The 64009-nt window shown below is 33.5% G+C and overlaps 1 protein-coding gene across 5 annotated transcripts; it reads left to right on the top strand.

The window, feature by feature from the left end:
* Positions 1 to 6072: 6072 nt before the first annotated feature.
* Positions 6073 to 58057, top strand: LOC132751924 (protein boule-like). Of its 5 annotated transcripts, none has more exons than XM_060742141.1 (12): positions 6073 to 6200; positions 29076 to 29192; positions 38470 to 38561; positions 43640 to 43709; positions 43944 to 44003; positions 46149 to 46170; positions 50338 to 50453; positions 50828 to 50932; positions 52714 to 52785; positions 54297 to 54440; positions 55934 to 55987; positions 56731 to 56945. In XM_060742141.1, exons 1-11 carry the CDS (start codon positions 6183 to 6185, stop codon positions 55955 to 55957), a joined length of 840 nt encoding a protein of 279 aa, XP_060598124.1. In that variant the 5' UTR covers positions 6073 to 6182; the 3' UTR covers positions 55958 to 55987; positions 56731 to 56945. The 5 variants fall into 5 exon arrangements, with proteins under 5 accessions (XP_060598124.1, XP_060598126.1, XP_060598122.1 ...); XM_060742143.1 differs by having other exon boundaries at positions 56726 to 56945; XM_060742139.1 differs by lacking the exon at positions 55934 to 55987 and having other exon boundaries at positions 43640 to 43697; positions 56726 to 58057.
* Positions 58058 to 64009: the final 5952 nt, after the last annotated feature.

Genomic DNA, 64009 nt, shown 5'->3' with positions numbered 1-64009 from the left:
AGTTAAACAAGTTGCTGACGGGATATGTGCTCGGATTATATTTATCTCATCCAGGCTATATTCTCCCGTGTAACCCGTCATTTATAATACTCATAAAACTGATGAAGACTTGGTTCACATCGCCCTCTAACCCAGTATAGATGGTACATAGAAGGTATAACTTCTCAAACGGAATAGTATTATGTCCAAACCAATAACAACACAACACTATGATGTTTCATTTCGTTTATTGTCAGCTTAGTTTGCATGTTGGTCTATCCAAATTATTCTTTAAATAATTCGAGAACTTCGTTTACAATCAATTTACAAAACAAGAATCTTTTATATTCTATTTATAAGACAAAACAACTGCAAAATAAGTTATGTTGCTAATCTCGCAATAAATCTTGTTGATAGTGATTTTTCCTCCTTTTTTCATGTGTGAAGAAGTATTTCCAAGTCAAAATTACGGATGTTAGTGTTAACCTAATGCATGTCATCATATATTAATCCCAACAATAATTACTCTAGTCTGGTGTACAGTTATTTTGTTCGGTAACAGTGCGAGCACATTCATATGAGGATATGGGGCGAGGGCGGTGATTTGAACTTTCTAGTACCCTCCATGAACAGGTCCAAGCGAACCGAGCCTGCAACATATTAAAAGTTGTCGTTTTGGGCGTTTTTTAGGGATTCCGTTTTCTCTGTTTTATAGTTTTGCTTCTTACAAAATTAAGCACAGAAACAGAAAGGACCGTTTCAATGTTGCTTTTATTGAAATCTTATATTTAACGTTAAATTTTATCTTATGTATCCTTTTTGTTGTTCTTTTAGCTTCAAAATTAAGTACATCAGCTTATTTACTCGCATATAAAGTCCTTCTACAATGTTAATAGGTCAATAACTGATGACCAGACGAAATGAGGTTAATGGTACAGAAATGTGTGGTGATAACTCCAGTGGTCATTCCTAATTACACTCCATATTGTCCAACATGTGCTCATGATATTAGTAACTTATTACCAATTAATGTTGCGCTGCTTCCAGTTAATGTTACATGTAACATATGTGCTTGTTTCTTCTTGCTTGCTTTAACTTAGACATAATTATCAAAGACTATTCTGACTTCTAATAAACTACTCGTGAGTCCAATAATTAACAGAGGGGTTGGTCTTCTGCAAGGACTGTCGGGACTTGAAAGTCAGCTATACGAGTATATATCGTACCCTGACTAAAATAAAGAAAAACAGAATCCCTAAAGAAAGCCCAACACGGCAAAATTGTAAAATGTTGCAGGCTCGGTTTGATTGAGTATGTTCATAGACGGTACTGTAAAGTGCAAGTTACCACGCCCACGCCCCCTAGCACCGGCTTAAGCAGAATTCAACATTTAAACACAAAAAATGGAGAAATTTGAATTTAGAAACATCCGCATAAGCTGTTCTTTAAAATAATAAGGGACACCTAAGGTTTTCCTCCACCAGAAGAGCTGGGAAGGCCAGAAGGTGGCATATTAAAATGTCTCAACATTGAGAAGTAAGTGTTCTTCTTCTGCGGTCAAACGTTTTTTTTTCTTATGCAGTCAAAATTTAATGTTTTATGTTGTTTTGCGTATGTTTGAATTCAAATTAATATAGTTCCTCTTTTTTTATTGCCGTACATCCGTTTTTATTTGTCTCTTAAATATTTTGTTTTATTTTAATTTTTTCATTCCATATTATCAACTTCCGAGATGATAATTCTGTGTTTCACAATTTTGATAACATTGGGAAATAGATTTACTACCTATATCAAGTTGATTATGTCAATATTTGAGTGTTGAGGTAGATATTAATCGACCTGTCTGAAAAAAACTAGAATAATTTGGAAATCACCCGCCTACATAGTTAGTAAAAAAATAGGCCATGATTCCTATACATGTTTTGTTGGGAAATCTTCTAAAGAATGCCAGAAAAATCTTCTTCAAAATAATGACACTAATGTGAAAAACATACATTGTGATGATAGCAAACAATGTTACACACATATAATAAAAAGGTTAACTTAAACGTAGCTACTGGTGGTTTTTGCTGTTTACTGCTTTTTGTCTCTAGAGACAAGCTCATCATAAAAATAAAGCATTCCAAGGTAGAGTTTTCGGGAAAATGTTTAATTAAGTGGAGAAAGATGAAATAAATAAATCACTCTTCACAGAGATTATGGTTATTTACTAGGAACAGCAGACTCTCTATCTAGTTATAACTGCTCGTTTATCTTTTACACTAATTTCCGAAATTTCAATTATGCGAGATAAAAATAAGATAGATAATAATTAATTCAGACTGTTGTGGGGCATAATTTATGTCAAACCTCATCCATTATTGAAAATAATAAAATGGGGGAACTAGTTAATAGAAATAGAAAGTAAATAGCAAAGAAAATAAATATCTGTATATACTTCTAAACACATATATATGTATACACAAGTTGCACGGAATTTGTTTCTTCTGATGTAAAGTATTTACATGTCTCAACATAATTATTAGCTGATGAAGAACTCTGTGTAGAATTTGTATATTATCTAATTTTCTAATTTACAGTTCATCACAAAATCAACACTGGTACCACAGTTGTAATTACTAGGAATTTGAGTAATTGTATACCTGGCACGTGTCTCGATCAAGTTGCAATACCTGTGTTTTATGTTTTTACTCGCGTAAAAGAAAAAAGTTTTTTAAAAGCGCACACTTCATGCGTGATATTTTTATGAATATGTTTTAAACAGTAAAATCATTGTCATGCAGTTGTATAATGTAGCTCTTGTACCTTTCCCTATATGCTTGCAGAAATTAATACACATATTTTGATCAGAATATTGCCTCATAGAAAAGTTTCTGCAAGCAAATCGGGAAAGGCGGGATAAGTTAAAAAAAAACTACTGTGGAAAGTTATATACCATTGGAATCGGCAAATAACTAACTGGAACGTGGTATAATATTTGTAATGAAATATATAACGAAAAATTAGCAAATACCACAAGCGTTGGCCCTATTGTATACACTTGTTACGTAATCACTTACCCTAAAAGGGGTAGACATACTGGTGATGAAATTCAATCATATCTATCGTGAAACTTCTTCATGAAATAGGTTAATTGGGTATCACTAGGTGCCACCCTTTTGCTTTTTATGACTGTAAAATCTTATAATGTTTTGTCTTATTTTAGCATGAGATATTGTATCTGTTTCTCAAGCTTCTGATATATAGATTGTGAATTCCTTACACTCTTAACATAGTCTCTTGGCATGAGACCACCGAGTCCAATGCTTACATTTAAAACTAACCTATAGTCTCAACTTCTCTAATATAATATTAATTAAACCACATAAATAATAATAATAATAATAATAATAAACTAGCAATCTAAACCGCTTCCTGAGTTTTGTTTGCCTTCCATTATTTAAATTAACTCATTAAAACATTTCGAAACTATTGAAGCGCACGACTTTGTTGAATTTAAGTAAATTCTGTTAATGGTGTAGTTCTACTGCAGTTTTTCTCAAATGTTATAGAAGTACAAACAAACAAAATTCCTATGTGATGAAACTTCACAGGAATGTCTTTTAATAAATAGCACTCTTGAGAATTTTTGGGACGGTAATCAAAAAATAATGAAGACAAAATAAACTTTACATCTACATTATAATGGAAGGTTAGATTTCCACATAAAACAGGTGGTAAGACTAAAAAATATTTTGAGCGTCCTACAGATACAAACAAAATAAGTTTACAAAATATTCCGCCAACATTTACAAGTGCCACGACTATTATTTAGCATCTACACATGCTATATGTATACTGCAGGGATTTGTTATTTATCTACAAAACAGTCGTGTCCAAACCAATTATCAAACATGAAGATTACGATACTTATCTATATATGTGTAGAGTAGTGTCTATTGTATTGATGCCAAGGAGAGAAAGAAATCTTGATCTTGATAGATAGCTTGGTTCACGTAGATCTACATTACAACTTTATTTTTTTCTTCTTTTCTCTTTCTGACATTATTTAAGAATTGTGAACAAGTATTGTTTAGAAACTACAGTTACAAATATTTTATTTATTGCATTGCAGAGGAAAATCCCTATTGATGGGAAACACATTTTTTTACGTACTATAAGAAGGTGACCATTGTTGAAATCTGTTCTCCCCAGTAACTGACCGTTCCAAGGTGTTCGTGTAACGTTATGCCCTTTTTTAAAGTTATATAATTATGCTTTGCGTGACGGTGTTTTATATGTTCCGTCATGTCAGTCGTCGATTACAGTAGGCCTATGCCGTCCCTATTATCATCTTTTTTTAAACCTGTCAAATCAATTTGTCCAAGTCAAATTCTAAAAATTGTCATGTTTACATGAGAAGGTGACAAAACACATAAAATTTAATGATCATGTAAATATATACATATCAAGAGAAAACCTGATAACCATAAGAAAGTAGGCCTACTCAATGCCTTTTAAAACAATAACTCTTGATTCGCTGGGTACTTTGCCGGTAGTTCTTTGTCGCTGCGTATTTTGAAAGGGGTTGGGGCTGAAGTGGAAATCTTTCCTTTCATATTAGTACTATTGTTATAGGCAGATTCTAAAGCACTTGGGACTGACTTTTTTAATTTTTGTCTTCTTTCGAGCATTTGTTTCTTTTGCCCTATATTTATATGTATTAACATATATTATATATCATTTTATTTGGCTGTTCAAAAAGGCCCATGATGGAAAAATAAAATTACCGTAGAATCCCTATTTAAGACCACCCCGGAATTAAGACCGCCCCACTATCAAGACCATTTTTTAAAACTACGGAACTTTCTGTGCTAATGTCAATGGTAACATGATCCAGAACTTAGACACCTCGCTTATCCACCTTTAAGACCAGCAGATTCAGCCCCAATTCTTTGTTTTGTTCTTTATTTTACCCCACTATTGAGACCACTGATTTAAAGTCAACACCTACACGTAGACCTTAAATTTGTTGAAATGCTTTTATCATCTGCTTGAAAGCTCTTAGGCATGACACTTAATTTCACAAGGTGTCAAAAACACCTTATATCATAGGGATATTGTATGAAATAAGGTGAGAAAGTAAATTTTAGAGTGGTTTAATGTTGAGTTAGGCACATTGATTTAACGAAGAATTAATGGCTTATTTGATTTGTGAATTATGTACATCATATAATAATTAATATTGAAATCAGACCAAATAGAATTTGATATTAAATTTCTTTCTTTCCATCAGATGTTATTAAATTACAACATAGAGTCTACTTTTATTTTGCATTTGCAGGTTAAGATATTCATTTTTGTTTGTTTGTTCATACAAAATGACTAAAATAGACCATGGTCAAAAAGTGTGCAAGCATTGATAAAAATATTCACAATTAAGACCACCTTGCAATTAAGACCAATTTGGTCCAGTCCCGATGGTGGTCTTAATGGATGGTTTTTACTGTATTCTGTTCTAATCGTCGGGCCCTTACAGGTGATTTCTTGTTTCCCTGGGCATTTAGTACTTTTGCTGCGCTGCATAGTTACCTTATTTCTATGTGGTTTCTCGTTTCTAAAGGCAGACGCATCCTTGTGGACCACACGCTTCTTTTCATGGAAAAGCTCGATCGTGTCACATTCAAGGAAATGACAGAAATTGACGTCTAGATACTTAGATTCTACGGGCAATTTTTTTTTTTGAAACTGGTTTAAAAACACATTCTGTTAAAAGTACGTAGCTGCAGTAGATCTAGGTCTAATTTTAGATATAAGCCTATGTTTATATTTAAAAACTATTCGAGAAGCACATAATTTTTACAAACTTTAGCTCACACCCTGTACAAAAAAGTCACAAGGTCACGCGAGGATAACTGAAATGTAAGGCGGGAAATTTTTGTCGCTGATGGGTATTTCGACGAATACACATCGAAAGGGGTGTCAGCATAATATTGTACGTATGTTTTTAAAAGTATTTGAGTAATATTTCTATATTTTAAAGGTTTACCTTTACCAAATAAATTATATCCTATTTTTTATTCATTTTACAAGAATAATACCAATTCTTCCCTTTAAACAGGATAAAGGAACAATTGTAACAACCCCATAAATAATGGAATCGTCTATAGAGAATTCGGCTGCACTTACTCCGAGATTCTGTGTATTGCAAGCATCGGGGTGAAATGGATTTACACGAAATGGTAAAGAAAATACCTGGAATTATTTATTAGTATCCATTCTGTTTGTGTCTGTTAGAATATGATATTTATGTACTTTCTGCAACATGTTTAAAGTTATGGAAGTTTAAATTGTCAAAAGTAGTCAAAGAATCGTTTAAATCATGAAAAAAAAAAAATCCGTTGTTCGGAAGCGTTTGTGTATAGGCCTACTGTGCATATTTCATAAGGAATGTGAGTGGATATTACCGTTTCATACTCGGTGTTTCACTATGGTTAAACTAAAAAAAGTTTTGTGGAAGGATATATTTTTGCAGAATCTACTTCACGAAAGGAGCTTTCAAGAAATGATGCCATGCGTTCTTTCAAGAGCGTTGCCTTGTTTGGATATATAAGAAGATCTATACAGTATCATATTGACGGATATGAGATCAGAAGCGTCAAAACTTTTGAATACATGATATTCAGTCCAATTTGATATCTGTTTAGTGTTCCATATTCACAGCATACTCTCCCACTATTTTCAGTCTGGGAAATCCAGCATTTTTTTCCTTACAGTAGATCTATATAGTGGTTGGAGACCACCAATACCTAGTCCTAATTATAAGACCTATACGTAACCTATTTCATATTTATCATTCATTAATCTGATATTTTACATTTTTCATTTTCCATGTTATGCTAGGTCTTAACAGATCTTTGCAAAATCGTGTAGCAAAAAAAATGACATTAGACATCGATTTAGATCTAATGAATTTCAACAATTAAAACAGCATGTATTTACATTAATTTTGACCTATTTATGAACAAAACTAAAAAATGAATACTCTACCTTTTAACAAAATGATTGAACTGTCACATCCGAAAAATCATGATTAAATCCTCTCATTTAATTAAATTCCGTGTACAGTCGATATACAAATGGCCGCCATACAGTGCGCGAAATCTGATTGGCTAATTCAAATGCAAGCCTTTAAATGAGTCCAGAAGTTTCTAACGGAATATTTTTTCAACGAAATAATTGCCCATGCACTGTCAGTGTGTTCGAATATAATTTTCTGTTCACAAAATTGGAATCAATCTGTAAAACGCTTTACTTAACCAGTATGGCCGATGACGGCGATGAGCAAAATAGACTGATATTTATATTTTATTTTTAATTGATAAGTACATTGTTTGAAAGTTTTTGTTAATGATGGACCATGCAATTGAAAGAACAGAAGATAAGCTTTTGAATAAAGCTTGAAAGGCAAGTCGACAGACATTTTTTTAATTTTTCAAAATGCTACGCGTTTATGAGCAATAACTATTAAGACGTCGGGCTTGACAAACATAAAACTATAACAAGCCTGTAACGTCTAATCTATTGGACTAACCAAAACCGGACGACCACCAAACCCGGACGGCCCCGAAAATGCTTTTTTTATTTGTTCAGTGAACTGATTTAGCTGGGAAACGGACAAAAGTCCTCCGTCAAAAAATGACAAGGCAGACAAAAGTCCTCCCGCGAAAATGACAGGGCAGCAAAAGCCCTCCGGCGAAAATGACAGGGCAGCAAAAGCCCTCCCGTGAAATTAACAAGGCGGACAAAAGCCCTCCCGTAACAAAAATAAATATGTATGTTGAATACTTGTGTGTTTTTTCATTGCACTCAACATATTAAAATTGTTACATGTATATATTTCTTGTTGTTTTCAATTGGCCTTGGCTTAGTACTGGTATGAGCTAGAATCATCTTTTATTCTGAATATACCTAACTGAAATGTTTAACGAGGTAACTTTTTACACGAATGCCGTTAAAAACAAAGTCACTTTTAAAAGTAATTGACTCATTACAAGGCACATTTATTATAAATGTTTTTAACTTTTAAGTTAGATAATTTTAACTTCTTTTCATCAATTAATACTCTATTAATATTATTTTCACATAGAATAATCCTTCATATCTACGTGAATAAATACGGCCCGAATAAATATGGACTTACAGATTTTAGCACTAATTATTCAGATGCCCCTCAGGAATGTGCTCAAGCTCATACAAACACGGTTTTGCCAATGGAAAACAAAAATATTCATGATTACAATTTTAATATGTTGAGTGCATTGAAAAGAAAATATAAACTATTCAATGTACATATATGTATTTGCTGCGGGAGGGCTTTTGTCTGCCCTGTTATTTTCACGGGAGGGCTTCTGTCCGCCCAGTCATTTTTACGGTAGGGCTTTTGTCCGCCCTGTCATTTTTACGGGAGGGCTTTTGTCCGCCTTGTCAATTTTGGACGGGAGGGCTTTTGTCCTACACTCGATTTAGCCATTTCCATACGCAATACAAAATCATACCTTTTACAACCGCAGATATTTTAAATCGAAGCATTACATAATAATAAATTGCAAAAATTTAGTCAAATGTCAACAAAATATTTTGTTTGGCACTACATGTGCTGACGTCACTTGACTTCACTGCTCCGGGCGGAATATGAAGTATTTATGTTTTCCTTAATACTGGTCGGAGACCATCAACCGGACACTTTTGGAACATTTTTCCGTACAGATTTAATAATTTTTAACCTAGAGACCAAAAAATTTGACACAGTTCAGCTAGGTTCTTCTCCTAACTAAGAAACTAATTTGTTTATTTCTGATTGTATTGTAGGGATTAAACGATGATCGAGTATAATCGAAAATTGATCGTTTAAAGGACCGATCGGCGATGATCGATTACAAGGTTTAATAATCGATCATCAGTAATTTATTTTTTGCTGTTACTTAAGTAACTCACTGTATTATAACAACACTCTAAATTAAAGCCAGCTTTGGTTGAAACAATAACTTGCATTCAATTGACTGGTGACCATGGTGTTAATAGTTGACAGTGAGGGATATACTATGCTCAAATTTGACATTAGAAAATATTTAGAATTGCTACACAGTCTATTTGTAAATATAAAATAAATATGTTTTGACTTCACAGAAAGAAGATATGTTATGTATAAAATTATTTTACACACTAAAGGTAGTTACAATATCAATACAGTGATTTTTTTACAAACTCATCAGTGTGGGTCCTAGGACTCGCTGAGCTATAAATCTATGAGTCCTAAAATTTAGCCGACTAATCTAAGTTACAAGGCTTAATATTGCTTTAGTGATATGAAAGGTATATTAACAATGGAATGAAGAAAAATTGAATTTGATTTCTACATTACAGGGCTCATCCTGGGTGGAAATTTTAGGGAGAAGTGACTTCCTCGCGAAAAATAGGGAGAAGGGAAACAACCCAATGTGTATGCATTAACATGCATAGCTATACATCCTTTAACTATAATATAAACACAATCTATTTATCAGCTATTTATAAGCTTCCTCTAAATATTTGTTTATGTATTTTCATGTAGATTTATTGATAATAATGTGTATGAAAAATTATGATGAATAAATTAATTCTGTATCTTATGTCCCAGATTAATTTTACATTATTACTTTCAATATAAAGTTACATTGGATATTGATTAACAATATCTGCCTAATCTGTTCTAAATACAGAACTTTTTTTAAGACCTTACATGTTGTTATGCCACATTTATGTGCATATAATTATGCTTATAAAACAATTTTCAAACATGGAAGAATATGTAAAATATTTACTGCAAACATTTGTGCACATTATATTTGATCACTAAAATTATATACATTCATTTCTTATTGAAAAATGCGACTGAGAAATTATAGAAAAGAAATTTCTAATTACCTCCCTTTATTTTCATGAAATGTTAAACTCGTAATATCTTTATAAATAATGCTTTTTGATATTTACAATAGTGATAAATCTTAATCTGAGCGTCATATTTTTGACATTAAAACACATATCTATATTAAAACAATAAGAACGCTTCTTTCCTGACAAATTTTGTTGTTATATACATGGCCGATCATTATTCGTAGTTTTTCCGGGATGTCGTGCCCACGTGCGTAAGATGTGTCAAATTTGGCATTTCTACAAAGATAACAATGCCAAACACTCTCATTGTCTACAACATACCAATCGTAAAATTTTTGCGAATTGGCTTTCTTAAATTTTCGCGTAGATGTATCAGAATCAGTAACTTTCTTTTACTGCTAGTTTTGGGCATTTCGTAGCCATGACGTGAGCGACAACAATTTTTAATTGATGTTAACGGACTGAAATCATTCAAAATATGATTAAGTTTTTAATCCAGTCGCTGATCATGAATGAAATTGATTATTTTAAATTGACTAACAGTTTTGTGATAGCCGTGAAAAACCCATTGCACATCGCCTTAACTCGGGTTAAACACCGCGTGTATATCAATTAGGGAAGATTTGCACGTGTTCAGATAATCGGGAAAAAACAATCTATAATTATCGCATTATCCGGTATTAAACTCGCAAAACTGTCACACAATTAAACCCGTTTCGGGCCGATGCTCGATTTATTTACTGATTAGAGTAGGCGGTCTATCGCTTAGCATACAGGTAGACGGGTAGTATAAAGCGACGCTCTGATTGGATAATGATAATTAGCAGTCGTCATATGGGCGGATACAATCTCTGCTCTTTACATCGCCAAGTAATTACTCCTTGGGAATTAAGATTTTATCGGCGATGTTGACTTCTCTTTGATCAATTGGGAGAGCGAAATGGAAATATACACGGCGAAGTTATCGCCTGAATCGCCCTTCCGGATGAGCCCTGCATTAATTACAATGCTTCTGATACTGAAATAATTCAAAACTGTCAAATAAATTTAATAAGTTTATTTCCATTAATTTAGTTTGAGATTAATCAAAACTTCATTTTCCTTAATATTTTATGCTTAATAATCATTAGTAAAGCACTCATTATTATTTCTTATCTGTAGAAGATTTGCAGACCTAGAATATGATTGACATAACTTGAACACAATTTGGTATTTATTACCAAATTCCTGTCAGACAGGACTCCCTACTCAGAAAAAGTATGCATCCAAAAGATGCACATTATTTGAAACTTTGCATCCACAGCAAATTCAATGAGTCCTGAACTCGGGATGCAGAGGTAAAAAAATCACTGTCAATATATAGTGTCATTAAAAAAAACCTGACAGTTTTGAAAGAACCAACTTAACTTGTTCCCATGCATAGTTTATTCATTCCTTTATTATCCCCCGCCGAAAAATTTCGGCGGAGGATATAGAAATAGTCTCCGTCCGTCCGTCCTTCCGTCCGACATTTTTGTCCGGAGCATATCTCTAAAAGTATTTGAGTTATCAACTTGAAACTTCATAGGTGGATAGACCTCATTGAGGAGGAGTGCAGTGCACAAGAATGATAACTCTACCTAGCATGATTTTTGAGTTATTGCCCTTTGTTATTTTTCAAAATTGATTTTTGTCCAGAGCATAACTCCAAAAGCCTATGAGATATTAACATGAAACTTCATAGGTGCATAGATCTCACTCAGGAGGTGTGCAGTGCACAAGAATGATAACTCTACCTTTCATAATTTTTGAGTTATTGCCCTTTGTTATTTTTCATACCTAATTTTTCACCCGAGTGGAGCATAACTCAAAAAGTGTTTGAGATATCAACATGAAATGTCATAGGTGGATAGATCTTATTGAGGAGGAATGTTGTGCGCAAGAATGATAACTCTTCCCTATACAATTTTTGCGTTATTGCCCTTTTTTTTTCATGCTATTTTGTCCAGAGCTTATCTCAAAAAGTATTTGAGGTATCAACTTTAAACTTCAAAGGTGGATGGATCTCATTGAGGAGAAGTGCAGTGCTTAAGAATGATAACTCTACCCTGCATTATTTTTGAGTTATTGCCCTTTGTTATTTTTCAAAATTAATTTTTGTCCAGAGCATAACTCAAAAAGCCTTTGAGATATCAAAATGAAACTTCATAGGTGCATAGATCTCTGACTCGGGAGGTGTGCACTGCACAAGAATGATAACTCTACCTTTTATAATTTTTGAGTTATTGCCCTTTGTTCTTTTTCATACTTTAATTTTTTCTCAAAAAGTATTTGCGGTATCAACTTGAAACTTCATAGGTGGATAGATTTTACTGAGGAGGGATGCAGCACACAATAATGATAACCTACCCTGCATTATTTTTCAGTAATTGCGCTTTGTTATTTTCAGCCATCAGTATTCACATAGGTTTCAAATCTGTAATCACTATAGCCATCAGTTTTCATTACCAAAAGACCTCTTAAAATAGAATTATTCCGCTCTACTACATATACATTCTTCCAATGAGCAAACACATTCGGCGGGGGATTGGGGGGGGGGGCCATGTTGACATGGCTCTTGTTGAAATTGAGACAGAATAATTTAATAGATTTTAATGAATTTATTTGATTAAAATATTTTACTCAAGGATGAGCATAGTATATCTGTACACTAGTTTATTTCAGTTGATAAAGTTGTAGTTTGCCCTCCCAGCGTTTTTTTTCTCTACATTTGGAATGGTGCCGGTACCAGACTGACTGGGAAAAAAATGCGTTATTTTGACTTAAATTGGGAATTTTTTTAATGCATTTTTTCAGCTACAAATGAGATTAGACATCATGAATAAAGATAGCTAACAGCTTCCACTGTCCAGATAGAACTATTGAGTTGTAATTTATATGAATATGTTGGATTTAAATGATTTTAGAAAAATCACTTGGCTTTGTGGGCATTTTGAACAGCCATTTTGGGAATTTAACATTGGAAATTGGGAATTTTAATGTCTATTTTCCATTGGGAATGGTACCGTTTTAGGGTAGTAGTTATATAAAGAGAAAAAACACTGCGTCCGCAAACTTGTACCTGGATCATAACTTTTTAGCTCAGGCCTAAAAAAAAAAATTGTTCTGTTCGGGTCACCCGACCCTACCTAATAATATGCGCCGACCCTACCGTTTTTTTCATGTCCAAAAAAAAAAAAAAAAAAAAAAAAAAAAAAATCCATGAAAATACCGTATTATTGAGGTACTCAATGAGCAGTGTGAAGGGCAATTCAGGCGAAAATTTCGCTGTGTATATTTCCATTTCGCTCTCCCAATTGATCAAAGAGAAGTCAACATCGCCGATAAAATCTTAATTCCCAAAGAGTAATTACTTGCCGATGTAAAGAGCAGAGATTGTATCCGCCCATATGACGACTGCTAATTATCATTATCCAATCAGAGCATCGCTATATACTACCCCTCTACCTGTATGCAAAGCGATAGACCGCCTACTCTAAACAGTAAATAATGAGAGCATCGGCCCGAAACGGGTATATTTTGCGAGTTTAATACGGGATTTGGCGATAATTATAGATTAATTTTTTTCCGATCATCTAAACACGTGCAAATCTTCCCTAATTGATATACACGCGGTGTTTAACCGAAGTAAAGGCGATGTCCAATGGGTTTTTCACGGCTATCACAAAATTGTTAGTCAATTCGCAAAAATCTTATGATTGGTATGTTGTAGACAGTGAGAGTGTTTTGCATTGTTATCTTTGTAGAAATGCCAAATTTGACACAGCTTGTACGCACGTGGGCACGACATCCTAAAACTACGAATCATGATCGGCATGCGACATATCGGTCGTATATCATGTGCTCATGTATATAACAACAAAATTTGTCAGGAAAGAAGTGTTCTTATTGTTTCAATATATACATATTTGTTTTAATGTCATAAATATGACGCTCAGATTAAGATTTATTAATATTGTAAATTTTCAAAAAGCATTATTTATAAAGATATTACCGAGTTTAACATTTCATGAAAATAAAGGGAGGTAATTAGAAATTTATTTTCTATAATTTCTCAGTCGAATTTTTCAATAAGAAATGAATGTATATAATTTTAGTGATCAAATATAATGTGCACAAATGTTTGCAGTACATATTTTACATATTCTTCGATATTTGAAAATTGTTTTATAAGCATAATTATATGCACATAAATATGACAATACAACATAGAAGATCATAAAAGAAATTTCTGTAAACAGAACAGGATAGACAGATTTTATTAATCATTATCCAATGTAACTTTATCTGGAAAGTAAAAATATAAAGTTAATTTATTCATCATAGTTTTCTTACACATTATTATCAAAAATATATGAGAAAGCTTATAAATAGCTGATAAATAGATTGTGTTTCTATTCTAGTTAAAGGATGTATAGCCATGCATGTTAATGCATAAACATTGGGATGTTTCCCTTCTGCTGATTTTTCACGAGGAAGTCACTTCTCCCTAAAATTTCCGCCCAGGATGAGCCCTGGGTACGGCACAGGTTTTAACACCGCTCTTAGTTACAAAATGGCAGATCACATTGTCAATATTTGTAAAACGGCGTGTGATCTTCACCAGAAGAACGCTGAGAGTTTAAGATTGTTACACCTGAAATGTCTTTTGAAAACATAGAAGGGATGTATTTGTGCCACCCGGGAGGGATGTCAGAAATTTCCATATCTAAATTTCAAAAAAAAAAAAAAAAAAAAAAAAAAAAAAAATCCGACCTACCCTACCTATTCCTTGAGAGCATGTTACCCTAACAAAACAATTTTTTTTTTTAGGCCTCACCTGTCACAAAGTGACAGGGTGAGCTTTTGTGATCGCTTTTCGTCCGGCGTCCGTCCGTCCGTCGTCCGTCCGTAAACTTTTGCTTTAAATGACATCTCCTCATAAACCACTGAGCCAATTTCATCCAAACTTCACAGGAATGTTCCTTTGGTGGTCACCTTTAAAAATTGTTCAAAGAATTTAATTCCATGCAGAACTCTGGTTGCCATGGCAACCGAAAGAAAAATCTTTAAATATCTTCTTTTAAACAACCCTAAGAGCTAGAGCTTAGATATTTGGCATGAAACATCTTCTAATGAGTGTCTACCAAGTTTGTTCAAATAAAAGCCCTGGGGTCAAAATTGGCCCCGCCCCCGGGGGGTCATTGATTTTCCCTATATGCATATAGTAAAAACTTAAAAGATCTTCTTTTAAAGAACTGTAAGAGCTAGAGCTAAGATTTTTGGCATGGAACATCTTCTAGTGAGTGTCTACCAAGTTTGTTCAAATAAAAGCCCTGGGGTCAAAATTGGCCCCGCCCGGGGTCATTGATTTTCCCTATATGCATATAGTAAACACTTAAAAAATCTTCCTTTAAAGAACTGTAAGAGCTAGAGCTTAGATATTTGGCATGAAACATCTTCTAGTGAATGTCTACCAAGTTTGTTCAAATAAAAGCCTGGGGTCAAAATTGGCCCCGCCCCAGGGGGTCATTGATTTTCCCTATATGCATAAAGTAAAACTTAAAAAATCTTCTTTTAAAGAACCCAAAGAGCTAGAGCTTAGATATTTGGCATGAAACATCTTCTAGTGAATGTCTACCAAGTTTGTTCAAATAAAAGCCCTGGGGTCAAAATTGGCCCCGCCCTGGGGGGTAATTGATTTTCCCTATATGCATATAGTTTAAACTTAAAAAATCTTCTTTTAAAGAACCGTAAGAGCTAGAGCTTAGATATTTGGCATAAAACATCTTCTAGTAAATGTCTACCAAGTTTGTTCAAATAAAAGCCCTGGGGTCAAAATTGGCCCCGCCCAGGGGGTCATTGATTTTCCGTATATGCATATAGTAAAAACTTAAAAAATCTTCTTTTAAAGAACTGTAAGAGCTAAAGCTTATATATTTGGCATGAAACATCTTCTAGTGAATGTCTACCAAGTTTGTTCAAATAAAACCCCTGGGGTCCAAATTGGCCCCTCCCAGGGGTCATTGATTTTCCTTATATGCATATAGTAAAAACTTATAAAATCTTCTTTTAAAGAACCCAAAGAGCTAGAGCTAAGATATTTAGCATGAGACATGTTCTAATGGGTGTCTACCAAGTATGTTCAAATAAAAGCCCTGGGGTCAAAACTGCCCCGCCCCGGGGGTCATTGATTTTTCCTTATATACATAGCAAAAACTTAAAAATCTTCTTTGAAAAAAACCCAAATAACTAGAGTTTAGATATTAAGCATGAAACATCTTTAAGTAAATATCTACAAAGTTTGTTCAAATAAAAGCCCAGGGGTCAAAACTGGCCCTGCCCGAGGGGTGTCATTGTTTTTTACTCTATGTGTATAGTAAAAACTTAAAAAATCTTCTTTTAAAAAACCCAATGAGCTAGAACTTAGATGTTTTGCATGAAACATCTTCTTATGGGTGTCTACCAAGTCTGTTCAAATAAACAAATAAAAGCCCTTGGGTAAAAATTGGCCGGGGGGGGGGGGGGGGGCTATATACAGGTGAGCGACCTCAGGGCCATCATGGCCCTCTTGTTTATTTCTTGGTGTATTGTCTTCATACTTCAGGGCTTTTTTCAGCAGCCCTGCCCTTAATTTTGGGGAAAAATTACCAGGTATATTTGCAAAAGGGGAAGAAAAAACTTGATGTAATTAAATTTTTGGGGAAAACTGCATGATTTTAAAGAATTTTTCTTTGGGGAAGCAGCCCTATAACGGCCCCTGCTATAGAAGGAAAAATAGCCCTGTACTTGGCCACAACAACCCTTGGGACAAGACTGTTCAGTAGACCACACTAACCTTGACCTTCATCATAAATCACCTTGACCTAATCAAGGTTAAAAGTCCAAATTTTGCTTGTTCATGCTGTTATTGGCTGTAACTTTGTTTTTTTTGAATGGATTGTCTTCAAACTTGAACATAATAATCTTCAAGGATATCCCTTACAAATAACCAGACAGACCTTGACCTTCACTCATAACTGACCTTGACTTTGAAGGTCAAATTATTTTCATTTTTTTTGGCTATTATTGGCTGTAACTTTGTTATTTTTGAATGGATTGTCTTCAAACTAGTGTGTCATTTTTTAAGCCTTGAAAAAATGACACACTAGTAAAAATGGAATGAAAAGGATCAAAGAGAATTTACTGTTACCTATTGTCCTCGAAGTCAAACAAGTACCTCTGGGTTTGTACGGACAGAGCCTATTTCTATATCCCCCCCTTTTTTTCTTCGAAAAGGCAGGGGACAAATAGATTACTGGTTGGGGACCAAAAGGTATGACTGAAGTTTTTGGCGTTTTAGCCATGGATCATGTAATGTTGAAATAGAATGTACAGGCTGGTGATAGCCTTCTTAACCCATTACTTCATATACACGCCTTTTAACGCCTTTTTCACCCCCCCCCCTTTTTGTTGTCTCAAATGATGAAAAAATGCCTTATTTAGGCCCCAAACACTTGTTTTTGTTTGAGAAATGTTGTTAAAAAAATTGACCTCTTTTTCGGCGCGGCCCCCCGACCAAAAGATACATCAGGGGGTTGCCAGAAGGGGGATGTGCCCCCTTCTGTTTTGGGGGGTTTGAAGGGGGGCGGAGTCCCCCTCATCGCCAAGAAAATTTTGGACTTGTGAGAGGCTGTAAATGACCCCAGATTGATCATAAGGTAACGTGTAACCAACGCTGAAAAGCATTTGACTCTATCTCAATCCATTGATAAGTTGCAGCACTTTGAAATCAATTTTGATGGAAAAAATCAACGCAAAATAGTGATTTTTGGCAATTTTGAGATGTCCCTCGTTGCCATGGTAACAGAAAATTTAAGTCTGAGCATGTTGTTGCAAGGACAATGGTCCAGTCAACATTTGTGCCAAGTTTGATTAGTGTTGAAGCAGTTTTTATAGTATTATAGCAATTTGAACTTGTAACGGGAGACTTTTCAATGAAAACAGCCATTTTTCACAAAATGCTCATGAAGCAATGGGTTAATGAAAAAAATAAAATCTACAAAACAACAATTTTTTCTTCAAATTTATATGACAGGCCATGTTTAAACATGAAAAAACGCGATTTAGGGTAATTTCAAGTATTTTCATCATTTTCAGTTAACCCATTACTTCATATACACGCCTTTTAACGCCTTTTTCACCCCCCCCCCTTTTTGTTTGTCTCAAATGATGAAAAAATGCCTTATTTAGGCCCCAAAACACTTGTTTTTGTTTGAGAAATGTTGTTAAAAAAATTGACCTCTTTTTCGGCGCGGCCCCCCGACCAAAAGATACATCAGGGGGTTGCCAGAAGGGGGATGTGCCCCTTCTGTTTTGGGGGGTTTGAAGGGGGGCGGAGTCCCCCTCATCGCCAAGAAAATTTTGGACTTGTGAGAGGCTGTAAATGACCCCAGATTGATCATAAGGTAACGTGTAACCAACGCTGAAAAGCATTTGACTCTATCTCAATCCATTGATAAGTTGCAGCACTTTGAAATCAATTTTGATGGAAAAAATCAACGCAAAATAGTGATTTTTGGCAATTTTGAGATGTCCCCTCGTTGCCATGGTAACAGAAAATTTAAGTCTGAGCATGTTGTTGCAAGGACAATGGTCCAGTCAACATTTGTGCCAAGTTTGATTAGTGTTGAAGCAGTTTTTATAGTATTATAGCAATTTGAACTTGTAACGGGAGACTTTTCAATGAAAACAGCCATTTTTCACAAAATGCTCATGAAGCAATGGGTTAATGAAAAAAATAAAAAAATCTACAAAACAACAATTTTTCTTCAAATTTATATGACAGGCCATGTTTAAACATGAAAAAACGCGATTTAGGGTAATTTCAAGTATTTTCATCATTTTCAGTTAACCCATTACTTCATATACACGCCTTTTAACGCCTTTTTCCCCCCCCCCCCCCTTTTTGTTGTCTCAAATGATGAAAAAATGCCTTATTTAGGCCCCAAACACTTGTTTTTGTTTGAGAAATGTTGTTAAAAAAATTGACCTCTTTTTCGGCGCGGCCCCCCAACCAAAAGATACATCAGGGGGTTGCCAGAAGGGGGATGTGCCCCCTTCTGTTTTGGGGGGTTTGAAGGGGGCGGAGTCCCCCTCATCGCCAAGAAAATTTTGGACTTGTGAGAGGCTGTAAATGACCCCAGATTGATCATAAGGTAACGTGTAACCAACGCTGAAAAGCATTTGACTCTATCTCAATCCATTGATAAGTTGCAGCACTTTGAAATCAATTTTGATGGAAAAAATCAACGCAAAATAGTGATTTTGGCAATTTTGAGATGTCCCCTCGTTGCCATGGTAACAGAAAATTTAAGTCTGAGCATGTTGTTGCAAGGACAATGGTCCAGTCAACATTTGTGCCAAGTTTGATTAGTGTTGAAGCAGTTTTTATAGTATTATAGCAATTTGAACTTGTAACGGGAGACTTTTCAATGAAAACAGCCATTTTTCACAAAATGCTCATGAAGCAATGGGTTAAATAAATATGGTTTCTACAACCTAAAAAAAACTTGGCGATACCCCTCCCTAGCCTAGGCAGTTTTTATTGCAACCCCCCCCCCCCCCCAGCCACTCCCAAGACCATATAAAAGATTGGACATTAAAAGACAAACAGAATGGACAGAAAGGGGCAAGACCATATTTATAACTACATATATATGATCTTTCCATTCTGGTTAATAAATAGACAGAAAATGTAATTAAATATAAATACCTTAGATACACTCTCTGCAGGTGCAAACATTTTACATGTTTTGCAGGCCATTTGAGTCACGGTTGATAAATCACCCATAACAATATCCAGTTTTCAAGCTTGCAGTTACTGCCTTCTTAGATGTTTCCTCTATATTTGATTTTGATATTTTAGAGGCAATAGAATCTCCATCAGATTTGTCTGCCGGCCATTTCGTCATTAGAAAATTCGTTATAGACTTTTGAGACATTTTGACCTTGTTTATTTCACGTGGTATAGTCGAGCATAACGGGCCCCCTATACAGTGTCAGTGATTTTTTACCTATATAACAGACTCCGAAAAAAGGCCTCTTCCCAATTGAAATTTTCTTTAAAATCATGCAGTTTTCCCAAAAATCTGAACTTATTCCAGCTCTTTTACTTCCCAAATCAGCAATTTTAGCGATAATTTTTCCCAAAATCAATAGGCTAAGGCCTCTTCCCAATTAAGTGAGAAAAATCACTGAGTGTTTTTAGCTCATCTGTCACATGAGCTTTTGTGATCGCTTTTCGTCCGGCCTCAGTCCGTCCATAAACTTTTACTTTAAATGACATCTCCTCATAAACCACTTAGCCAATTTCATCCAAACTTCACAGGATTGTTCCTTTGGTGGTCACCTTTAAAAATTGTTCAAATAAATTAATTCCATGCATTAAAAATTGTTCAAATAATTTAATTCCATGCAGAACTCTGGTTGCCATGGCAACCGAAAGAAAAAACTTTAAATATCTTCTTTTAAAGAACCCAAAGAGCTAGAGCTTAGATATTTGGCATGAAACATCTTCTAGTGAGTGTCTACCAAGTTTGTTCAAATAAAAGCCCTGGGTTCAAAATTGGCCCTCCCCCAAGGGGTCATTGATTTTCCCAATATGCATATAATAAAAACTTAAAAAATCTTCTTTAAAAGAACTCAAAGAGCTAGAGCTAAGATATTTAGCATGAAACATGTTCTAATGGGTGTCTACCAAGTTTGTTCAAATAAAAGCCCTTGGGTGAAAATTGGCCCCTCTCCAGTTGTCATTGATTTTCCTAATAATTATGTGTAAAGCAAAAACTTAAAAAATCTTCTTTGAAAAAACCCAAATAGCTAGAGTTTAGATATTAAGCATGAAACATCTTCTAGTGAGTGTCTACAAACTGTGTTCAAATAAATGCCCTGGGGTCAAAATTAGCCCCGCCCCAGGGGTCATTGATTTTCCTTATATTTGTAAAGCAAAAAACTTAAAAATCTTCTTTGAAAAAACCCAAATAGCTAGAGTTTAGATATTAAGCATGAAACATCTTCTAGTAAGTGTCTACAAAGTTTGTTCAAATAAAAGCCCTGGGGTCAAAACTGGCCCCGCCCCAGGGGTGTCATTGTTTTTAACTATGTGCGGTGTAAGAAATTAGGATTTAAATAGCAACCCCAGCTGATAAGCCATGCAGATTAAGAATTTTCCAAAAAATCGATAGTACCATGATAAATCAAAATTATTGACAATTTTTTTCAAAATATTTCTGTATAATTTATATATCATTTAAAAGGAAATTGAATTATCTTTCAAATGACATAAATATCATTTTTGTATTTTAAAACGTTTTTTTATAATGGTGAGTTAAATCCAATGCACGCTACAAATTTTACGGTAATTTGTAAAGTCATCGATAAGACGTGTGATTGACACATGTAGGTCGCGTGATATAATTTGCGGGTTATTAATTAGTTATGAATATTCATGATTTAAATATCACCAATCAGAAAAAAGAATGACCTTTCACCCGGATGTTGAATTATTTTCGTATGTTGACAAAAAAAAAAGTTACAATCACCCAAAGTCTACGACGATTTTCACAAAATTTATTCGGTAAGTTCATAAAATTCATATATCAGTATAAAGGGAATAAATTTTTCTTTTAAATGAGGTATAATTTATTAAAATCAAAAGAGATTTAGGTACCCGCATCGGGAAGCAAAAAATGTTGATTTCTGATGAAGCGTGCTTCACTCCATGCGGCGTCCGTCCGCCATTTTGAATTTACCGATACGGTGAAAACAACATTTTTCAAAAGTCTGAGTAAGCGATTAATATCGCATATTTAAAGAAAACAAACATTCTGGCAACAAATATACATTATAATGTATGCCCAGCTTATTTAATTTCAAACATAGTCTTATAATTATTAATTAATTAGCGATTTATTTCCCGACCGTGCACCTGCTATATAAGTCTATAGTGCGGTTTTAAAATTTTACCCCAAAATCATTAATTTTGTTATGAAAGTGCTATGATAATGTTTATTATTCGTTGTTTTAAAAAATAATCTTTAATTCTGATAAGTTTCATGAATTACCATTTAAAAATAACGGTTTTCATTGTGTTTAAAACAAAGAAAAGTACAGTCAGTTCAAAACACCTGTGCAATTTTGACTTTGGTTACAATGAAGTTCAAAGTTCTTTTTTTTTTTCAGATGCATAGAGCTTTGTTTCCTGTGGTATGATTTATAACCATGGAAGAAGAATTCCTGGGTCCATATTGTATGGAAATTCAGTTGACCAACAAACAGATAAATAATCTCAATATAATCAAACCTCTTACAAATCAGTGTATTAAAACTGGGTTGATATTTGAACTGCAGACATATTTTAAAAATTTGAACAAAGTGATTGACATTATTAAGTCCCTCCAGCCAGATTTATTGTCGTCTAACCAGTCAACCCTGAAGACCAGAATCAATCGTGCCATTGAAACAAAAAAGAAACTGGTCTCGAAAAAGAAAGTTGGTGGCATTTCATCAGTGGATGAATTGAATAAAAAGCCATTTGGGACACCGGCAAAAAAACTGTTTGTTACACCCTGTAAAAGTATTGAACATAGTCCTGATGAGTCTTTAATATGCGAAAACGGTTTGATCAGCCCAAGGCAAAATGAGACAGAATTATGTACATCTGAAATTCAAGTAAACAGACTGGAATGTGAAAAAAATGAAAATGAACAAAACAAATCATGCTATGATGGTCCTAATGTTTCAAACACAATTCAATTTAGCAAAGATGAAACTAAGACATTAAACACGTATGAGTATGAACTTAATAGAAAGAAAAAGGCCTTGCAGCAGGTTAATAAACAGATAGGTTTATTAAAAGAAAATGTGAAAGTGCTTGAAAATAAAATTGGCCACTTCTCTGTAAGGAACGTAAACAAGAGAGATGAAACCTCTAGGAAAAATCTGCGCTTGCTTCGAGAAACTGAGAGGCAGTTGTTGCGTCAAAAAAGACAGGGTTTAGTTGATTCAGAATCTATTGAACGCTTAACACTTGAAAATAATCATCTGAAAGAAAATCAAAATGAAGAACAAAATTACGAAAACAAGTTACAAGAGCAAAAGAAACTTCAGGCACAGAAGACTGCAAGTTATTATAAAGTTAGAGCTACAAAACTTGCACAAAAACTGAAAAGTGACTTAAAAGAAAGTGACCTTGTCAAATCTTTGAGATCTAAAGTAAGTGAAAATGAAGCAAAAGTCCGTGAACTTGAAATAAACAATGACATACTGAAAGAGCAGATCAACCAACAAGCATGTGAAACAAAAAATGTTGATGGTACATTCAGTGATAACTTGCGTATGTGCATAATTGAACTAAGTGGACTTGAGGTTGCGGTTGAGAAAGTACCAAATGTTATTAAGACAGTTTCTAAGCATCTCTTTGGTAAAGATCTACGTAAAACAGATTTGCCTTCCAGCACCACAGTTCAAACAATTGTCGGCGAAGGTCACTACCTAGCCAAAGCCTTTATATCCAAACAGTTATCCGAAACAGAAAATTGGGGACTTAATAGAGATGGAACAACACGAAAGAAACAGTAAATCCTAGACACAACAATTACCCTCTCATCAGGAGATGTCCTTAGCCTAGGTTTCAACAGAGTTGCCCATGAAACTGTAGAGACAATTAATAACGTAACCAAAAATCATATGAATGAATTGGCAAATGTTAATGCAAATATGAACAAAGGTGTAAGTACAGACAGTTTTGTGAAAACCTCCTTAGAAAAATTAGCCTTCACAATGAGTGATCGCGCAAGTAATGAAAAAAAAGCTGACAGACTTCTGGATAATTGGCGTGATGAAGTTTTGAAAGTTTGTGATGAGACACAACATCCGGAAGTTCTGCACTTTCATTGCATGGCGCATGTACTTTTAGGGTGTCATCGGTATATTGGAATGAATTTCAAAGAGCATGAATCAGGTATCGCCTCTGATCATGGTCCACTTGGTCGTGATAGTTTGTCTGTCTTTAAGTTCTGGAACACTAAAGGCACAGTGGTTGAACGTACTATACGAACAGTGTCCGAGGTATTTGGTCCAGCTGGTGACCATCATGGCATACGTGACCTATGGGAAGCACACTGTGCAGCAAATGGGTTAAAGTCTGTGATAGGAAATTATAAAGATAACCGCTTTAAACGCTTTGTTTCAGACAGCCGCTGAAATTTTTGTGCACCGTGATGACTTCATTAAAGTCCTTGAAACGGTGAAAACCCCCAATCTTAAGCTAAAATCTGTTCTTGCAGATCTAAAATCTGACATTATCATGACTCTAATACAAGTGTCTAGGTTTATTTTATCTGAGAATAACTGGCCCTTCTGGAAACTTTTAACAAGCAACAAAGTCCCCATATGTTGAACTGTATCCTGAAATAAATGACATCAGAAACTTCCTGGAAATTTGTCAAGATGACCCGGCAAACATATGGGCACCTTGATTCCCACTGGAGTAATGAAGACCCCCATGACATTAGTGATTTTCCATACCGTCAACTGTTTAAGAGCAAAACTGTCTGTAATCATCGAGCCAGAGAACGGTTTGCCATGCCGAGAAATATTACTGAATACAGTTAAATTAGTGGCCTCTCCATGAAGAAAACTGTTGATAAACAGCTTGTGGACTTTCTCCCTGATGGACAATTTGGTGTTCAACCCTCAAAAAGACAACCTCCAAAGAACAGGTTTTGCCCATGTGACAAATTTAGCTTGCGAACATCATTTTGGAGATCTGGATAGCAGCCAGCGACGTCCGACCAAGTGCTTCAATGCATCATCATTCCTCAGTTCAGTTATTAAAAACGCAATAGACTTCAAATGATTAGTTGGTTAAATAAAATGCCTAGGGATGAACTTGAAAATGTGATGAAAAAAGCACGTAAAGGAGGAAAACAACTGAGAGATGAACACCGAACACAAGAAAAAAGTGTTATGAGTGAAATTAAATGCGGACATGGCTCAAATAAAAGAAAAAGGGAAGAAAAGAAAAATGAACAAAGTGACAGGCAAAAGTAAACTAAAAAACAAAAGTGCAATGAAGATGATAGTTTGGAGGAAGAGAATTTCAATGAGGAAGATCAATTTAAACGCGACTTGTCGAAAAATGACATTGTTAAAGAAAATGAGTACATTGCTGTAGCCTATCAAGATACATGGTATCCCGGAATTGTGTCTTCTGTTAATTCAAATAGAACTATGTTTGTTGTTAAGTTTATGTCCCCAGCAAGAAAAGTGGGACATTTTTGTTGGCCTGCACGTGAAGACATTCAAAACTGTAGAAAAAGACTTCATTCTGAAAATAGGTTTTGTTTCAAACTGTTTAAATTCTGGCCGTATGTGGCAAATTGAAGAAACTGATGAAATAAACAAACTGTTTGTGAAATTTAAGAAGTATTATTTCTAACTGTAAAGTAGTTAAATAATAAAAAAGACACTAGACCACTGGTTATTTTGAATAAGATATTTGGATCTCATTTGCAAAATGTATATGTAATTTAAATTAAATTACTTTAAATGTAATCTTATTCAGTTATTGTTATAAAATATATTTTATTAAGCACTGAATTGCTTTGATATGTATATACTTTGTTAATGATATATTGAAAATGAAAATTATTGTGATGAAATTTTGATGATGTATGATATATATGCATGCGATAAAATAAATTTTAGCATTATACCAGAAAATAAAATAAATTTTCAGATCACTGGTAACAGAATGTTGTTTATTTTGTTTTATTAAAGTCATGATAGTACATAAAATGGAAAGCAGTTGTGTGCAGCATAGGGAGATCTTGCAGTGTTCCAAATTTCATCAAGATACCTCAAAAAATAAAAAAGTTATGACATTTTTACTGTAAGTTTAACCATATTTCTTAACGCGTCGGTTCCGCCGGCGCGACACGACTATTAGGCAAATAATATGCGGAAAATTCTGAAATTTCGCCATTTTCAATGAAAATTAAAATTGCATAACTTTTTTATTTCTTCATCAATTTTAAAAAGGAAAACTGTTCTGAAAAGGTCTTTTTAAGACCTTTATAATGGTTTTAATCAACTAATCATTACTGATATTTGAAAAATTAAGCTTTGGATGCTAATTTAAATCCACTAGACTGGTTGGACGACCAGATTTGAATATTCACTAGCCCAAAAGACATTTCACTAGCACAAATCATTTGTTCAAAACAGTTGTTTATATTGCCTCTGAAAATACAGTAGCCTGGTCGGGCTTGTAAGTGTGAAAAGTTGGTAGCCCGAGGAGAAATTTAGTAGTCAGGGGCTATAGGACTACTGCTAATTTCGAACACTGTATGTGTATAGTAAAAACTTAAAATATCTTCTTTTAAAAAACCCAATGAGCTAGAGCTTAGATGTTTAGCATGAAACATCTTCTTATGGGTGTCTACCAAGTTTGTTCAAATAAAAGCCCTTGGGTTAAAATTGGCCCCCGTCGGGGGTCATTGATTTTCCTATTAATATGTGTATAGCAAAAACTTAAAAAATCTTCTTTGAAAAAACCCAAATAGCTAGAGTTTACAGTGTTTTTTTTTCACCAAAATATTCGGCGAAATTCGGCCCCATTCCCCCCTCAAAATAGTATGTTTTTTTCCCCCTCAAAGCCGAAATTTCCCCCTATAATATGGCAGCCCAAATTTGCCTGCAATGAATATCATTTTTTTGCAATTAATTGCCGAAAAATTCTTTATTTTATGCCTGTAAGACTTACTGTTATGCAAGGTTGTTTACTAATTGTTCTCATATAGGTAAGGGGAGCTACTCCTGGTGTCCCAACAAGTTTATCATGTGACACATCAATATTTTAGATCCATATACAGTGATTAATCTAGAAATTCCTTACAATGCGTCAGATGACGCACATGTTTGAAAACAATGAGTCCTGTAGCAAAATCAATGAGTCATGTAGCAAAATAAATGCGTCTTAGCAGAATTTTTTTTTTTTTTTTAATAGCAGATCCTTGACATGATTTGCATGTTTTTATAACAAGCGATTAAGTAATAAAAGTTATTTTTGGTACTTATATTAATTGCAGGCAAAACAATTTTTATTGGCTGCTCAAAAATCTAATTTGCATAATTTATATTTTCTTACTACTTATGTCTAATACTGTGCATTACCCATTTTAATTGTTCGTAATTTGCACAAAATGTCCCTGTCACACTGTATACATGCTGATGACTTTTATTGCTCCTTGTATGCCTCTGTGTAGAAAGCATACACAGACAGACCTTTTGATCATGAAAAAAAGTCATGCACAATGTTTCCCTGATTGGTTAATCACCCTGTCAAATATTCTGATGACGTAATAGACATCTTTTTTTTTTTTTACACTCCACGTGAACTTGAGTGACCTTAGGGGAAATCATTACACACCTGTCAGATTATACTGTAACTTACAGCATTTCTTAAAATAGCAACACTTTTTTTCAGTTACCGATAATTATTTAAAATATTAAGTAGATTAATGATTTTTTGTTTGCTTTATTGGATTAATTTTACGGTAGTAGAAATGCGGTAGTAGAAATGTGTATCTGTGTGGGAAAGGGATTAGGTAAGTAGATAACTTGGAAAAATGCTATATAGGGAAATGGATAAATTCAAGACAGCGTTTTTTTTCTCTACTTTGGGAATGGTGCCGGTACCAGACTGATTTGGAAAAAATGCGTTATTTTGACTAAAATTGGGAATTTTTTTAATGCATTTTTTCAGCTACAAATGAGATTAGACATCATGAATAAAGATAGCTAACAGCTTCTACTGTCTAGATAGAACTATTGAGTGGTGATTTATATGAATATGTTGGATTTAAATGATTTTAGAAAAATCACTTTGCCTTGTGGGCATTTTGAACAGTCATTTTGGGAATTTAACATTGGAAATTGGGAATTTTAATGTCTATTTTCTATTGGGAATGGTACCGTTTTAGGGTAGTAGTTATATAAAGAAAAAAACACTGCAAGAATATGCATAATTACAGGGGAATGGGCAACCTGTTGCTGTTGGTACCAGTTTTGTCTGGATGACTAAATAACATACAAAATAAGTCTGGGACAGATATTAGATGTGCCTTTGGCCCTTTGCTGACAATTTTCCTGTGCCCTTCTCATTTTTTAGCGCCAATGTATTTCACCATTGTAGGCGATTCACTCTCATGCAAAATGGACGCTCTGATTGGCTAATGCCGATAATGGGCGGTTACTGATTGCAAGCAACAATTGCTTGAGATTTAACGTTTCAAGCAAATGGGGGATTAGTCTTGCACCTGTTATCATCGGAAATTAAATTATTCAACTGAAGAAATTGAAAAATTATTCAACTAATGAAAATAAAGTAATCAAACGGTACATAGAAATCCCTTGTCGTGATATTTTGGATTATAAACTACCTGATTTGCATGCGTCAAATTGAACGCACATATTTTGAAACTGTGAGTCTTTTTCGATTTTTATGCGTATTTTACGCAAGACGCACATCTAGATTAATCACTGCATATTAAAATCCCCCTCCTATTGCATTTTCCCCCTCCAAAGGGCACCGACCCCCTTCCCCCAAAAGTGAAAAAAAACACTGGTTTAGATATTGAGCATGAAACATCTTCTAGTGAGTGTCTACAAACTTTGTTCAAATAAATGCCCTGGGGTCAAAACTGGCCCCGCCCCAGGGGTGTCATTGTTTTTAACTATATGTGTATAGTAAAAACTTAAAATATCTGCTTTTAAAAAACCCAATGAGCTAGAGCTTAGATGTTTAGCAAAGGTCATTGTTTTTCATTATATGCGTGTAGTAAAAACTTAACATCATGAAACATCTTCTAATGGGTGTCTTCCAAGTTTGTTCAAATAAAAGACCTGGGGTTTAAACTGGCCCCCCTCTGGGGGCCTATATACAGGTGAGCGACCTCAGGGCCATCATGGCCCTCTTGTTTTCTCTACTTTTGGAATGGTGCCGGTCTTAGACTGATTGGGAAAAAATGCATTATTTTGACTTAAATTGGGCTATTTTTTTGTGATGCACAATTATGCTGCCTGACAAATTATTTTGTAAATGATTTTTAATATTTCAGACGTCTTCCGGAGATGTCAGTCCATCAACTACACCATGTGGAACCCCATTAAGTGGAGCACCTAAATTTGGAACAGTTATACCAAACAGAATATTTGTAGGTGGAATTGCAGCTAATGTAAGTTGGAAGATAAGTGTTCCTTTTATCTTGTTTTCATATTTTTAATTTATGGAATATTTGTCCCTAAAATTTTGGGAAACATCTTTTTTGCCTTCCTTGTCCCAGGGATCACGCTAGCCCTAAATTTTAGGGAGAAGTGACTTCTCCCTCCAGTGAAAATAGGGAGAAGTTTTTGGGGAAAAGGGGAAGTGGATACAAATTGCATCCAGAGATCTGCCAAGAATTTGAAAGTACTGGGCCCTGGGCCCACTTGGTCTGAAAATGATGGGCCATTTTTACCAAAGTATGGGCCTTGGGAAAATAAGTAAACATTGACCAAAATAACTGTTAAAAAGTTTGTAGATACATGTAATTGAATTTCCCCGGTAATAAAACTTAAATCATATTTTATGACAAGTGGTTCACTTTATAAATTCAGTACTTTACCAATAATTAAAAATTATGCCTACATGGTAACTTTTTAAACTTATATTAATTGCAGGCAAAAATGAAAATATTTTATTAATGGCTGCTCAAAAATTTGATATGCAAATTTATTCACATAATTGCTGGTTCTTACTTGTAATGTCTTATATTGTGCATTATCAATTTAATTGTTCCTACTTTGCACCAAAAATGTCCCTTACCACTGTATATTGACGAATTTTATTGCCCCTTGTATGCCTCTGTGTAGACAGCATACATCAAAGACATTTGCCGACAGACCTTTTGATCATAAAAAAGTCATGCACAATGTTTCTCTGATTGGTTAAATCACCCTGTCAAAACATTCTGATGACGAAATATACATCTTTTTTTACACTTCATCCAGGCCAAAACTTGCGTGAACTTGAGTGACCTTAGGGTTCATCAAGTTGAACACCTGTCAGATTATACTGTAACTTACAGCATATCTTAAAATAGCAACACTTTTTTTTCAGTTACCGATAATCATTTTTAGCTCGACTTTTTTTTTTGAAAAAAAAATAGAGGTATTGCTACAGTCAGGTCGGCGTTGCCGTTGCCGTTGCCGTTGCCGTAGCCGTTGCCGTCCGAAAACTTGTACCTGGATCATAACTTTTTTATTTCTTTGTGTATTGTCTTCATACTTGGCCACAACAACCCTTGGGACAAGACCTTTCAGTAGACCACACTAACCTTGACTTTCATCCATAAATGACTTTGACCTTCAAGGTTAAAAGTCCAATTTCTGCTTGTTCATGCTGTTATTGGCTGTAACTTTGTTATTTTTGAATGGATTGTCTTCAAACTTGAACATAATAATCTTTAAGGATATCCCTTAAAAATAACCAGGTAGACCTTGACCTTCACTCATAAATGACCTTGACTTTGAAGGTCAAATTATTGAAATTTTCATTTTTTTTGCTTTTATTGGCTGTAAGTTTGTTAGTTTTGAATGGATTGTCCTGAAACTTGAACATAATAATCTTCAAAGATTACTGTTAAAGATATACCGAAAGACCTTGACCTTCACACATTAATGACATTGTCTTTGAAGGCCAAATTATTGAAATTTTCATTGTTTTGGCGGTCACTGACTGTAACTTTGCTATTATTGAAGGGATCAACCTCATATTATAAGAGAACATTCTTAAGGACCAGACCTTGTTGTTTATCAAACCCAACTTTGCTTGGGCTCTTAAATGACCTTGACCTTGAAGGTTAAATTACTGAATTTTCTCAGATTTGTGCATTAAATGACCATATTTAAATATTTATTGGTGTGTGTGTGTCTATACATATATATTTACAACAACAACAGCAATTTATAGAATTGCGTCATTGTTTCTATTTATAGAATTGCGTCATTGTTTCTATTTAGAGAAATTGGGTCATTGTTTTTTTTTTTATAGAAATGCGTCATTGTTTCTATTTTTAGAGATTGCATAATTTTTTCTATTTTATTGCGTCATTGTTGCTATTTATAGAAATTGCGTCATTGTTTCTAATTTTAAAGATTGTGTCATTTTTTCTATTTTTAGAAATTGCGTCATAATTTCTATTTTTAGAAATTGCGTCATTGGTGCTATTTTTAGATATTGCGTCATTTTTTCTATTTTTAGAAATTGCGTCATTTTTTCTATTTTTAGAAATTGCGTCATAATTTCTATTTTTAGAGATTGCGTCATTTTTTCTATTTTTAGAAATTGCGTCATAATTTCTATTTTTAGAAATTGCATCATTGGTGCTATTTTTAGAAATTGTGTTATTGTTGCTATTTTTAGAAAATGCGTCATTGTTTCTAATTTTAGAGATTGTGTCATTTTTTCTATATTTAGAAATTGCGTCATAATTTCTATTTTTAGAAATTGCGTCATTGGTGCTATTTTTAGAAATTGCGTCATTTTTTCTACTTTAAGAAATTGCGTCATAATTTCTTCTTTTAGATATTGCATCATAATTTCTATTTGTAGTATTTTTAGAAATTGCGTCATTTTTTTTCTTTTTTTAGAAATTGCTTCATTTTTTCTATTTTTAGAAATTGCGTCAATTTTTCTATTTTAGGAAATTGCATCATTGTTGCTATTTTTAGAAATTGCATCACTTTTTTATTTTTAGAAATTATGTCATTTTTTGTATTTTTAGAAATTGCGTCATTTTTTCTATATTGAGAAATTGCGTCATGTTGCTATTTTAAGAAATTGCGTACTGTTGCTATTTTTAGAAATATGCTTAATGTTTCTATTCATATATATACAAAATATATAAAGAAAACTAATGTGACAAGACAGACCAACTAAATTTATAAAAAGGAAACGTTAATATATGTTCAAACCTTTCTATGTTTGCGTTTAGAAAAAGTAAAAAGTCGAGCGTTGCCCCCGCCCGGCGGTGGCTCTTGTAAATATTATGTTTTTGTATAATTTGTTTGTTTGTTTTATTGGATTAAATTTACGGTAGTAGAAATGAGTATCTGTGTGGGAAAGGGATTATGAGAAGAAATGCGGTAAGTAGATAACATGGACAAAAGCTATAGGGGAATGGATAAACTAAAGAATATGCGTAATTACAGGAGCATGGGTAACATGTTGCTGTTGGTACCAGTTTTGACTGGATGACTAAATAACCCAGCAGACAGTTTTGTTTTCTTTTAAGTCTGGCACAGATTTTAGATGCGCCCATGGCCCTTTGCTGCCGATTTTCCTGCGCCATTCTCATTTTTTTAGCGCCAATGGCGCAAAATCGCGTCCTCAGCAGATCTCTGGCATCTTTTGAAAGTGTTGATGTTCCACTTATTTAGATACAGTAAAATGCCACCTAACGACCACGCCACAAATAGGACCACGCCGTTATTACGGGCACTTTTTAAAAGTACAAAATATTTGCCTTCTTTATTCATTGAGAAAAATGACCAGTATACCGACCACGTCTCTAATCCGGCATAACGACCACTTCTGTCCGACATTTGTGTGTATTTCTTATCAAAACATTAACCTGACTATTACGACCATGCAACATAATGGCCAGACATCACTTTGTGTTTATTGCCCCCCATTAATTGTCGTAATCTTCCCCTCTGGCGTAAACAAATACACCGGGTCAAATGAGGTCATTAATATATATCGATTGATTAGACGCTTGCTTAACGATGTATCTTTAGCATTCAAGCGTCAACATGATCAGTTTAAACCACTTCTGGCTAATTAATCTAAGCAGCTATGGTGTGAGAAACGATTAATTTGTCAGCGTAATTAGGATGTAATAATCAGGTAAATAGCATTTAAGATTGTTTGTTGTGGATCACAATTTATAGCAAGTATGGTAAAAATTGATAATTGCACCAAATTATCAGTTCATGTGTGCTTTATATTTCGATATGTAATTAATGTATAAATCATAATGAGAGTTATAACTATATTTAATACCTCATATTTTTCTTCTAAAGGGGAGACTTAACACACTAGATTAATATTTTTCATCATATTTTAAATTAATGATGTATCATATTATCATGCATTAAAAAATGTTTTTTGTTTAAAAAATATGTGTTTTTGACTTTTTTACTTATTTAATTACCAGTTTTTGGGGGTCACCTGCCCCCCAATTATAAACCATAAACTATTTTAATATTTAAACAGGAGTGGTACATCTATTACAACGATAAAAATGGTTTTCAAACAATTTTTACTAGGGATGGCAACGAGTAACCGGTTAACCGAGTACTCGATCGAACGTCCGAATATCGGTTAACAAAATTGATAATCGATTACTCGGAAAAAAATATTCAATTTCTACTTTTTTGCGATTTAGAAAGATTAGTTCAGAAATTCGGAAATGTGCACGTATCTATATAAATACTTGTTAAATGCAATCAAAACATCCTTGCAGAGGTGTGAAAATGATATCGTAAATTTAACGAGACGATCAGCAGTTTGACACGCGTATGGGATTGAACACAGTCCTGTGTCGTTTACGTCATTCGGCCTCTTATAATATTTAACCGCCTTTAAATATTAGACAGTTTGTAGCCGAAACTTGTTAATTATAAAAACGTAAATATATACGGAATATTATGTTGTGCTACGAGCAGCGATGGAAAAATTGATATCTCGCGATATCAATTTTCCAACATTGCGAGTAGAAAAATGCATAGGCTCAGAAAGCTTCTACGACATAATTTTCTTTTTATTATATACCTTTTCGTTTGAATTATAAATGATTTTCATTATACTACACTATAAGAAATTTCAGAAAATGAAATGTAGCTGTCAAGAAGTAAATTTATGACCGACGGATGAATACGTAATTTTTGCAAAACCGGTCACGCCTTTTATAATTTTGGTTTCCGTTTTAAATGCTACGATTATACAAAGCTAAGATCGGAACCAATGTCAAAAATAGTCCGGCACTTCCATATATGGTACCGTATTTGTCAATTTCTATCCGTTAATTGAAGCGTATTTGCGTTCATCCTGTATTTTAGGGAGAAAATTTATAGGTATATAAGAAATGCTGTCATTGACATTTCTTATGTTTATATTTATATATTTCTTGCAGTCCTATTTATAGTTACAAATTCTATGAATTAAAATAGAAAACGAAAGTAGCATACAGACGGTGTTGATATTGATTGTGTGATAAAACTTTAAAGATCATTTAAATCATCCGAGTAACCGAGTACTCGATCGGAAAAATGACCGAGTACTCGAGTATTGATTTTGGTATTCGTTGCCATCCCTAATTTTTACGTATATGAAAAAATACCCGTATACCATCAAGTCTCAATAAAGTCAGTGATTTTTCTCACTTAATTGGGAAGAGGCCTGAGCCTCTTGATTTTGGGAAAAATTATCGCTAAAATTTGCTTATTTGGGAAGTAAAAAAGCTGGTTTAAGTTCAGATTTTTGGGAAAACTGCATGATTTTAAAGAAAATTTCAATTGGGAAGAGGCCTTTTTTCGGAGTCTGTTATATAAGTAGAAAAATCACTGAAAGTAAAGATTGCAGACTCCAAAATGTAAACACGATCACCCTTGTATAATAAAACCGTTATAAATCATTATTAAATGAACCTTACCGTGACTTTTCCGGTGTAAATCAATAGAAAATAGAATTATCTCCTAGATGCAATCAGAATAAACATTTATACAGCTCATTGTAATATTGAAAATCAAACATTTAATTAAAACTGAAAGTAAATTTTGCGTTCTGTCCAACCAATACGAGAACCTGACCCCGGCTCTGCGTAGAGCGCTTGTCAAGCCGGTATCCAAACGGTGTACATGCTTTCGACTAAGATATCTACTCGAGCATTATATCCTCATCTTCCCGCGTATTAGCTGTCTTCAAACGCTCGTTTTAAAAGACATTTATTGTAATAAAAACTATTACCAATGATGCACAGTGTGTTGTTTTCCCAAGTTTTATTTTTAATTCTATATAATGCCACAATTTGAATATTTTGAATTTGGACATGAGATATAATGCTCGAGTAGTAGATATCTAGTCGAAAGCATGTACACGTTTGGATACCGGCTTGACAAGCGCTCCACGCAGAGCCGGGCTCAGGTCTCGTATTGGTTGGACAGAAGCAAAATTTACTTTCGGTTTTAATTAAATGTTGATTTTCATTATTACAATGAGATGTAAAAATGTTTATTCTGATTGCATCTAGGAGATAATTCTATTTTCTATTGATTTACACCGGAAAAGTCACTGTAAGGTTCATTTAATAATGATTTATAAAGGTTTTATTATACAAGGGTGATCGTGTTTACATTTTGGAGTCTGCAATCTTTACTTTATTGAGACTTGATGGTATATGGTATTTTTTTATATACGTAAAAATTGTTTGAAAACCTTTTTTATCGTTGTAATAGATGTCCAATTCTTGTTTAAATATTAAAATAGTTTTGGCAGAGTGTTTACAGGGGCGGATCACGTTGGGGGACAGGATCTGACCCCCAAGCGTCTGTGATCTGACAGTACCATCCCTAGTTGTGCATATCGCCGGCATGTTCTGCTTCCCTACACAAAATGGCCACTAGAGCTATAAATAGAAAAATTTTGTCTGGCTTTCACTTGTCAAACTGCTGGTGGGATTTTGACATTTCTACACAGGAGTGATCAGTACCATTCCTAGTTGTGCATGTCGCCGGCATGTTTTTCTTTGCAGCACCAAATGGCTGACAGATCAATATACAGAAATAGCCTGTTTTCCTTTCACTGGTCAAACTGCTGGCGGTATTTGACCAAACTTTACAGGAGTGATGATCTAATCAGTACCATACCTGGTTGTGGGAGACAAAATTTTGAAAACCCCTTCTAGTTGTTCTTACTTTTGTTATAACTCGCACCATGCATGACAAGGGTCATAACTAGCATCTTTATTTCAAAAGTTATTTCCTCTTTGATATCAGGGCCCTCAATCCAATTTGGGGGAAGTGGGTCGCTACCCTCAGCAGGGGGAATTTTAGTGTATGGGGGTAATTTTCCTCTTTTCTTTTATGATCAAATATCAAATAAACTTTTTTAAATATAAGCTGTTTTTTATTTACTTGCATATTATTTAAAAAAAAAAAAATCCCAAATAGGTAACACTTAACTGTTCAGAAGTGATTGATAAGATTTTGAAGAAAAGTTTCTTAACACCTTCACACCATCAGATTTTATGATTCACTGCCCCCCCCCCCCCCCCCCCCCCCCCCCCCCCCCCACCTCCAAATCAAATAAGCATTGGGAGAAAACACATTCAGACAAATGTCTTTATTTCCACTAATATGAACAGTTTATGGACCTAAAGTATATTCTATTCATAAACTACATTTCTACTGTTCTAACACTTCCTTTTCTTGACTTTGTAAAACAATCGTAAAAATCGGCATCGCGAAAATATGTGACAAATGAAAATTTGTTGTTTTCTGTTTACACATCCACAATTCTAGTGGTTGCTGATGTAAATTATATAAAATTAAATTGATTGTTAATTATAAGATCGTTTTCCATCAGTTATTTCATAAAGTATTGTGGCCAGACGCCCTTTTCTAAGTCTGACCACTCGGGGAATTAGCTTTAAATCTTAACTTCACAATTGCTTTTGAAATTTATATAACAACAAACTTTAATGTCCACATTCAGTTTCTTTTATTCCGTATGATTTGCTAAATCTTTTACATCAGTCCACCTTATTATTAATTAACTATTATCTATTACAATATCAAATTAAATCCTTTTATTCACTTCTAATCTTTCTACTCAATGTATTTTCTTTTCTTATCCTAACCTTCTTAACCTAGACTTAAACCTAAACTGACCTAACTTTCCCCCCAAATCTGTATGTCCCAAAATTCTATCTAAACCAAAGTATCTGCCCCCTTTTTGAATTTATCCAATCAAATAATATATTTCTTATCTTTAACCTGTCTATCATAATTAATATTACATTATCACATGTGCATTTGACCAGCTTCTAATCTTTTTACATCAAAGGATTTCACACCTAAGTGATATTGCTTTGAGAAGCTGAAGAAGCAGACCAAAACTAATTTCAGTCTATCCCCCTCAGCTTTCCAAAGAACCAAAATATGTTATTAGATCACATATTAGCATAATATTAGGTTGATCATAAACAAAAAACAAAATATTGCCTGGCTACAGTATCATGAAAACAAAACTTGCAAACAAGTTTGTAATTTACGGCAAAATTTACCGTGGTTGATGTAACATTTTGAAAACAAAAAAAATTATTTCATGAATAAACAATTTGAAATCAAAATTGTGATTTTTTCTGCATATTTCTGTTGAAATTTTAGCATTTTTACAGGATGAAAGGCCAATATGTTACGTAGATTTTGGGGGCAAAAACAAACGGAAATGTGCCGACATGTACTGTACGATATTCTGCTTACAAATTTAATAGCCGTCAAATAGATGGATTTTAATTTTCAAAACCAACATTAGTTTTCATTTTTTCTTTTACACTTTATATGTTTTGAGGGGGATTTTTTACCTCTGTTAGGGGGAAAAAAACATACTATTTTGGTGGGGGACTGCGGCCGATTGTTGGCCGCAGATTTGGTTGATCGAGGGCCCTGGATATTATATATGTTTTCCTTATATGTATATAATGAAATTCATGAGTCATTTGCTACAAGGGTTGGAGCTCAGATTTTTAGCATGAAACATTGTCTACTGAACCGCTATTAACAGTATTTAATTATATATTTCGGGTCAAATTGGCCCTGCAAGAAGATTCAATAGCTGGGATTTTGTCTTAAATAAGGTCATGGCCTAAGAGAAGTGAACATTAGTTTTCAGAGAATCTTAGGAAATGAGTTGAGGTCATGACTTTTAGGCTTCAGCAAGAGATATGCTTGCCTTGCAGGGATATTTATGAAATGACCTAGCACACTATGGTTCACATCATGTATATAATTGATTAAATGTTTGTTTTGAGAAATAGGTTATGCTTAAATGAAAAGACAAAATTTAAGAAAAATAACTAACTGTATTTCAAAGTTTAATACAGCTTTGTAATGCAGTAAATAACAAAATTCTATCAAGTAAGAAGACTTATTTTGAAACAAATATTATACTAAGGCCTTTGCATCTTAACATTATTGTATAGAGAAAAAAGTGGCGATTTTGACTTACTGAGATTCAACTGAACTGTATATCTTATTCACGTCAACTTGACAACAAAAAAAGAGCATAATGTCACTTAAAAGGAAACAAATCATGGCTACTTCCCAATTATTTTAGATAGTCAGTGTTAATAAGAATAAAATGGTTGGATAATGGTTTGCAACATTGACTTCTTTTTGCTTGTTTTCCAGACAACAGAACAGGAGCTCAAACAGTTTTTCTCAGCATATGGTGCAGTAAAAGATTCCAAAATTATAGCAGATAGGGCAGGGGTTTCCAAAGGGTAAGTTGAATACTTGGCACAACAAGGATATTTGTAAGGCTGCTGGTCACATTATTACACAGGATTATAAGACAAGGCTCTATCAAAAGAAAGATGAGGATTGGCATGTCTGCAGATGAGCCAAAATATTTAAAGAAAGTCAAATGTGAGAAAAATGTACTAAGACTTTAAGGAAAGTATAAAGATTCAAGACAGTGTTCCCATTCATGCACATGTTTACTTGTATTTCCTTGAAATCATTGAAGTTCAGGTACAATAGTAAAAAAGTTATTGAAGGTAAATTGGCACTATTAATCTGATTGTGTTTCCGTGACAGTCATAAGATTAAAGCCAATATGGAGAATGTTAGTTACTACAGTCTTCGCCTTAACATTTTATCAGCACTAGCCCAGTCGGGCTAGCAGCTTACAAATTTCACTAGCCCGAACACATTTTAACTAGCCCGAACCAAAATGGTATTTTTTGCATGCATTATGTACAGAAATAACACTTTCTATATGTTTTATATACCATTTAACATTATTAAAATATCAACTTATCAACTTTTCTTCCTTTCATTATTTAAATAAGAAGAGTTTAAACTATATATGAAAAGGAGATATTTTGATATTTCTGTGGCATTGTCCACAGACACTGAAAAAAAAATGTTTAAAAACTGAAAATACTCTTCTCCTCGTTTACTGTAACCATGTCTGCTGATACATGCATTGACAACATATTCATATTCCTTTTCGTATTACTTTTATTATTTTTTTTTAGCTCACCTGTCACAAAGTGACAGGGTGAGCTTTTGTTATCGCTTTTCGTCCGGCGTCCGTCCGTCCGGCGTCCGTCCGTCGTCCGTCCGTCGTCCGTCCGTCCGTAAACTTTTGCTTTAAATGACATCTCCTCATAAACCACTGAGCCAATTTCATCCAAACTTCACAGGAATGTTCCTTTGGTGGTCACCTTTAAAAATTGTTCAAAGAATTTAATTCCATGCAGAACTCTGGTTGCCATGGCAACCAAAAGAAAAATCTTTAAATATCTTCTTTTAAACAACCCTAAGAGCTAGAGCTTAGATATTTGGCATGAAACATCTTCTAGTGAGTGTCTACCAAGTTTGTTCAAATAAAAGCCCTGGGGTCAAAATTGGCCCCGCCCCAGGGGGTCATTGATTTTCCCTATATGCATATAGTAAAAACTTAAAAAATCTTCTTTTAAAGAACCCAAAGAGCTAGAGCTAAGATATTTGGCATGAAACATCTTCTAGTGAGTGTCTACCAAGTTTGTTCAAATAAAAGCCCTGGGGTCAAAATTGGCCCCGCCCCAGGGGGTCATTGATTTTCCCTATATGCATATAGTTAAAACTTAAAAACATCTTCTTTTCTAAAGAACCTAAAGAGCTAGAGCTAAGATATTGGCATTAAACATCTTCTAGTGAGTGTCTACCGAGTTTGTTCAAATAAAAGCCCTGGGGTCAAAATTGGCCCCGCCCCAGGGGTCATTGATTTTTCCCTATATGCATATAGTAAAAAACTTAAAAAAATCTTCTTTTTAAAGAACCCAAAGAGCTAGAGCTAAGATATTTGGCATGAAAACATCTTCTAGTGAGTGTCTACCAAGTTTGTTCAAATAAAAGCCCTGGGGTCAAAATTGGCCCCGCCCCAGGGGGGTCATTGATTTTCCCTATATGCATATAGTAAAAACTTAAAAAAAATCTTCTTTTAAAGAACCCAAAGAGCTAGAGCTAAGATATTTAGCATGAAACATGTTCTAATGGGTGTCTACCAAATTTGTTCAAATAAAAGCCCTGGGGTCAAAATTGGCCCCGCCCCGGGGTCATTGATTTTCCTTATATGTGTATTGGGCAAAAACTTAAAAATCTTCTTTGAAAAAACCCATATAGCTAGAGTTTAGATATTAAGCATGAAACATCTTCTAATCAGTGTCTACAAAGTTTGTTCAAATAAAAAGACCCGGGGTCAAAATTGGCCCTGCCACGGGGGTCATTGATTTTCCCTTTTTTGTGTATATTAGCAAAAACTTTGAAAATCTTCTTTGAAAAAACCCATATAGCTAGAGTTTAGATATTAAGCATGAAACATCTTTTAGTAAATTTCTACAAAGTTTGTTCAAATAAAAGCCCCGGGGTCAAAACTGGCCCTGCCCCAGGGTGTCATTGTTTTTAACTATATGTGTATAGTAAAAACATAAAAAATCTTCTTTTAAAAAACCCAATGAGCTAGAACTTAGATGTTTAGCATGAAACATCTTCTTATGGGTTCTACCAAGTTCTGTTCAAATAAACAAATAAAAGCCCTTGGGTAAAAATTGGCCCGGGGGGGGGGGGGGGGGCTATATACAGGTGAGCGACCTCAGGGCCATCATGGCCCTCTTGTTGGTGTGTTCCTTTTTGGCTTAGTGCCTTCAAAATACAAGGGAAAAGACATATTGTGAAGCATGAGATGACACCTAATAAATGTCTAACAATCAATAATATTTCATAAGCGTTTTAAGTTCAATAAAGCTGCTAATAATTTTTAGGGCCAAGGTGGTTTACCCTTCAAAATCTAGAGTAAAATGAAAATTCTGGGATAAAATTTATAAAAATAATTTGCATTGTTTTGTTATCAAATTTCACTGCCTTCTAAAAAGTTCCTTTCTTTACATAAATCAGACTGACTTATATTATATAATAAAATATTGATTCAATGTGAAATAATACAAAACTTGCTCTGTTAAGGCAGGCTTCCCTGGACTAGGGTTTGTTTAGGTTACACAGCAAATTAATGACAAGACTCATTTTTTTGATTCGCCGTTTCATTTTTAGTATCCAATCAAATTCTAGATACATACAACTTTCGATGATCTTGTACTCGGAAGAAAATGTCGGTGTTACTGCATTATTAAATTATTACGTTGGCGCTACGCTAGGCAAATAACGTAAATTATCTAATGAAGGAAAAAAGCGAAAAAAAAGAAATACGAGTCCAGGCGCCTGCCGAGAAAATTTGTAGGTAAATGGAAAAATGGCCGCTCGTAGTTGGTTTTTAACGAGGAAGAAAATAAGATGAAATGTACATTGTGTCATAAATTTTATAAAGATCATAAAAAAAAAAATTATGATGATGATGATGATTTTGATCATGAATGTTTAAATTTCCAGACAGAGTCCATCAATCTGGATAAACTGATGTTTTATTTAAGAGAATAAAATTGTGTTGCCAATCTTTAAAAGTTCCTGTGTCTTTAAAAAAACACAAAAGTATTACCATATACATATATTTGGAAAAAAAATTCGGTCAGACAAGAATTGAAAGTTTGTCTGACCGAATGTCAGGCAAATGTTTCAGCAGTTTCGCGAAGCCTCAGACATAGCTTAAAAAGTATTTACCTAGAGTCGTAAAACTTTACAGGCATGTTGCTTAGCATGTGAAGTTGTGTGCCTTGAGTTTCGCTTGTGGATTTAGGCTTTTTCCAATTAGAATTATTGCCCTTGACTTAGTAAAAAATTGCAATTTTCAACTTGTCATACAAAGCTCAAATCATTGTCTGGGACAGAACTCAGAAACCATAAGAGATATCAACAAAAAACTTTGTAGGTAGATTAATCTCATTGGGTAGATGAGCAGTAAAAAAGAATTCTTGGAAAATCGCCCGGTTCAGCCGGTTGTTGTTAAATATGTTTTGAAGATCAGCGTGAATCTGGAGGCATGTTGCTGTAAAAGTGGCAGCATCAGCATGTTTGACCAAGGTTCCACAGGTCTTGGAAAATGCATGAAAATGGTCTGTCTTGAAAAGTGCTTGAATAGAGTATGTCCTTAAAAAGGGTTTGATTTTGACAGGACCACTTTTGTGAACGATGTAAATCTCAATCTCTGAGTTTTCTACCATCAACTGTTAGATTATATATATTTAGACTGTACCGTCTTTCAGATTTGTTCAGTGATTGTCGCTATTATAGTAAGCCAGTGAATAATAGCGTTACATATACCGACCAATCGTAACATAGCATCTTTCTGTAGTTGAAGAAAGAAAAACAAATAGCCGATTAGCAAAAGTGGTATTTGGTAAAAAAAAATTTATAGATAAAGCACTAAAAAGAAATAAATTCTAGATCTGAAAGGATGAAAATCCAGGAGCTTCCTGCATTGGGCCCTTGGCAGCCCCCATGACTCCCCTTTTTATCAAATTAACTTGGCATCTTTGTTTTTTTAGTAAGAGTGCAAAGTGTTCCACGTTATTGGTATAGGTAGGCAAGTATACAACATCGCTTTTTACGTTTCTGGTTTTCAGTCTGTAAACCTTGAAAACTTTGGTAAAAAAATGAAAAAATATGAATTCCTGTTAAAGTTGCTTCAAGATTATTATTTGGGAACAAAATAAAGGGATGTTTAAAATGCTTATTTTGCTGAGTACTGTCTGGTAACATTCTGGTCAGGATTATTAGTGAGAGATTCTCATTTGGCAAATTTAATGAGAGAAATTTGATTTTCTTGAGAGATTTAATTTTCAAGATGTGCAAGATTAAAAATATGGAAATTTTTAACTTTTTGAATAACAGTAAATACAAAAATTGATTTTCAAATGATGAAATAAATACATCTGCATTTATTTCACTTTTTTAGAACATCCCAGTTTTTTGTATTATGAATTTTTAAACCTAATTTAATATGATTTAACATAATAAAATTCTAATTGTGAAAAATAAGTATTACACCTTAATTCTGAAATATAAAAGAATTATACATGCAGATCTACTTGAACAGTGAAATGCACACAATGTTCCAAATGGGCAACACTGTACTGTACAGAGGAGGTTGATGAGATTTGAAGAATATCTTTTTTAAACATGTGCCGTTTTCTTTATGATTCTCTCCACACACCCCCCTCCCTTAAAAAATATTCATTGAATATTATATGTGACCAACACATACTGACAAATATCTCCATATCTACAAATACAAACAATACCTAAAGTAATTTTTATTTTATAAACTTCATTGTTATAACACACCTTTTAATAAGATTCGGCTTTCATTTAACTTTTAACTGCCTTGTAGCTTATCTTATAAATAAATTAAAATGTTTTGCAGGTATGGATTCATCACTTTTGAAAATCAGGAAGATGCTGACCGGATTATCAAAAAGGAGGTGAGTGTAGAAGTGAGTGTCCACTTTTGTCTTCTTTATTTTGTTACAACCTTGATAATTGATTATAAAAAATAAATGCTTTTATAATATCTACATGTTAATTTATTAAAAGTAAGTTGACATTAAAACTTTCTTTGATGGTGATAACACAAACTAATTCCATAATAATAATTTGTGTCGGTTTTGAAGTTCTGATTTATTTATTTGACAAATTGTTTTAAAAATACACCTTTTAAACATTTTCAGTCTGATAATCTTGTGTTTAGAGACAGGAAGCTCAATATAGGACCAGCAATTAGAAAGCAGGTTTGTATATTGCATGATTTATTTGATGTGAAGTTGGAACATTCTTAGTAGGACTTCCACACCCAAGTTTGTCAATGTTTTGAACAGTTTGGCAGATTCTGTTGATTGACCGGTTTTCAAATTCTCCAGTTAAGTTTATTTTTCATGCACTGACTAATAAAGTTGTATCAAAATAGAACCAAGAGAATATCTGTTACCAAGACAAGGTTTATTTTCATTGAATTGTCAGATGCAGATATTTACTAAATTTGCATTAGATGACACTTTTTCTCTTGGAACCAGCAAAGTTTTGACATGTAGTGAATTAAGAATTGCAAAATATTTTTTTAAGGCTCCCAGATTTACATGATTCAATAAAACAATATGCAAATTCAAAGCAATTTGATTAAAATCAGCTCCTAATTAACACTATACATTTGGATCAGGCACCAAGAGGGTACATGGCTTAAAATAGCTTCCTCTGGAAATCCAAATCACAATGAAGGCAAAACAAATGCGGTGGCAATCGGATCTGCATGCAAGAAATAACTTAAGTAAATCTGAACTACGGACATGTTTCTAGTTTAACTTCTGTACCTTCCATGAAGTAAACGTGTTTAGAATAGTGCAATTTACCCTAAAATTCAATTAAAATCGAGTTTTTATCCCAGTTTTACAATCATTTTCCCAAAGATAATGGAATAGGGGCCTTTATGTTGAAAAAAGCTCTGGTTAAGTAGGTGTAATACAAATGTAGGAAAAATAAGCTTACTTGATTTTCAACATTTTGAAAATTTTGTTAATCTGGGAGTCTTAGATAAATGACAGTTATTGCATGTTTGCCCTATGGTCAGCCTTGTTTAATTCCAATAAAAAATAAGTTTTTATATGTAGGATTTTCTAGAATAAAAAAGAACTTTTTTTCTGCATATTTCTTTGAAAAATATTTCAGTAGAATTTAGTAAAATTCATTGCGGATTATACAGGCAAGGTTTGACCATAGATTTTTAATTATCTAATGATTTGTCCAGGATGTTCAGAATTTAGTTCTCTTACGCATTTACAGTTGTTTGAAGCATAATAATTTTTTGAAAGATGTCATACCTTTTAAGGGCATCAAATGTGGGAAAATAAGACATTAATTACAACCTTTCAGCTTTATATGAATTTTGAAATTCTTTTTTTTTATCAAACTGGATATGTAGAACTATTTCAGTGGGTAATATATATGAAGAAAAAAAGTCTGAATTTAGATGCACTGAAGATGCCCTAAAAATGTACATGTTATATTGTTGAAATACAAACTTAATGCATTTACCTTTTGTTGTAGATAACCTTTACCTTTACTACTACAAATCCATTTCCTGTATTGTTCTATTATAATATTTATTGTCTTTACTGTTGGAAAGAATATTGCAAAATCTTAATTTTTCATGTGTATATAATTTTGGAACAAAATCAAATAGAAAAGAAACAAAACTAAAACACATTACAAATGTATAACAGTGAAATGGAAGTAAGACATGAAAAGGATGCACATCTCTATTTTAATTTGAATCAGCCTCTTTCATGGGTGTTTCTTTCCTAACAATGTATGATAAGAAACCACTTGGACCCACTGATTTTAATAAGTATTGGTAGTGGAATGGTTTTTCTTTACAGTAAATATCTTAAGATGATATTTTGATGATGGTATTATTAAAAATAAATGGTAGCAATGACATGTCGGTGAAAAAATATTTTTGCTCTTCCATGACTGCTTTGTGTTGGCCTTAATTCTACCATGTACTTTATTTTTGATGAGACTTGTCCAAGAATAATTTTAAAATCATAAAAGAATATCTACTTTTTACTTTCAAAGCCCCGAAAGATTTTTAGAAGAGATGTGAATCTTTTACATTGACACAGTTGGCAAAATTTGTTAACTGAAATAAACTGATATTTTGGGAATTACAATACATTGTTACAAATGTTTAATGGTTTTTGAAAGGGGTGAGGGAGAGGTCAATTTTAATATTGAAAATTGCCAACTGTCATTAATGAAGTTAAGATAGGTGTAATAAAACTGCAAGTCAGTAATGTTACATCTTGCTCATTTTGAGCATTTTGGTTTGTGCATGTATTTTCATGTTAATCTAACAAAGTTATTTCCCATTTCATTTGCAGCAAGTTTTGCCAAGGGCATTTGGTAAGCCTCTTTGTTTTTAAATATTTTTTGTTTTAAAGGAATAATTAAAAAAAAAATCATTTAGAATCTGTAGAATTTCTTATTCAATTTTGAAGTTGATACTGTGATTTTATATTCTTTGGTGATTTATTTAAATAAATTTGCATGAATATAACAAGTTGCTGGATTTGCTTAATTTTCAGATTATTGAAAGTTTTAAGGCTGTTAAAGCATTTTAAATTACATTAAATGTTAAACATGGACAATGCTTAAGTTTCTGTTTGCTCCTTCAATTAATTCTTTTTCAACAATTTTCTTAACAATGCGAATAATTTGTCTGTTATTTTGAAGTTTCACCATGAATCATTTTTAGCACAACATTTTTTTCAAAGAGAAAAAAATATAGGTATTATAACAGTCATGGTGGCATTTCCCTTGCTGTCAGCAAACTACAACTTTGATTTATAATATTTTAAGTTGTTGGTGTATTGTCTTCATACTTGACCACAACAACCCTTGGGACAAGACCTTGAAGTAGACAAGATTAAACTTGACCTCCATTCATAGATAACCTTGACTTTGAAGGTCTAATGGACAACTATAACTTTAATATTTTTGAATGGATTGTCTTCAAACTTGAACACAATAAACTCTTGGGGGGAGGGGGGGGGATACCTTTTAAGTTCACCAGACATAACCTGACCTTCAGTCATAAATGACCTTGGCCTTTGATTTATACTTGGACAAAACAAGACTTGCTACCAAACAAATATTGAATGATTTAGGTATGACCTTTAATTGACCTTGACTGTCAAGGTCAATAATGAAATTCACTTGTTATACCCCCAAAAACGAAGTTTGGGGGGGTATATAGGAGTCACCCTGTGGTCGGGCGGGCGGTCGGTCGGTCGGTCCAGACGTCCGTTGCATTTTCCTTGTCCGGAGCATAACTTGAAAACTAATGGTTGGAATTCAATATAACTACATACAATGGTCAAGCACATTGAGAGGAAGTGCAGTGCACAAGAATCATAACTCTATCTTGACTTATTACAGAGTTATTGCCCTTTGTTACTTTTCCTTGTCCGGGGCATAACTTGAAAACTACTGGTTGGAATTCAAAACAACTTCATACAATTGTCAAACACAATAAGGGGAAGTGCAGTGCACAAGAACCATAACTCTATCTAAAGTAATTACAGAGTTATTGCCCTTTGTTGCTTTTCCATTGCTTTTTTTTTTTGACTGTTGCATTTTCCTTGTCCGGAGCATAACTTGAAAACTAATGGTTGGAATTCAATATAACTACATACAATGGTCAAGCACATTGAGAGGAAGTGCAGTGCGTAAGAAACATAACTCTATCTTGACTAATTACAGAGTTATTGCCCTTTGTTACTTTTCCTTGTCCGTGGCATAACTTGAAAACTACTGCTTGGAATTCAAAACAACTTCATACAATTGTCAAACACAATAAGGGAAAGTGCAGGGCACAAGAACCATAACTCTATCTAAAGTAATTACAGAGTTATTGCCCTTTGTTGCTTTTCAAATGCCTTCTTTTTTTGTCCGAAGCATAACTTGAAGACTAATAGTTGGAATTCAATATAACTACATACAATGGTTAAGCACATTGAGAGGAAGTGCAGTGCATAAGAACCATAACTCTATCTAAAGTAATTACAGAGTTATTGCCCTTTATTACTTTTCCATTGCTTTCTTTTGTCCGGACCATAACTTGAAGACAAATTGTTGGAATTCATTATTACTTCATACAATGGTCCAGCATATTGAGAGGAAGTGCAGTGCACAAGAACCATAACTCCATTTTGACTTATTACAGAGTTACTGCCCTTTGTTTCTTTTCCTTGTCCAGAGCATGACTTTAAAACTACTGGTTGGAATTCAAAACAACTTCATACAATGGTCAAGCACAATAAGGGGAAGTGCAGTGCACAAGAACCATAACTCCATCTTGACTAAGTACAGAGTTATTGCCCTTTGTTACTTTTCCTTTGCTTTCTTTTGTCTGGACCATAACTTGAAGACTTATTGTTGGAATTCATTATAACTTCATACAATGGTCAAGCACATTGAGAGGAAGTGCAGTGCATAAGAACCATAACTCCATCTTGACTAATTACAGAGTTACTGCCCTTTGTTACTTTTCCTTGTCCAGAGCATGACTTGAAAACTACTGGTTGGAATTCAAAACATTCATACAATGGTCAAGCACAATAAGGGGAAGTGCAGTGCACAAGAACCATAACTCCATCTTGACTAGTTATAGAGTTATAGCCCTTTGTTACTTTTCCTTGTCCAGAGCATAATTTGAAAACTATTGTTTTGAATTCAGTACAACTTCATATAGTTGTCAAGGACATTCAAAGGAAGTGCAGTGCACAAGAGCCATAAATCCATTTTGACAAAATACAGAGTTACTGCCCTTTGATACTATTCCTTGTCCGGAGCATAACTTAAAACGTACAGGTTGGAATTCAAAACAACTTCATACAATGGTCAAGCACAATAAGAGGAAGTGCAGTGCACAAGAACTATGACTATATCTTAAGTATTTATAAAGTTATTGCCCTTTGTTCTTTTTCTTTGTCTTTCTGGACTTATTACAGAGTGATTCAATTAAACTTCATCAATGGCCAACCACATTGAAAGGAAATGCAACATACATGAACCACAATTATCTTTAATTGCCCACAACCATAACTCTATGTTTCAATTCTTTTACAAGGTATTCTGTTACTAGTAACATCCTCATTTCCGAAGCAGACTTGTGGGGGTATTAATCACATTTAGTGATAGTTCTAGTTTTTCCTGCAACTGGCGATAACTGTTATCAGTAAATGGATTAACTACATATTTAGACACAACATCTTTAAAGTCACAACCTTCATGTATATCAAATTAACCTTGACTGATGTATGACCCTGATCTTGAAGATCAAATTAGTGGATTTTCACTGATTATCACTATATTTGGCTGTAACTTGGAAAATAAACAATGGGTGGCATCAACCTTTTGGAGAAGACTTCGTAAAAGGTTGAACTGACCTTGACCATCAAGATCAGATATTGAATTTTGCTTGTATTTTCTTAACTTTGTCATTTATATATGGAAATGATTCAAATTTTGACAAAACAACAATTAAGTATGACTTTACAGACATACTAAAATAAAAAAAGGAAAACCATATATTTTTTTCTTCTGATCTTTCTTTTTAAACATTTGTTGTATGCTTGAAGAAAAATTAAAAAAGTTGAGCATTGCCCCCTCTGGGCAGTGGATCTTGTTGTGTATAGAAGTAGATGCTTTTATCCATCCCATATCATTACATCTTACATGCATGTTATCATTTTAAACAAGGTGATATTTTGTCTGTAGTTTATTTTGAAAGTTGCCATCTTTCGTTTTTGAAATGCATCTTCAAAAAAAAAAAAAAAAGTAAATGAATTGAGTAATTTTGACTTTAAAATTGTCATATTTAGAATTTCTTTTGGTTACTGATGTTTTTATTTCAAGGAAAACAATTATTATTAGAAATATATACTCTAGATTATAAGTAGCCAGCATGTAATGACACAATATTGAAAAACCGCCTCCGTGGTCGAGGGGGTTAGAGTCGATGACTTCTAATCCAGTTACCTCTCTGGAGTGGGTTTGATCCCCGGGAGATGCTTTGGTAGTTTAGCGCGGAGGAAGGTTGTCTAGTACTGGTGTAACTCTCCAGGAACGATGGTTAGGAAACTACCCGCCTATATGACTGAAATACTGTTGGAAAAAGGCGTAAAATGAAACAAATAAACAAACAAAACAATATTGAAAAAGTTTGATTCAGTGTAAATTGTTGAAATAGAATGAGAATTGATTTAATTAAGACCCAGGTATCCTGTATTTTTCAGTAAGTAAGTACTTAAAAGTGCCGTAATTTCTCAATTAACAGTCGAGCTAGTATTTTAGTTTGAACAAAAAACATAACATTCCTATAAAGAATTTAGCCTTGTGACAAGATGTAATTACATTTGGTTTGCTTGTCTGTATGCTTTACACTTCCATGCTTAGACAGTCCTTGCTTTTCGTTATAAGCTTCGAAATTGTTTCAAGTCCTTGCATTGTAAACCTTAACTTAGGCATTAATGAAGCTTAAATGGAACAGTTATTATGAATTTACAGAATCTCCGGTGTCGCCAGGTGCTGTGATGTTCTCTAATGGTGTCCCTTATACCTACCAGAATGGCATGGCAGTGTTTGCATCTCCAGAAGCAGGTTATGCTGTACCTCAAGCTCAGGTATGAAACTTTACTTTCCTAGGATTATTACACATGTAATCCTGGGTCCATTTCCGACTTTAAACCACTGGCCTCTCACCGCTTCGGGTTTAAATCCTGACGGGGACTTCGAATTCTTTCATGTGAGAAAGTTTTCCAGCAAGCTTAGAATGTCAGTGGTTCTACTCAGGTGCTTGTTTCTGCATGAAAAATTGTATTCCTAGAAATTTTCAATGGTATAGTTTTTCATTTTTTATATGATTTAAAATTCGTAAAGCTTTTTACACAACACCATTGGGAAAAAAAGCTCTACTGATTTCTGTATATTTAGTTAGCTATAAGTATATAATTGGATGTTAAACTATGTTTCATTATCATAAATTTTCCTTTTTCAGCCACAGACAGCATTAATGGTCCCACAGACACCACCAGTGTATGTACAACCACAGTATGCAACATACCAAGTACCAGTTTCAGCATATAATTATACATCATTACAGGTTTGCTTTCTAATTATTTTATAAAGGTTGTCTATGCTGCAATACATGTCACTCAGTGATTGTTTTTACACTTTTTTGTGAAACAGCTCGTGCCTTCTCTTCTGTGAATTTTTAAACACGCTTAAGTTTAATTGTGAAAAATAAAATTTAGACCTAATTAAATAATCAAGATACAAGTAAAAAGAAAATTACATATCAATACCAGGGATGTTTATGTTATTATACAGGGCTGCCGATTTTCCGCGGATCCGCGGATTTCGTGAGCTCCTGGGTCATTTTTGAGATCAATGTAAATTCGACAAAGACAATAAATTCATTCGTCAAATTTTATACAGTACCCAAAAACCGGCACGCTTTGGCTTTTATCGTTAGCTAGCCGCCTATGGTACGTCTGTAAGCTCTTTTCTCATGGGTCATATCGAGTCTTTTCCGGCATTCTATTTTAGAATAACCAATCAAATTACAGTTTACATTGTCGCTCTTGTCTGTTGTCAAAATGCGTCAAAATGTTGGATATTTGTCAAATTTAGAGTCCAGGAAATTGATTTTAGGGCAAACCAAATCATCAGAATCCAGGAGCTTCCGGGGGCTTTGCCCCCTGGACCCCCACCAGGGCTCTGCCCTGGACCTGCAATTTTTCCGCTGATTTTGAAATTTGCTGTTGGCAGCCCTGTATTATATTATCTACCGGTTTCGACCTACAAAAATTTGGGCCTGAAGTATATAGGATGGTTAGTCAATGACTGACCAAAATGGTAACAAAAATTCTAAAAATACGAGATCTTGCGCAGTGCCAGAATATTGTTATGTATATGTAATAAAAAGAAACATGGTTTTACCGAGTCCAGTGTTTTCTGGCCATTGAAAAGTTCCATAAATAGAGGATACACAAATAATTTGTTGACAGTTTGTGTCACTTTTAGTATTACTTTTTCTATGTTATGCATTTTTTTAATGTGAATACATGTTGTTTCACAAAAAAGTGAGAGGAAAGGGAAAAAAAATCACTGCAATGACTGCGCATGTGCCATTTGCTCTAGAGGAAATAGCACAAACAATTTTTAGTCCCCTGCCGGTTTACCGGAGGGGACTTTAGGTTTACCCTCAGTCAGTCCATCCGTCCACAAAACTGGATCCCACGATAACTTGAAAAGTACTGAAAATATTTCTATTATACTTGATATATGGATAGATGGCAGTATGGGGATTATGCACATCTTTTTCTTTTCTTCCTATGTTGAAAATTCTGGTTGCTATGGCAACATATAGGCTGAAAATATGGCAAATTTTACACATAAACTGGATCCAGTGTTAACGCAAAAAGTACTGGAAATATTTTTATGAAACTTGAAATATGGGTAGATTGCAGTCTGGAGATTATGCACGTCTTTTTCTTTTCTTCCTATGTTGAAAATTCTGGTTGCTATGGCAACACATAGACTGAAAATATGGCAAATTTTACACATAAACTGAATCCAGTGATAACTCAAAAAGTACTGGAAATATTTTTATGAAACTTGACATATGGGTAGATGGCAGTCTGGAGATTATGTATGTCCAATGGCCCTTCAGAATGTTGATGGGGTTCTAACCGGTAGGAGACTTATGGATTGCTTGCAAAACTATGATAATTGTTTGTCTTTCATAGACATACAAATAATAAGGAATTGCTCTTTTCATTTAAATTCAAACAATATTTTTGTAAATTACAGGTAGCAGCCATATAGCTTAATACACTTTTGAGCATGTGATATTTTGACTTGTCTTTTCTGTATTTGTAGACTTCACCTCAGTGGGCAACTACAGCAGCAGCGGCTGCAGCAAATGCAGGTCAATGGCGATACATGACGCAGGTAAAAACATTTTTTGGCTCAGGGCGAGTTTAAGGATCGTTGAATGTTCGCCATCTGTCGTCCATCCTTATTTGTTCGTTAACACTCTTGTGGTCACATTTTCTCCTCAATCAACATCAAACTTTGCCGGGATGCTTGTCAAGCTAATTGCTCACATGAGTTACAACATGGGTCATCTCTGATGATAAACAAGGTCACATGAGCTAAAAATGGAAAAATCTTGTTAACACCGAGTAGAAGCTACTGTTTTTATCTGAAAGTTTGTTTTAATGATTTCTAGGTCACGTTGGAATATGGGTCAACTGGGATAAAAAAAACTAGGTCACATTGCCCATAGATGGAAAAACCTTGTTAACACTCTAGTGGTCAAATTTTTCACTCTTTGACTCTATTGTCATCAAACTAGGTCACAGGAGCATAAAAATAGAAAAATCTTGTTAACAATTTAGTGGGTTCTGTTTTGATCCAAATATCCTGGAAATTGGTCTGAAAGTTTGTTTTGATGATTTTTAGGTCAAGTTCAAATATGAGTCACCTGGGTTCAAAAACTAGGTGGCACTGCCCAAATTTGGAAAAACCTTTTTAACATTCTAAAGGTCACATTTTTTACTCTATTGTCAACAAACTTGGTCAGGATGCTTGTCTAAGTAATTGCTTGGATGAGTTCGATTGGTCAGGTGAGCGATCTGGGGACATTTTGGCCCTCCTGTTAGCTTGACTATTTAAAGAAAAGGGAAAGCTTTTGTTCTCACCCAGTGGTCCTTGTCACAGTTTGGTGATGGTTTTCCATGTAAGTTGGCATTTCCAAAACTATTGAATGAAATGGGATGAAACCTCATAAACTTGTTTGAGAGCATAATAGTTCACTGTCAAAGGCACATAACTATAACATTGATTTGACAGAATTATGCGTTTATATATAAATGCGTTTATATATAAATGGATATGTATATATATACAAAATATATAACCAAAACTAATGTGACAAGACAGATCAATTAAATTTATAAAAAGGAAACGTTAAGATTTGTTCAAACATTTCTGTTTGCTTTTAGAAAAAGTAGAAAGTCTAGCGTTGCCCCTGCCCGGCAGTGGCTCTTGTTGTTGAGCTCACCTTAGCACATTGTGCTCAAGTTTAGCTTTTATGATCACAATCTTTAAGTCTGTTCAGTGTTGCCAACATTTTTTTAAAAATGAATATTTAAAAATCTGCTTCTGAAAGTGCAAGAGCTTGAGCTAAGAGATTTTGTATGTAGTAAGAAATCTCTTTGGCTTACAGAAAAGTGCTTGTTCTTTAAGTCAAGCGCTCTAGTTTGTGCTTCAAATAATGCAATTCATGAGAAAACTCTATGGTCACCTGGTATCATGTAAAGTGTTTGTAGTTTTGCAAAATTTGAATTGTAAAGAAAACTTGGTTGACTGTAAGTGTTGATAGCTGTTCATAATTATATTATATATTATTGTGTGATAATTATGTTAAAGTGAAACAAATGTTTTTTATTTAAATGTAGAGCCCTACTACAGCTTTGACAGCTACAGCCAACCCTTACATGATCGCTATGCAACCAGATTTGATGTATGCTCAAGTACCACAGGCATATCAAGCCCCAGAATTCACAGATGCTACTGTTCTTGATGGCACTGCTGGGGTTGAGGTAATGTCAAACCATTATGCTCTGTGATAATTCAAGAATTGTGAATTTACAAAATAGTGTGTAAATGAAATATTTGTTGTTTTGAATAGTGGTCCTCATAAATGCAGACCAATACAAAATTTATCTTTTCTAAATTATGAAATGTTTTACTTGAAGCAGCTTTCCCTTAAGTTTTAAATGAGCACTAAATTGTCTATTTTACTAACAAGTTTCTTGCTGATTCATTATGTGTTGTGTAGGGTCTGCCCACAGGATAGCAATAATATATCAAGAAAATCAAGAAGTTTGAGAAAAATGTATTAAAATTTTTAAGAAAAGTTAAAAGATTAAATATTCATGTAAATATTTTTACATGTGTGGTTTATTACTGGTTTTGCAGTGTTTATCACCATATTTCTACAGTGACTTGCACAGAAAGGGCTTTTTAGAGATTTTTTTTTTGTAATTTATGTGGATTTTTAGTGTTGTATATTACTTTTTTATTGACTTCACCATAATGTACTTTAAAATACATTTTCAAAATTTTCATGAATATTAGCAGGAGGCATGCTGCTTTAAAGTAAGTCCTGATGTTACAGAAATGGCATACATGTTCTTGAAATAATGCCAATGTAAATAATTAAATGACATCTAAATGTGCCCCTTTAGTTGAAATTGACAAGATAAGTTTGTTTTATTCTGTAGCAAGTTTGAACATAATGATTATCCATGCATGTTTGAATTAATTGTAATTGGTCTGTCATTTGTGAATGATCTGTTACTTACAGGTATTTATTTTGTACGGAGAAGGTATACATCATTCCAGTATTTATTATTGAGAAGTACTTTTTTGTTGCATTTTTTGTACAGATGCTATTTTTGTACCTCATAAAACATCTTTGTTTTGTTGTTGAGAAAGAAATGTTTGGAAGTTGGAGAGGAATAGAAAAATTGTTATATATATACTTCTTAAATAACTCATTGTTGTACTAAGTATTGTCAACTATTGCCTCATATTTATTCATTTTTGTTATATTTTAAGTTTATTAACTTCATATTCTATTAAAAAAATCCTCATTATTGTGCAATAATAACTTGATTAATTTAAATCTATTTATTTTGCCTTAGTTATGAATGTTCACAGGTGTACTTGTACTTAAAAGACTTCAGATGCATGGAGAGAGAGAGAGAGAGTTTACATATAAGTCTTCAGGTTTTTGTTTTTTCATTTGAACTCTACAATTTAATCTCTGCTTCATTCCAGTACTTAGAGAGGGCTCAATGTTGTGTTTGTAAAATGCTTATCTTAAAACTGCATGGATTTGGTGGATGCTACATCAATCAGCATGATAGATAAATGAACAAACATACTTGACACTAATATATGCATATTTTTATTGATTTTGCAGCATGGTGTGCCTTATACTGTTCAGAAGATGTATGGTCATTCTGTATTGATAAATATATGTTAACCTCTACAATATTACATAATAACAAATTGTCCAAATTTACAGATCTCCAAATATTTTGCAACTTGAGATTTACTCCAGTCAGGCTGAACTTCATGGGTACATAACAAGCTTGAGAAGTTTAGATTCTGTTCTCAGATTAATTTTCACTCAAGATTACTTTGAAATTCATGTTTACTAAATTTTTTGTAGCGTTCTGGTAATACAGTTTGTTTTTACCTTCCACATGTTTGATGATATTAACATGAAAGTTTTAACCCTTTTTCATTCTTGCTTGTTGTTCTTGTTAAGATATTTAAAAGTGAAAATGTTTACAAAAACAACAAAAACAACATTAAATGGGAATGAGGGTTTTGTTTGGAAAAAAGAAAGAATCATCATTTTAGAAATGAATTGATGTCCATGTTTTTCTATGCAAGCATAAGACATTGAAGAGAAAATTGTTTCATTAAGATTAAAATAGATTTGCCTTGTTGAAAGTTTATAGTTGACTAACACTTGTTCAGTATTTGCTTGATGCACTTTCATGTTTCTTACAATTTTCCTATGATTTTGATGTGGACTGAAATGCATAAACAGCATTTTTACCCAACTATTCTGATAAATTCGTATTTGTTGTACAAAGATTCTTACATGAAAGTAGAGAATGCCAACCTGATACTTTTATCCATGGAACAGGAAAATATACTTTGTAAAACTTATAGAAAAAAGAACTTTTGTAAGAGATGTTTTCATACAGCTTCTTAAAGCATGCAGTTTAAACTTAATGCATTATCTCAACTGCATGTGTATACTTTGCATGCAATTAGATGTTTCTAGGAAATGCATTTGTTTCAGGGCAGCATCTCCATGGGGGAACAAAGCTTGCAACAACTGGTCAGCCAGCCAATCGTCTCTGTTACTGAGGCAAAAGTCCCAGCTCCAGCACAAAATGTGGCTGTGTCAGTCGTGGCGACGACGATGCAGTATACACCTCCAGTTGTAACCTGCTCCATGCAGCATGACAAGTGTATCCCTATGTCTATAATTAACTCTGTTATGTCTACTAATACTCCAATTACTACATCTAGTCCAGTATCTACAGTCACCACAAGCAAGCATTCTAGTGTCTGTGCTATCAATGTTGCGCCTTATAAGAAACCAATCGCAACTGTGTCAAGAAGAAACTTCACAAGTCCCTTCATTGTAAGGAATGGACATAAAGTACAGTGTTTAATGGTCCCACCAAAAAATATGGCTTCCGGACAATATGCTTTTATGGCACAGCTTCCAGAGGAGACTGGTACCCCTACTCCTTGGAGTATTCCTTGAAGAGAACTGAAGTGAAAAAATTATCTGGAAATGACTATAAATAAAACACGTTATTTGTTTTCTTGTTAAGGTTGCTGGTTTTTAAGTAATTTGTTTACAATGTTTTTTTTCCCTCCTGTAAAATGATTTATTTTTCTCTGATTAATCTAGTAAAAGATTTCTTTAGTTGTAATGTATCAGTATGCATGTTACAGTATGATTATTGAAGAATAAGCATTCATGCATGAGATCCATTTGTATGCTGGGCTAAATGTAGTTGTTTCAGATTAGTTCTTTGTTTTATTGAATTGATTGATGATTGCAAACCATGTCGACTGAATTATATGTATTTTTTGTATGATCATTGCTTAGTGTGATTTGAGAAAGAAGATAATGTGTTGATGATGGCTTTTATACATAGGATAAAATGTAAAAATGAGCCATGCATAAAAAAAAATTGGAAAATTGTGTTTAATTGATTGAAAGCAATAAATTGTTAATTGCAGGAAATAATTAGAAAAAAACAAATACAAAAAACATTATCAAACTGCTTAACCTGTCCTCTATTACAGCAAGAATAAAAAGTTTCTCTTTGGTAAACAAAAATCTGATTTGATCCAAAAATGGATTTTATTCGGAGGAAAATAGTTACTGACAACTTTGGAGTTTAATTTTTAGTTTTCTATTGAATTTTTATGTATTATGTCAAAACTTTTTGCTAGAGTAAAGTGAATTCTCGCTGGTAGATCAAATAAAATGAAGAAATATTTATTGAGGTAAAAAATGTCTACCGTTTACATTGTTTGTCAGTATAATGTATTTGATCATAATAACCAAGTATTAAAAGTTATTTCATGTTTAATGAAAGACAAGAATTTTTAATAACAGATTGATACAGAATTTAATAATTTTGAATACTCTTTAATTTCTTTACACTTTTGATATTTTTTGTTGATTATCAAATACTTGTAAAATTATGCTAGGTATGAATGTTGAATATATGTACTTATTGTATACATATGTTTATATTGTTTAGCAAGTTGTTGATATACCATTTAGGAATTTATCCATTTGATAAAAGATCTTTCATCTGAATTTATATTGTATCATTATAAGTTATATATTGGCCCAGAATGGTTGACTAAAATTTTCTTTGATTTGACATACTACTTTTACAGTTTGGTTTGAAGGATGTTGAAATGAGGGAATTTACTCTTCAAACAGATAGGAATCAACTTATTAAGCTGTTTGAGAGAGATTCTGATCTGTAAACGACAATAATAAAGATTCTAGTTGTAAATCCTTTACTGAAATTTTATAAAATATGAAGTATATAATTATTATTTGGTCATATTTTATTAGATGATTAAAATAGTCTGTTCATTTATGTTTCATTGTAATTAACCATCTAGATGTGCATGTTGTGAAATGAAAATTATTGCTCAAAACACCCATCGTAATTTCCTTCAAAAATAGAGTGCCTTCCTTTATCCAAGAATTAGGTTTTTAATGTGCTAACATTGCTTTCATGTGTATTTGGATATTTACAAATGTTTTATATGTATGTATAATATGTAATATTTTGAGAATTCTATCATGTATTTTAGAGATTTAAATCATTTCATTTTCTGCAGCTTCATCTATACATCAGTGAAAATATTTCATTTTAGTCTTAGTAAAATAAATATGGTGCTTAATACAGTACATGTAGCTTATTTCTGTTGTTTTTTTCCATGAGAATGCATCTAAAATGATGGTTTTATTCTTTAATTAAGGAAGTGAATAAAATATTTGGTGCATTTTAAAAACACTTGTATACATAATTGTAAATTTTTGGAATTTTCTTTTATTTGGTGAATTATATACATGTAAAAGCACCTGTATACATTATTGTAAATTTTTGAAACTAACTAATGCTTTTGAATTACACTTTGGTTTGTGAGTGTCCTTAATTATTGAAAAGTATTGTACAAGTAATTTGTAAAGAGATTTTTGAAGATAGAGATGAAAATAAAATTTAGATATTCTTGTAAAATGTTTCATTGTACAAAAGTGCTAATCTTAATTCTAGTGACAATAAAAGGAATCGAATATTGATGTTGTTTGTTTTTGTCGAACTTTTGTTTGATATAAGGGACGGCTGTAGAGATGTTGCCCATCATCCCCATTAAGTGTCTAGTTTTACTTATTTTCAGTCAACACCATGTAATAAATTTGGTAAAAAATATCGAGTATTCTAATTTATTTCAAAATCCTTCACTTCATTGTGCTTGACTGAAAATAAATGAAACTGGGCAATTTTTAAAATAACTGGTGGATTTTAACCACAATATAGGAAACCAATGCTTGGATGGCCTTCTACACATGTAATAGAAATGATTCTTGACGATGCAGAGGTAGGTTACACAGGTTAACTATATTACCGTGTAAGATAAACACTTGTATTTTTTTTTAATTTGCGTATTTCTGTGTGATTGTGGTAGTCCATACGTATGTACATCGTACGTCACCTTCCCTGTCCCGAGTAGAAACTGGCCAATAGATTACCACTTCGATGCGAGATGACCGAATTTGATGACCACATAGTTTGTTTGACCAGTAACTGAAAAACACTGCCTATACTCTGTTGGAGGTCTCTGTTGCCCTGACCATTTAAAGTTTTAGAGCCTTGGCATACAGTCCTTATAATTGGTGTGAACGATTGTCATTACTATGAGATGATTCCTTGCGTCATAATTGCGGGAAATAAATGAAGGTTTTTGAAAGTTACTAAATTCAATTATCTATAATACTTTCCTCATGAGACGAGGGGTTGTCGGTTAAACTCCCAGCGTGAACATAAGAGGCGACTGAATGGGAGTCGAGGTGGCCTATTGACGCATTTTAGTTTTATAAGTTACTATTTCACTGGGGATTTGAAACAGTGAAATAATCAATGTTTAGAAATACAGATATATCGAAGAAAGAGTAAAAAAACAACGGAAGTTAAAAAATTCGGTGGCACCTTGCTATTGCTATATTTTAAAGTAAAAGTGACATCATTTGAAAATTATTAACAATAGGTGTGTTCAGATTGCAGTGTGTTCGACACAAACAAAAGTAAGAGCACTTCACTTTTGCTATATTAAAAAGTAAAAGGGGCATCATTTGCAAATTGAAAAAATATTTTCTCAGATTGCAGTGTGTCTCGTAGACCTATTGCCATATTTAAGAGTAAAAGGGGCATTATTTGAAAATCCTTTTTCTCAGATTGCAGTGTGTCTGTCTTGTGTCGTTATCCACAATATCTTTAAACAACACCTCCAGAAGTCTTGCCAGTAGACCTGTTTCCTAAAAATTGTCTTGGAAACTACCATGTCCAGGGATATTTGGCATGAAGCATCACCTTATTTAGGTCCTTTTCAAAACTAACATGCACCATCCCCCGTGCTTAAAATTGGTCCCGCACGAGGGGTCACTTAATTTTTAAAGTGTTAAAAGAAATTACTTTTTAAAAATCTTTTAGGAAACTGCAATGACAAGAGCTTAGATTTTTGACATGTAACATCATCTTGTTGTCCTGTACAAAAATTATGTAATTTATGCTCTTGTCGGAAATGGCCCCGTCCTGCGTCACTTAAGTTTAAATAGACTAGTGTAGTAAAAAAAATGTATTAAAAACTACAATTTCAAGAGCATAGATATTTGGCAGTAGCATCACCTTGTGCGGTAGTTAACGGAGTTCATTATAATGGCAAGTTTATAACTCATATATACTCATTATATGAATCCAAAACCGCTATATAGGTTAGATATTTGGCATGACACATCTAGTAGTGGATGTCTATCAAGTTTGTTAAAATAAATGCTCTAGGGTCAAAATTGGCCTTGCGCCAGGGGTCATTGATTTTCCTTATATACTAGAATACATGTTAATAGTAAAAACTTTAAAAAAGTCTTCTTGTGAAAATCCTAAAGACCTAAAGCTTAGATATTTGACATGAAACATGTTCTAGTGTATGTCTACCTTGTTTGTTGAAATAAACCCCCTAAGGTCAAAATTGGCCCCGCTCCAGGGGATCGAGGTCGACAGTTCAAACCCCAGCTAGGTCAAATGTTTGTTTTCCCTCTCTTTTTTATCATCTTTTTATAAGCTCACCTCTCATGCACTTAGTGACAAACTGAACTGTTTAATAAAATGGCTGCCAGATTTAAAATTAGAAAACAACATCTTAACATCATCTTTACCATTGGTTCGGTTTTGAAATAGATGGATACCGAAAATAAGCTATTTTCGCGAAAATAAGATCGCGGCTACGAAAATAAGATTTATTTTTTAAATGTTACAGATCTTTTTTTTTTTTTCGTATAGATCACATTTTCTATAGGATCTTATTTTCGTATATATAGTATTTTCATACTTATTTTACATATATTATTTTCATATGTATCTTATTCTCGTAAGGATATTATTTTCATGCAACTTTCATTTTCACAGATCTTTCATTTGTAAAAATCTTAGTCGAATACAGACAGATCTTATTTTCGTACAGTTTTATTTTCAATAGGATCTTATTTTCGTACATATAGTATTTCCATACAGATCATATTCTCAATTATTTTTGTACGAATATCAATGCATACAGGTTTTGACTTTGAATTGTTTACAGATCTTATTTTCGTACATGTAGTTCTTTCATAAATAATAAATAATTTCATACAGGTATTAACTATTTACAGCGAGATCTTATTTTGGTATATACCTTTTTTCGTATGAACATTATTTTCATACAGCTTTTATTTCTTTACAGATTTTATTTTCTTAGAGTACTGTTATGATTTTATTTTCGTACGGTACATATTCTTATATAGATCTAGATCTTATTTTCGTAGTCGTTGTTTCATGTTGTTTTTGCAATAGTTCTTTTTTTATTTTGATACTTTTTCACCACAAACATGTTTTGTCTTATAAGAGAACATTTCATTCTTAAAACTTATTTGCAAAATCATTAAAAGTAAAGTTAACACTATTTTAATATAAGTTATGAACCATGCAAATCTTATATATATTTTCGTAGATGCCATCTTGGTTAAATATGTTCATGCGTTCTTACTATAGTAAATTTGGGATATTTACCATATTTGTCGCACAAACATCTAATATTTCATTACAATTTTTTTTATTCTTTATTATTTCATTCAAACAAATCATTTAATAACAGCAAAAATAGTTTTTGATTCATTATATCAAAAATAAATATTATTTTCGCAGACCCGATCGTATTTTCGATTTACACGGCAATTTAAGCTATTTTCATACGATAGTATTTTCGGCTCAAACTTCACTTTTTTAAATATATTTTTAGTTCTGAAATTTATTATTTCATTCATACAAATCAATTGTTAAGAAACAAAAAAATACGTTTTTAATACATTATATCAAAAAATAAATCTTATTTTCGTAGACCCGATCTTATTTTCGCTTTAACAGCAATTTTGAGCTATTTTCGTACGATAGTATTTTCGGCTCAAACTTCACTTTTTTAAATATTTTTTTGGTTCTGAAATTTTAATTTGCTGTAAAATCATTCAATGAATGCATAAATGTATATTTTACATAATTATTTCAACAGATAAATGCACTATTTAAAAAATAAATCTTATTTTCGTAACCGCGATCTTATTTTCGCGAAAATAGCTTATTTTCGGTATCCATCTATACCCATTTTACACAGTTTTCCTTGGTGACAGTGTACACATTTTTTAAGATTTAGCTGTCCCCTGCTTTCAAATTGTGCTTCTGGGGTGAAAAGGGGCTACACTTTGACCATTTGACCTATTTCTCAGGTGAACGATCCAGGGTCCTCTGGGCCCTCTTTTTACTTTGTTTTTGCTTATACTGAAAAAAATGCTTGATTTTGAGCATTGACTTACAGGATAAAACACGCTTTGCATGATGTCTTCGTTTATACATTATTCCTGGCAGTTTTAGAGAACATTAAGTTACTATGCTATCGGTCTGCCGAAATAAATTACATATAAATGGTTTGCAGCAAAATATTAAGTAGTATGCACTACCTATATCTAAATTTAATGAGGTAGTGTCATCTTCATGTTTTCAACTGATATATTTTGATTTCTAAAAGGTATCAAATTTTGCCAAAGAGACGTACAAAATTTATGACAACGATATGACAATACAAAGTAAGTCTTTAATAATAGATGTGAGTCACCATAAGGTTCATGCCGTTGATCGACCTTGTTCCTTTCTTTATTAAATTCAGTGACGTACAGAAATCTCCATATTGCGGGAGATTATTGCATCCAAGTTAGATTCCATATCTTAAGAATCAGTCTACTTTAATCTGAATGAGCATCATTTGCTTTAAAACACCCAGATGTACCAGAAGTTTATAATCTTAAGTTGTGAAAACTGCTACTTTAACAAAAATATACAGTCGAACTTCTTTCGCTCGAACCCGTTAGTCACGTGCAAATTTGTAGAGCCAACCGCGGTTGAATTTTTATTTCATAAATATCGTACATTTCGGGTACATAGGTGTGAAAGTTATCCTGGTTATATACTTGTTTATTATGGTAAAAAATGATATAAATTACTCAGCCGCTACTTGAGATCAGCTTAACTACATGTACGAGGGTTGTTCGGAAAGTTTTGAGACTGGGTCAATATTTAGCGTTGGAAAAGATAAAATCAAACAAGAGTTTACTATGTATTCCGAACAACCCTCGTATATTCATTGTCTGCTTAAGAAAGGCGGTTGCTTAAAACATGTGTAACTGAGAAAAAAGTGTAAGCTCACCAACCTGCCGCATACTAACTTTTTTGTCGTT

The sequence above is a fragment of the Ruditapes philippinarum genome, unplaced genomic scaffold (assembly GCF_026571515.1).
Source record: "Ruditapes philippinarum isolate M1 unplaced genomic scaffold, ASM2657151v2 ctg3734_1_1_1_1, whole genome shotgun sequence".
NCBI lineage: Eukaryota > Metazoa > Mollusca > Bivalvia > Venerida > Veneridae > Ruditapes > Ruditapes philippinarum.
This window is presented reverse-complemented; position numbering and strand designations above follow the sequence as displayed.

Excerpts from the sequence above, each read along its gene's own strand:
- LOC132751924 (XM_060742138.1), top strand. Across the intron at positions 44,004-46,148 it reads GACCAGCAATTAGAAAGCAG|CAAGTTTTGCCAAGGGCATT; the intron begins GTTTGTATATTG and ends TTTCATTTGCAG. Across the intron at positions 52,786-54,296 it reads AATGGCGATACATGACGCAG|AGCCCTACTACAGCTTTGAC; the intron begins GTAAAAACATTT and ends ATTTAAATGTAG.